Source organism: Poecilia latipinna, unplaced genomic scaffold, assembly GCF_001443285.1.
Source record: "Poecilia latipinna isolate Pla-1442-1.1 unplaced genomic scaffold, P_latipinna-1.0 Scaffold248, whole genome shotgun sequence".
Classification (NCBI taxonomy): domain Eukaryota; kingdom Metazoa; phylum Chordata; class Actinopteri; order Cyprinodontiformes; family Poeciliidae; genus Poecilia; species Poecilia latipinna.
In genome coordinates this window covers 374,094-436,641 of record NW_015112864.1, presented here as the reverse complement: position 1 = coordinate 436,641, position 62,548 = coordinate 374,094, and the positions used below count along the sequence as shown (strand labels likewise).

Here is a 62,548-nt window from a genome sequence, read left to right as displayed (position 1 = left end):
GTGGGGGGGGGGCAATCCTAGGGGGGGCTTTGCCTTTTTTTCCCCCCTTTTTTTTTTTTTTTTTTTTTTTTTTTTGCGTGTTTTTTATATCAAATTATTTAATACTGGAAAAATATTGTAATAATTATTTTGAATTTTAAAAAGTGGAAGAGGAAAATGAGTGTGACTGGACATGTGACTGTTTTCTACGAGCACCTGCTTCACCAGGCTCCCACTTTCATTTGATCAAACCGCGTTTCGGCTGATCTGCTGGTTGGTGAGCCCTGACAGTTCCTCCCTCCCAAACCTGGATCGGTTTCCCACCATCAGACGGTTTTTGTTTGTTCACACCCTTTGAACTTTTTCACTGTTTTGTCATGTAACTACAACGGAGTATTAGGGCCATACTAATAAAAAAAAACAATTAAATTACAAGAATAAAGTTATATGTGTTTATTCTCTTAATACTATGACTTTATTTGAGTATTATTCTCGTAAATCTTTTCTTGTAATTTTATTTTTTAATTATTTCTTTGGCATGGCCTCAATACTCCATCTTTTGTTACACACTGCAGCCTGTTCATTAGGATTTATTGTGGCAGACCAAGACACAGTAGTGAATAAATGGGAAATGGAAGGAAAACGTGGTTTTCAGTATTGCCTCCGAATAAACCGGGTCAGTACGTTGCAGAATTACATTTTGATTAATTCAGTAATGTTCTCCACCTTCTTCCTGTATTTTCCTTCATATTGCTCAGTCTGTCTATCCCAGCCCATTGACTTGCTTCCCTGATCCCACTGGAGAAAAACAACCCCACAGCATGATGCTGCCTACACCATGTTACATGATGTCTTCAGGATGATGTGCAGGACTGACGTATCCTTCTGCTTCTCATTTATGCATTCACTTGTGTAAAGTCCAATGTGACCATCTCAAGCGTGTTTTTGTAATGTTCACAGTATGAAGCAGTTCAAGGGGTGTGAAAACTTTTGCAAGGTGCTGTTGATGTCAACCACATCCTGGGTTTCCAGAAGATTCCAGGGGTCGGGGCCCGGGGACAGGCTGGGATTAGTCCGAATGTTGAAATGTACAGGACAAACACTTTTTTTTTTTTTTTTTTTTTTTTTACGCGAGTTAGAAAATCTGCCGGTAAGGTCAGCCACTTTACCCCCCCCTGCGTCATTTGGTAGTGTTGCACCAGTTCTGATGTCTTCCCTCCCCTCTGAGTGGGGCGGAGCCTGTTCCAAGCTGGGAGGCCGGATTCACCCCAGACAGGCTGCAGTAACCCAAACCAACAGCTAGAGGCAGATTACAGCGAGTGGCAGAGCAAGCAGGCAGCCAGAGGCTCAACATCTGCCAGAAAGATGTGAACTGGTGCCAGCGCCTCTGCCGCTGCGGTCTAACTCTGGCTGAGCTCCACCACCAGCTCCACCTGGTGGCAGTTTTCTGCTTCACAGATCCATCACTAGTTGGTTAGTTTTAGCGTGTAGCAGCTCTAGAAATGCCCTGGGAACAAGTGCCTGGAAACAAACAGCTCTCTCTGCTGGCAGGAGTGTGGAATCATCACATTCCAGCTGAGGACACGCCCCTCTGGATGCTGAGGACACGCCCCTCTGGATGCTGAGGACACGCCTGAACCAGCTAAGCATCACCTTTAAGTGACTGTGACCTTTAGGGAGAGAAGATCTGTGTTAGACTGCAGGGTCACACGAATCTCAAGTGTGGCTCAAAGGCAACTTCCTTGTTTGTTACCCTGAACCGTTTCCAGGGAAACAGCTCTGTTTCCGTTACTCCATCTTCAGGACAGGAAGCCGACGATAAACACGTCTGAAGGGATTATCTGACCCTGAAAACGGACCTGGAGATGACAGTAAAACGCTGACTGGAATTATAACTCTGGAGCCACAAGGGGGCCTAAAAAAATATATAAAATATGTATTTTATATATTTTTCTATATATTATCCATTGAGAAAAAGCCCAGAATATGACACAATAATTTAAAATCCCCCAGAAAACAACAAAACAAGGTTAAAACTGCTGAAAAAAAAAATAAAGATTTTTTTAAGGGGAATACTTTCTTAATTTAAGCAGTTTAAAAGACCATAACCCATCAGAATTAAACTCTTTTAGACCAAAACTCAAAAGAACTTCTGACATCTTTAGTTATTTACACAAAAGGTGAATCTTATTTATTGGATATAGTGGAGAAATAGCTGAACACTTTGAACCGAGCTGCCTTGATTTAAGGGAGGCATTTGGATCAGACCCGGAGCAGAACCTCCGGGTCTGATCCGGGTTGGGGATCCTCAGTGACACTGTGACCCCGTACTGATCCACGTCCCTCTGTTCTGTCGGTTTAATCACACCTAGTTCCCTTCGTTTGGTTTAAAAAACAAAAACACAACCTGGTGCCAGAAATCCCACTGAGCTGAAAGTCAGGAGAAACGTTCCGGGTTGTTCCATGGACGGTTCAGATGAAGGTTTTCTGTTCTTTAATCTTCCTGCTGCACACGGCTGACCTCGCTTCAGAATGATCCTGCATGACACCAACACCACCAAAACAAGAGCACAGAAGCCAAAAACGTCGACTTACTGCCCCAGTTTAAACCCTTTATGTGCAATTTTCTTTGAGTTATTTATTTCCAGAGTTTAGAAGGTTTTCTGTCAGACCTGCTCTGATGTCGGGCAGCGGACTTCCTCTGAGAAGAGCTTCTGATGGACTGAAAGGAAAACACACACCTGGCACATGCAGTGGTGCGTTCAGGTGACTGCCAACACAGACAGACAGTTCTAAACTGTCAGGCGTCTCGTTTGAGGACACGAGGCAGAACGGCCTGCTGCTGCTGCTGGTGTGAAACCTGCTGATGCATTTCAAATAAAGGAGGAAAAAGTCAAAGAACTGAGTCATGTTGAGTTTTTAACGCACATTCACTTCAATTCTTTCATGTCTGAGTTGCAGAAAGGGAGCATATTTCAAAGCATTTTTTTTTTTACATTGAGAACGAAAGCCCACAATCCAGTGTCTTAGAAAATTAGAATATTATAAAAGATAAAGAAAAAACAAGTTATGGTTATAAAAGCTGGCTTTGCTGTATTCAGTCATATCAGTGGATAGTTGAGTGGATGGAAAAAGTGGGTAGGAAAAAGAAGCACCAGCCACCTGGATGACTGCTGCCTTCAGAGGATTGTTGAGCAAAATCCATTCAAAAACTTAAAGGCAATTCACCAGGAGTCAGAGCAGACTGATGGGAAACTTAAAAAGTTCACTCTACAATATTACTTCATGAATATAGAAGTAATTTTTAAGTCGAGTCATGCAATGGTGGTTTCTTCATCTCCATTAAAGTATCGAATAAAAAAAAACAAAAAAACAACAGCAGTAGTGGTGGGTACGCCGGTAGAAAAATGTCGGCATTTAAACATCTGATGTGACCCTGAGCATCAGTTCCACAGCAGACTCTCCGTCTGCTGACCTCAGGCCCGTCATGTTGAGTGACTGGATTAATGAGGTTCTGCAGGTAGTACGGGCTCCTCGGTGTGCCACTCCCCAAGGCTACTGCAGCCTTTAAACATAACGCCACGATCACTCCACGTTTTGCTCCATCCATCCATCGAGTTCGATCAGCTTCCCTGTCTGATGAAGAGAAACACCACCAACCTCAAAACAAGAACAGCTGATGCATCACAGGATGCGTTCAAGTTCACAACAGTTTCTGGGAGATAGGAGCTCTGAAGATGAGGGGAGTATTTCATGAATACAGACCAACTCTTGAGTTAGATGTTACACAAATGAATGAAGTGCAACAGTCTGCTGTGTTAATAATCTTTAATAGTCACATAATCTCTGTACAAATACAAACATTAAATTACAGGAAGCGGTTTGTTCAGCTGAATGTTTCCGAAGGTCCACTCAGTAAATGGAACCAAGCAGAAAACCAGAACCTCTCTGCAGCACCGGGGGGTCCAGAGTCGCTGCAGCGCGTCGAGCAAGGCAGAATGAACGCTGTGGAATGACGGCGAGCCAGGAGTGGACTGCTGGGTGTCGGGTCGGGCTCAGCAGTTGATCCCCAGGCCGGTCCAGTGGTCCGGCACCATCAGGAAGTATTTATCCATGGCCTCGCAGAAGCGAGCCCTGTACAGCTCTGGTGAAACCACGGTGGGCATCTTCCCTGCAGAGCAAATCCAGAAGCTCACCAAGAACTTTGCTCAGAAGAAACGGAACAGATTAGACCCATCATGTTTCAAACACGTTTTTTTCTTTTGCCTTAAAATCTTAAAGTACTGATGCTGTACTAAACCTCCATTTATTTTATTTTATTATGCATTTAGTTTATGACCTAAATATTTAGCTTGAACCCAAGCTAAATATTTCTATCTAGCAAGCTAAATATTAACTAAACATTTGGCTAGCTAATTAAATAAGCTAGCTAAATTTATCCAGACATTCATATTGTATATGAGGCCCGTCACGGTTTGGTTCCACCACTGCTACAAGACTTTTCCTTTTGCAAACCAATTACAGTTAAACTAAACTACAGGAGCAGTTGGTGTGAGAGACTGTAAAATACCATTTAGGTAAAGTTATTTCAATCCGTTGTCATTTTCTCTTTGGGTTTCAGACTATTGCTTTATTGTTTCATGAAGTCATTTTGTAGCAATGCTTACTGTCTTGAATATGTTTTAAATGAACTAAAGTTTTACATGTTTTTTTTCCTTACGGGTGTCACTTATTCTTCTGATAAATATTTACTTTAAGTTACACAATACACTGAAATCTGTTAAATCACAGGTCATGAATGTTATGAATGCTAATTGTAACTTTGTTTTTTTTTATCCTTCCTATGAACCTGCTAGGAAACTACAGATTCAAATTAGCCGGTCTGGCTAAATCTGGCTAATGATGATGAAGTGTCTCCTTTATGAAATAAATAAAATTCAAATATTTTGCAACTGTGACACCAGATGAACACAACTTTGAAGAACGAAGCCTCATTTTTTCCTGTTAGGTTTGTGCTGTAATCTGGTGCAGCGCATCAAATGATTGCTTTTATATTTGAGCTGTACATTATTCCTTTCCAAATAAAGTCTACTACTTCTAAATAACCCAAATTGTTGCTGTTAACTTTTGACTAACTACAAACGGCGCCCCATGAGCGTGACAGAAGATCTGCCTGATGAAGTACCTTGGCCTCCCAGAATTCCAGTGGATTTGACGACCATCTCCAGTTTCTTGTCCCAGGTAAATGTCCTGATGTAATCTGGAGCAGACGGCAGAGGAAGCACTGTCAGCACTCAGCTTCTGACCCACAACACAGAGGCCTCCACACTCACCTATGATCCCCACCACCAGCTGGTCAGTGGCGTCGTCCCGCCCCACCAGCAGGGAGTAATCGATGATGAGGTGGCTGGACAGGAAGTAGGCGTCGCTGTGGATGGCCGCCCTGAGGATGGCCTTGCAGTGGGAGCGGATGTAGAGCGGGTTGTCATGGATCAGCTTCAGGAGGTTCTCGTCCAGCAGAACCACCTCGCAGCTCTCCTTCCCGGAGTCCGTCTTCACGTTTCGATTCCTCAGAGAGCCTTTCAGGTCGAACACCTACAGGAAACCTCAGCGGTCAGGAACTTCATATAGAGGGCTGAAGGGACACTGAAGAAAATAAAAAAAGAAGTACTCTCTCTCACACACACACCAGACTACGGAGCCCCCTAAAGGACATGGGGGGGGGATGTATTTTGTGTTTCTTTGCAAGACTGAAAGTCTTTCTTACGGTGGCCACCGTACCTGCTGCTATAATATAAGGTTTTTCCATGCATGTTAGTATCTCATTTGTGAGATATCCGAAGGTTTATATCTTTTTCTTTGGGATAGAAATCCACCACAAACCTATTTGCAAAATGTAAAGGCAACATAGATCAAACATGGGCTTTCCATCCCCTTTAAGACATAAACCAAAACTTTCTATATGTAGGAAAGAAAAAGTACATCCAAATTACTTGGACTGTTTCTGAGTCATTATCACAGGGTAATAAAGTAATTGGATAGTTTTGATTGTCTCTTTGTGTTGGTAATAAAGGGCCGTTTCATCTCAGCCTTACACAGACAGACATGAACATGTGTGAATAAATCGATTTTCAATCAGTTTTTTGCACCAAAGAGCTATAAAACAAACACATTTTCTGAGAGATATTAACATTACTAACATGCATGGAAAATCCTTATGAGAACCTTATATAAAAGCAGGAAGTATGGTGGCCACCATAAGGAAGACTTTCAGTATGTCCCCTAGGAGGCTCCATACCACACACTGCCTGGCGCACACAAGATGGTCTTTATTTTTTTCTTCAATGTCCCTTTAGGGGCCCCGTACGTTCAGCAGTACTCAGAACACAACCCAGCTGTGAGCTGACCCACCTGAGCCATTTTGCGGCCGTAGAAGAGGTTCTCCATGACCAGCAGGTCCAGTTTCTTCTCGGCGTTGTTCTGGGAGTTCTTGTATCCGATCCGGTAAACTCCCAGGATCTTGGCCAGCACAGTCGGCCGCTGCGGACCAAACCTGGTTAAACGCTGAACCGCTTCGAGCTGACAAACAGGAACGGGAGCTGCTGGCGTACCTTCTGCTGCACAGCTCCAGTGATGTAGGTGAAGTAGTGCGGAGCAAAGTCCAGGAAGGACTGGACCTCCAGCCGGGGCATCTGCTTCAGGATGAAGCGGTCGTCTGGAGGAGACAAGGCAACGGGAGTTTGAATTTTAAACCAAAGACCTGAGCAGATGGAGCAGCCTTCCAGAGACTTCCTGTCTAACCTTCAGTGGCGTAGAAGACGGCTCCGGACTTCCCTCCCCGGGCCTGCCAGTTCACACAGTGGGACAGCGAGCGGACAAAGTCCTCCTCGCTGCTCTCCATGATCTCCTCACGCATCCTGTGGAACTCCTCGGCGTAGTAGATCCGACAGTAGAACTTGGCGTTGGCGTCTGAGAACTCTGGGCAGGAAATGACAAATGCTGAGATCTAACAGGAGGTGTGATCCGAGCCCAGAGAAGTGATGTCCTCGTAGCATCTACATCTGTTAGACCATAGAGCTGGATTTGATTCAGCTGATAAGCAGCACTTTGTTGATTTACATCAGCTTACCATCCGTTTTTACTTTTCTTAAATTTATCCAAGAATGTATTTCAAATCCAGATATTTGATTCTGTTTGTCCCAGAGAAATTCAGAGACTCACGGAGCTCGATGTGTGGGTTCACCGTCTGTTTCTTCTGCTTATCTGCTGAATCGGCATCCTCTGAAAATGGGTGGGGGGGGGAAAAAAAAAAAAACGGAAAGCTTAAAGAATTTTCCCATCTGTCAGTCTGCAGTGAAATGCTGCTTTTGCTTCGTTGGAACGTGTGGATCCGTACTGAGAGGCTCGCCGTCGGCGCTGCTGCGACTCTGCTGCGCCGCCAGAGAATCGCTGGGCCTCGCAGGGCTGCTCTTCACCCGACTCTCCGCACTGCACACACCCAGAGGAACCAGAGGTCAGACCTGCTGACTCAGCGTTCTGAGACGCGCTGACATTTAGTCATTTAGACTAAATATCATCTAGACAAACTATTTCAGGCAGTTTGTTGTATCAAACTTTTGTTCAGCCACCGGAATGAGATGTTGCGATTGTTTCTGCGGCACTAATTTAGACATTTTTTAAGGACTTTTTATGATATTTGTGCTAACGAATGACGTTAAATGTGACTTTTTATCAAACACTATATGGGGATTCAACTCGACATCAAGTAAGGCTGAGGCAGTAGTCTTTTAAACTCAATGTTTCTGGCCAATTTTGAGAAAAATTTACAGTAAAAAAAAAAACCTGAGAAAACTGTGGGAATCTGTAGATTTTGTGTGAACTGGAGGGACTTAGTCATGTAATTTGGAGTTTAGAGGGCCACATAAAAAGCTACAGCGGGCCACATTTGGCCCACGGGCCTTGTGTTTGACGGCCGAAGCCGTTCACATAACATGAAAGCCGAGTACCTGGCAGGCTGCTGAGCGTCGTCCCCGGCTGCGCTGGACGACTTGGACAGGTCGTCCAGCGCCGTTTTGTACTCTTTGCAGCTGGGGGACAACAGAACCGAACAGCAGGTCAGCAACTCTGAGGTGGAGCAATCAAAGGGTAAAGGGGGTGAAAGGTCACCTGAGAGCGAAGGCGATGATGGAGCTCGGCTCACGCTCGCACACGGCGATTGGCACCCGCTCGTGTTCGTACATCAGGTAATGTTTATCTGGATCACTGAAACACACACACACACCGCCATCTCATTAAGCACTTCTCTATTAACTGCAGGGTTCACACACATTTCGATTCCAAAACGGCACATTTTACAAGAGATCAAATCTCATTCTTGTCCATTTTTATAGCAAAAATACAAAGTTCACAGTGGATATACAAAAAGATGGATGTCTGAACCCCTCTTCCAGCTCAGGAACCGACTCTGATACGACACTTACAACGGGATAGGGATGGGGTTGTAACTGTTGCCGGGCAGAAAGTTGGCCAGGATGGCTTTCATGGTGGATTTCTCCTTCACCTGGCTGTCAGTGGAGCCCAGCAGGTGGCCTTCAAACACATCTGGAAGGCCACAGAATCAAAACATGAAGAGCAGAAGCAGAAATGATAAAGAGAATGTGCAGGTCAGAGTGAATCTGTGAACCTTCTGGGATGCTGACAGAGTCCGGTTCACTGAAACTGGGTCCAGTTGTGGTGGAATCAGCTCCGGGGTCTCCAGGTGACGGAAGCAGGGACGAGGTGGTTGAGGGCAGTGGGCACAGGTGGCGGTCCTCTGATGAGAGAAAAACAGCAGCTTCACACAAAACACCACCTGCAGGAAACCTTTTATTAGGACAAAGAATGTGGAGGTTATTTGAACCCACCTTTCTCCCCATTCTGGACCACAGGGGACGGGTTCCGAGGGGAGGAGTCCAGAGCGCTCTGTATAGCACAAAAACATGGAGGATTAGCAGCCAAAACACTGCAGCTGCCCACACTGGACAGGAAGCTCATGAGGGTCGGTCAGCTGAATAACACATGGTCTCATTTCAGATGCTTCCTGTCCGGTTCAGAAGGGAAGTGAGGAACCAGAGAGCTGGAATATGAAATACTACAACAAAATAAAAACTAGCTAGCTCGGTCAGGAAAAACTACAAAAAATGGTTCATTCCTTAATAATCAGCTTTTTCGTCAAACTATAGGAAACTGGATGCTTTCCAAGGTTAGAAGACACAGAGGAGGCGTGAGCAGCATTTCTACATCTCAGCACAAACTTCTGTGCTGCTAACCAGGCCTGATGGCTACAGCAGCTAGTGGTGTCTGAGCACAGCAGCGATGCCCACCTTGGTGTCGTCAGTGGTGTTGGGTCGGTGTCTGCCTGGACTCGGCGGGACAGACAGACGCTTCCTGCCCTTCTCCTGCTGGAACAGGTCCTGGAGTCTGCAGGAGAGAAAAAAAAAAACAATCAGGAGTTTTAATGAAGCACAAGATGCTTCAGTGTTTTTTCTAAGGGCGCGGTCATAATCTGTGACGGCTACCAGGCTGAAAAAGGCCTGTGCAGTTTCAGGTCGGACTGGTTTTATTTTTTTATTGAACTGTTTGAAATTTAAATTTCCACTCCAGTGAATACTGGTAAATGCACTAAATGATTTGCACGTTTTCATCTCGGTGTAGAATCCTGGAGTTCCCATCTTCTCTGAGGTCAGTGCTGAGATCTTTTTCCCTGCTTGGTGATGAGTCAGTGAGTTGAATTTGTTGTAAATGTTTACAATCTGGTTTGACCTTTGAACCCTTCCTATAGTGATGTTACCAACAATTGCTTCTCCACAGTGATTGCTGATGTTTTTCCACCTTGATTGGTTAGTGACTGGACGCACGCACGCACGCACGCGCACACACACACACACAGGCCACAAAATGTATTAAATTAAAAATGCAAATATGAGATTATGAGTTTGTTTTTTTAAGTTTAGCTTACTTGTGCAACAATAAACCAATTTTTTAATAAAATCTGTATATCATGAGATTCAACACAAAAACAGGCTTTGAACTGTTACCTTAGTACAAGAACTATAGACAACTTTCACATTTTTCCATTTTGTTGACCTTTTTTTCTCTCTCTATTTTTGACTTGAACGAAATTATTTCAAGGGCCAAACATTGGACACCCCTGCATTAGCGGAACCTGCTACTGATTTACCCCAATCTGGAAGCTGTCAGACTAAACTTTACAGACGGTGAACATTTTATTTTCTACCACTCGGTGAAGACGTATGAAGCCGTTTCAGACATGCAGGGTGCATTACAGATCAGGTTCAACAGTCGGACTGAACTCGTCAGCTCCTACCTGCTGTTCCAGAACTGCAGCATCTCACACAGACTCTGCTTCTTCACCACCAGTGACTCCAGGACGACCTGCAGCTGCTGAGGGGAGTCCAGGCCGCACGACTGCAGGCGCCCCTGAAGCTTGTCGATCCAGCTGCGAAGCTCCGCCTCCTCCATCTGCCATCAGATACCAAACATGAGGCCGACCCGCACGGTCCAGACACTCTGGGAGCGGGAGGGAGCACCATCACCTACATCCTTCTGAGCAAAGAGGTCCTCCATCTTTTCCTCCCGGGTCTTACTGAATGTGTCGGTCTTCAGGGAGGTGAGACGGTCGTCAATGGCCAGGTACACCTGGGCCACCCTGCAGAGGGAGAGGAGCGGTCAGAACAGTGCCTGGTCCGGTCCAGATGGGGTGGGAGTGGAACAGTGGAGTGACCAGAAGAACAGATCCACTCACTTCTGAGAGAAGTCCTTCAGGTCCTGCTGCAGGTTGGTTTTAGACGGGCCCAGATTCCTGATGAAGATCCTGGGACGAGGAAGACAGATCTCCAGCAGCCGGACGGAGGTGTAGCTGCACAAGTAAAGATTCATCGATTTACTGAAGGAGATGTAAATTCTGATGAATAAACGCTTCAACACAAGATTCTCCTCTACACTAATTTCTTCTTAAAGGGGCATTATTATATTTGTTCGTTCGTTTTTGTTCTGCTTTTATTGTCACTAATTGTAAATAGTTTGTCTTCTGCTCAAAGAGTCATGAACATTTTCTATTGATCCAACTCAGGTGAATTCTTCTGGACTAAAGTATTTTTCATAAAGTATTTATGTTGAAAGTTTGCCCTTACTGCACAGTATTTTATTCTTCATTTTGTTTTTCCATGTATTTTATATTTGTGTGCCTATTTGCTGTTATTGTCCATCACTCTGAAAAGAAATTTTACCATTGTGGGTCAATACAGGATTTTTCCATTACATTTTGCATTTTCCATGCATATAGTGTGATTTTACACCATAACAAGGTAACTATGTTACATTCACTTATACAAATACTGTATGTATAAAATAACCTATCAGGATGGTTGTACTGAGAAGTAGATTGTATAATGAGCTCAGCTGATGTTCAGGTCCACCAGGTGTTTGCTAATTGCTGCTGGCTAGTCTGAAGGACCCAAGTGGAGAACGGCTGCTCTGTGAGGCAGATGATCAGCTTGGGGACTGCAACTCCAAGAAGGAGTTTTGTAGAAATAGGCAGAGCGTTGTGATTTAATTTAATTTAATTTCCCTTTGGGATGAATAAGGTATTTTTGAATTTTAATTGAGAACAAATGGGGTTGCCAAAGTCTGGGGGCTGCCAAGTTTAGGCAACCCCAAATGGTTGCCATGGGAGATTCAAGGATTTCAGAATCATGCATGGGGAAAAAAAAATCTAAGCAACACTCCAGGTATGTTTCTGATGAGGGAATAATAGTATTACATGATATAAAGTTTTAAAAAGTCAACTTTGCATTGTACCGCCCCTTTAAAAGGTGATATTCACGTTTATCTGCTGGAGGTCAGACAGCGGTGAACAAACGGAGACCAACCTGAAGGAAGCCACCATCTGGTTGTAGGAGAAGTACTGGTGGTAGTCTTTATGGATGGAGTGTCCGCAGGGCTCGGCGTTGGCTCGTCTGGTGTACTGGTGGCCGTAGAAGCGAAGCTCCAAGTATTTGGCGAAAGACATGGACCACGAGTCATTGGATAGAGGCACCACTGGAGTCACCTGCAGAGGGCAGTAGAGAGTTAACGGGGGAGGGAAAACAGCAGCAGAAGTGATTTCCCAGCAGCCCCAGCCTCATATGTGCCTCACCTGTTTGCACACACGGCACCATGAGTAGTTCAGAATGGTGTGCTGGTAGCCTGGGACGGGCGAGTCCAGCTCCTTCAGCACTATCTGCACGCAGCCGCTGCCATGCACGAAGCGGCGGACGTGATGCACCATGGGAGTCTCGCAGAACATGCTGGGACACTGGTACGACTGCCTGCAAAGCAAACATCCGTTGAAGCCAACGGACCCTGGAACCGGCTGCGGCCACTTTAAGCGAGTCTCACCTGAAGCAGTAGCGCTCCAGAAACACGCCCAGCGACAGGTCGTTCTTGCCGTAGAACTCCATGGTGACGATCCTGTTGGAAGACGCACACACTGAGTCTAAACAGCGATGGTTCTGACTCAGGACGTTCTGTGTGTGTGAGCAGCTTACCAGGGGCTGACGCAGGGGTTGGGCGCATTGTTGGACTGAAGGGAGGAGCTGCTGAACAGCACACACAGCCTCTGATGGTTGGTCGGGTTCAAACAGTCCAGCTAAGGAAAGAGAAGAGGAAACATCCATGAATCCTGCCATGCAGAGATGCTAAGCTAACTACTGAGACCTCTACCAGTAGTTCTTTGCTGACAGGAAGTGAGAAGCCTTCAGCTGACTTAAAACGCTGCTGCAAGAGTTTTGATTAAATTTTTAAAAAACGAGATCATGTTTCTCCTATTTTAGCTTCTCTTCATTGGCTCCCTGTTAAATCCAGAATAGAATACAAGATTCTCCTTCTCGCATAAAGCCCTTAATAATCAGCTCCATCACATATCAGAGACCTGACTGGTGTAGATGTTCCTAACAGAGGACTTTGCTCTCAGGCTGCAGGTTTACTGCTGGTTCCTAGAATTTAAAGATGTAGACTAGGAGACAGATCCTTTAGTTATCAGGCTCCTCTCCTGTGGAACCAGCTCAGTTTTAGTCAGAAACCCTGAAAACTTTTAAGTTGACAAGGACGGCGGCTTTCTTTTATCTCTTTATAGAAGTTTGCTGCACTTCAAGAAGCAGCATTAAGTAGTCAAGTAATGTCTACATAGCAGTAGTCATGACTTTAACTACTTGAAAGCAGAGATAATTAACAATTTGCCACCAGAGCAGATCGCTTCCTGCACCCTGCTCTGTGCCGTCTGAGTGCCGGTGTTTTATTAATATCAGTTTGGTAGGTTAACTTATTTCATCGTGTTGTGATAAACACTTGTACTACGCCGACGGCATGCTTGCTAATGTGGGTAACCATGGCAACCAGTGAGCGTTTAAAGGCCAGCCCACCTTTTCTGCAGTCAATTTGCGTGTGCATCCGCTGTATTTACACAAAAACAAATTATCCCTCCATGGAAAGTACGTGTGATAGAATTTTGATAATTTAACTCATGTTTTGCCACCAAGCTTCATAACCGGTTAAAAATGGAAAACTGTGGTGTGGAGTGAAAGATGAAAAAGAGTCAAACAGCCTAAAAGGAAATGGTGGATAAAACAGGAAATGTCACATCACCAGTTTGGCAGTATTTAGGATATTAAAAACAAAAAACTAATTAATAATTATCTATTGACTGATATGAAACATTTAAATCGTGAGATGTTTTACAGCCATGTCGTCCAGCTCTAGTTTTGAGCAGTGGAAAATGCAAAAAAACGAACAGATTCTGGAAAATCTCATGTTTTCCATTCTCAGGTTTTCCTTTACCTATCTAGGCCTAAACAGTAATTTTACAGATTTGTCCAGACTAGCTGAAGACAGTCCAGATGTAATTCAGGAATTCAGGATTTTCAGCAGGTTAAAGGAACTGGAGTGTTTTATCCATAAACTGTACCTTTGGGGTCCAGTTCACGTCGTTCTGTTTGCCCGTTTTCTCCTCCTCGCTGTCGGCCTTCCCGAGCGCCTTGACCGGGAAGTCTGGTGCCCGGTTCTGGCTGATGCCGCCGGCAGCAGCAGGACCAGCAGAGCCAAACGTGTCGCTTGCTTCTTTCTGCCGGATCCGGCCACCTTTTGCTCTGTAGTCGGCCAACATTCTGGCCAGGTCCTGGCTGCTGCTCAGGTGGTCCACGATGCGGGCGGTGGTGAGGCTGTGACAGGGCAGGACGTCGGCGGGTCTGGGCTGGGCGGTGCCGTAGGTCTGTCCGCTGGCCGTGGAGGATGGAGCCGAGTCTTTGAGCAGCTGGCGTTTCTTGCGTCCGTCCAGCTCCTTCAGGTCCTTGTTGAGGAGAGGAGACAGGTAGACCTAGAGGAGAGACGAACACATACAAAGGGTAACAACAAACTAGAGAAGCTTCAGTTTCAATCCTGAGCTTTGAGTCAAGACAGCAGTACCTCTTCAGGGAAGTAGTCCCTGCTGGGGCAGTGCATGCCCCCCGGTGTGAGGAGGAATGGCTCTTTGAAAGTGATGAAGGGGGAAATGCACAGGATGATGTCCTTCAGCTCGTGCTTAAACACAGCAGAGATGGACTTGAGGCAGTCGTCGGAGGAGTCCACGTGTTCGGCGATGAACATCCCTGTGTCATCCTGCAAGGGGTCTCGGAATAGCTTAGGGGTGGGGGTGTCTGAGCGCTCCTCATCCTCCAAACCAAGTTCTCCCACCGTCTCCCCCTCAGAGGTGCCGACCAGAGTGTCCGAGCCGATTCCCTGCTCCCCCTCAACAAGGAACTGAGGACCAATGGATAGAGGAGGCGGCACAGGACTGGAGCATGGGGATGATGTCCTGGTCTCAGAGTTTCCAGCCTCCTCTTGGACGGAGAACAAAACCGGCTGGGGGGTTTGTATGACTCTGAGAATATCCACATCTTCAGTTTTAGTTGAAGACTCTAGAAAAGTTGCTTCTTCGGATTGTTCCCCCAACGTAGAGTTATCGCTCACTGCCGTTTTCTCCATGCTGTCTCCGTCCATCTCCTCATCGGCAGCAGAGCCCTCCAGGAGGCACGGGAAGGAGCCACTCTGGGGTAGGCTGGGCGGCATGGCGAACTCGTCCATGAGGAAGGAGATCTCTAGCTGAGAGTGGTAGGCAACGCACACCATCAGCATAATGATGTCTTTCACCCTGGCCAGCTCGTACTCTGAAGCGCCGCGCAGCTTGATGGAGCATCCCAGGTGAGGCGGGCAGCCGTCGAAGAACATCAGAGTCTTTGACTCGTCTGGAAACGGACAGAGAGGAATGACTACATGTCTGACAGATGGCGGCGGCGGCTGACAGAGGGTCTTACTGTTGGGCAGGGAGAAGGGCTGCATGTAGAACTTGTGGCAGGTTCCCAGGCGAGGTTTGGTGAGGAGCTGGTCCATGGACATCACCAGGTCCCCCTGGGTCATGTGACTCACTCGGTCCAAGACTTGCTACCATGGAGAAAGAAAAAGTTATCACTCCCTATTAATGAACCCATCAAGAACAAACTGGGATAGTCCTTTTGTCCAAAACATTCATTGCCATTATATTTCACTGTAGTTAGAAAAAAGAAACGGCTTTTTATGTTGAGCATTCAGGCTGTAACCACTGCAGTTTTCTGGCCAATCCCCGATCTTTAAAAAGCCTGACCTACCGATTCTTATTTGGTCGATACTATTTGTTGTTGCTAAGGTAACAGTGGGGTGACAATAGTTAACTGTGCATATGCAGACAGGATCTGGTGGGCGGGTCTATCAGCCCCATCACTAAGCCCTCTCTCTTTCAGACCTTGGTACAGGTAGATAAAATTGGTTTCACATTCAAGTATAAGGTGATCACTAAGATTAAGAAAATCTGGGCCAGTTTGTTAATGTACCATTTTGAGGATAATGACATTTTGTTCAAGATTATAATCTGGAATAAGCACAGACAGCCATTTGTTTTACACTTTGCGTCATCCAGAGTGTCTGGACGTTTGTCTGTGATGCATGTAATGCACCGGTTTGACGCTATGAAGCCTGCACTGTACACAACCATCCTCTACTGCGGAGAGAAGTGCTGAGCTGAACTTCAACTATCTTTTAAAAATTAACCAGCAGATGTTCCCACACTCAGCAGTAGCAGTCAGGTTAGAACTACACTGATCACAGGACTTCTTCATCTTCTGTGCTTCTGCAGAGGACGTTAACCACCGGATGGCTGGGACATGTCCCACTGACCGATTTGACGTTGATGACCAGCGTGATGCCGTGCTCCAGCAGCATGTCTTGAGCGATACGCGACACCGTCTTCTCCACCAACACCAGGTTGGGGCGGACGTCTACAATCCGCTGAACGTAGTTTTTCAGGAACTCCCGTTCCTGTAGCAGAGGTGGCAATAACACCAGAGCTTTAGAGCAGAGGCGTGACCCGTGTGTCTTCGTGTCAGAGTAACCGCCTCACCTGGAGCACGATGGGCTCGATGCAGGTGAACTTGGTTTCTTCTCTGTACAGGTACTCGATGGAGCACTTCAACAGCAGAATCTTGGGGTTCTTGATAGAGGAGTTCATCTGATTACAGGTGAGAATTACACTTTAATAACAGCACTTTGACCACCAGAACCCTTTTCCTGCATTTGTGCTGGTGCAAAATGTTCAACAGTGGAAACTTTAGCCAGACAGAAAATGCCTTTACCTTCTTGTGGGCGATGTTCTTGGTGCACAGGAAGCCGTTTACCATCTTGGAGTCAAACTTCCTGCCTCCAGGAATCTGAACCACAAAGATAGGTGAGATTTATTCAACCAATCATTTCACCTTTATTTTAATGGTTCCTTTCATGCAACGGTGTGCAACACAAAGTGATTTACAGGATTAAAAAAAAAAAAAAGACCAGTGCCCCACCGTGTCACATGGATGAAACCCCTAACAAACATGGCCAAATGCACCAAAAGAAATTACACCTGTTGAACATCAACACAGGAGCATTAAACTAAAGGAATTTATACACCATGTGCAGACGAAACCAGAAGTTTACATATACTGAATCAAAAGAGAAACCCCTGTGTTTCTTACTGTCTGAAGTGAATCTATTAAGAACAGTCTGAAGACTTAAATGTCTAAGCTCACCTATCAGAACTATCCAGAGTTGTGACATCATCATCTGGGTTTTCCCTTGTTATTTAAAGAGACAGAAATTCTGTATTTAAAGAAAGTTGTGAAACAATCCCCAAAATTGTTCTCGCCAAGTTTTCTGTCATTTAGCAAACAGAAATAATTTTGGTAATTCTACCCGACCTAAAAAGAAAAGTTTTAGAGAGCGAGAGCGAGAGAGAGACAGAGAGAAAAAAAGGTGCGTCTTTATTTGGTGTATGTAAACTTCTGGTTTCAACTGTATACACAAAACATCATAAATAAATAAACTATCAGATACATACAAATACTATTCAAAACAAAATTAAACAAATGTAGTGTGAATACTTCTAAATCTAAATGAAATATAAAAATGAATAAAAATTAGAAATTATTCATGAATAAATTAAAAATCAATCAAATTTTATTTGTATAGCACATTTCAGCAGCAAGGCATTTCAAAGTGCTTTACATCATTAAAAACAAAATCAGAGTATTATATATATGTATTAGCAATACTAGTTAGATAACTATATCTTATGGTTGTAATAAGAGGATAAAACGGCTCAAATGAAAATGTTCATGGAAAAATATTCAATAAATTCCTCATTTATAAACACTGTTAAACATAAAAACTAAATAAATTTTGAATCATAAACTTGTGTATATACAAATTTAGGTAAAAGCTAAATTAAATTAAACATGTCTTCAGTTTCCTTTCAAACTGTTTTCAGGAAGCACATCCTGAAAACAGGATACTGATTCACCATTCAGCTAAATCTGATTTTCCAGGATGGTAAATCAGGTCTTGAATTTACCATTCTGGTTCTCTGCTCCAAGATGTGACTCTATCATATGTTTTTACTTACTTTAAAAACTGAAACTAGAAGACCAGAGCGTCATGAGAGCTCACTCAGTTCAAACTTCTCAGCTAATCCCAGTGAACCACTGGGAGCTTTGGAAAACAACTGACAGACTGTCCAAACTCACTCTTCCCAAACTCGTCTGACCTTCTTGATGTGCACAAACTGCCGGATGTCCATGTCGTCGTCACAGTTGCGAACGTCGGGCCGGACCGTCTGGACCACCTGCCGAACCACGGGAACGATGATGTCCCTCCAGGACAGAGACAGAGACTCGCTGTAGAGAAGCTGCTGCAGCAGCGCCATCATGTGGCTGTGGTTGGCAGAGCTGAACAGATCAGGCAGATTATTTGTCACTACATCCATGAAGGAAAAGAAAAAAAAATGATCATTTTCAGAGAACAGCATCGACTACAAGAACAGCCAGAAACGCATCCAAGAACAGTGTGTCATGTTGTAATGAATTCCCGAAGGCAGAGTTTCAGAAAGAGCAGGAGTTTATAAAGAGACACAGGCCCAATTTCAAAGTGTTAAATCGCAATTAAAATTTTCCTTTAAGTCATATCTGATATTGCTTAACTCTGTGTTATGAAATAGCACTATGTGCCTGGAAAATATTCATGGATGTGATCTACCTGCAAATAGAAAACATTTTTTCAAACACCATAAAAGGTTATTTGAAGTAAATCCATCCATCAAGACAATGAATCTAGTTTATTTGCTACAGCCTACAAGTCATGAGTGTTTAAAAAGAGCAAACCAATCTGTTCTGAGTCACTTTTTACGCAACTAGTGCTAGTATGTGGACTGTTCATAAAAGCACAATCTACTTAAATATACTGTCTTCTTGATTTTACAGACCACATGAGCACCTTCAGGACCAAATGCACAAGAAGCCCTGATTTGAATCTCAGCTTCTCACAGCACTCATGAGCCACAGACACACACGGCTCTCCACTCACAGCAGCCTCTCCATGGCCATCTTCTCCCCGTTCTCCTCTCTGAGCTGATCCAGAGAGCTGTGGTGCCAGCCCAGCGGCGTGAACAGCATTTCTTTGGCCTTCTCCTCCACGCGACGGTTGAACAGAGACTCTGCGACAAAGACAGCAGCTCAGAAAGAGGAAGAGTTCTGTGGAGCCGCTCTGGTGACACAACGCGACTGCGGCATGAGGAAGTGCCGAGATCCTACCTTTGATGAAGGCATCACTGATGATGATGTTCTGCCCTCCGTCCTCCGAAATGAGAAACTCGGCTGGAAGAGTGTGCACAACAAAATTAATGGAACTGAATGCATTAGGGATCATTTCAAAAAATAAAAAGTGAGTATGCACTATATGCAAAGCATCAGTGTGCTGCGCTAGAGGGAAAGCAGGAAAACGATGGTGGGGAAAAAAAATTTCTCCCAACACATTCTCGACTAGAAAAGTTATACTATATTCAGCAACGTTTTAGACAGTATGCAACTTTCAAAAAAGTATGATTCTGACTAATTTGTTGAAACTCTCACTATGCCGGGTCAGTATAATGCGAGACAGACAATCTATGAAAAGTTCAGGCTCCCCTGCCTTCTCCTACAGTACTGCTGTCATCTGAACAACTACACTGCTCCATCAGAAACAACCAATCAGAGCCAGGAGGAGGGTCTTAGCACTATCAATCAAGTACACGCCATTCACAGCCTCCCCTTTGCTCTCTGCTAAGCTACAGCTGGTTCACCACAACATAGCCTGTCGTGAATGCTAAGGCTAATTAGCATGGCTATCGCTGACTGTGAATGAACATCTTTTCTGGAATCTTAAGTTGTTTTTCCGCTGTTGGCACATTTAGCATCACATACACAAAGTTGACTGACAGCTCTAAGCCCCTCCCTCCTGGTTCTGATTGGTTATTTTTAACCAGTAACGGAGCATTTCTTCAGAAGGCAATAGCAGCTCAGGAAGGAGGTGAAGCAGACCAATCTTTTTACAGATTATCTCTCTCATATCAGACTGTCACAATACAGTGAGAGTTTTAGCAAATTTGTTAAAATTGCTTTTTTTGTAAAAGTTACATAATGTAGTTTTAAGTCAGTGAAAAAAAATTGAAGAAGCTCTACAGCAGTGATGCCCAAAGTCACTCTTTGAGGGCCGGCATCCTGCATGTTTTAGTTCTCTCCCTGCTGGTAGTAACAACCGTTTCAGCTTGTCAATGTTCTGCTTAGGCATCTAATGAGCCATCATTGGATCCAGGTATGTTAAACCAGGGAGAGAACTAAAACATGCAGGACGCCGGCCCTCCAGGACCCAATTTGGACACCACTGATCTACAGAATCCATGTAGAAGATCTTTAAACATATCTTCCTACCTTTCTGGTCTGCAGGAGGTGGCACATGTGGGTACTTGGACTGCTTCTTGATGTGAAAATTCACGTTGTTCTGCTCCATGTTGAGGTTGATGGAGGCGGCAGAGTCGCTGTCCACCGCTGAATGGAAGCTGCTGACCGACGTCCTCTTGCTGGGGCTGGCAGAATCTGGACACAGACGGGTTTTAATACACACACCACCACTCTAAGCCTCACCACACTGTCATGTGTCATGCCTACTTGGCACGGTGTAGTCAGACTCGTAGGCTAGTTGCTCTGTGTCGCTGTCGTCAAACTTGATGTCCTTGAACCAGGACGGCTCCGACTGTCCCTCGATGGAGTTGATACTGTCGCTGTCTGGAGAGGGCGTTTCTGAGAACTCAGTGCTCTGGTACAGATGGAGAGACAATAAGCGTCCTGGAGGAAAAAAACATTTCAGCCATTTCTATTCCTGTGTGTCGAGGAAATGGGCTCCTACCTGCAGGGGGCGATAAAGGGCGTACTCATCTCTGAACAGCTGGTCGTGGTGAGTGACACAGTCAAGCCAGCGACCATCTACTAATGCCTGGCCTATTGCAATAGCCTGGGCCCTACACACACACACACAGATTACAGCTTAAGTGTTTCTGTTCTCACATTAGTTGGAGAGATGACAGAAAGCCTTAAACGTTCCTACGCTCAACGACATGCTACCTGGTGGAGATGGTACCATTCCTCAGGAGCCAGTTAACAAGTTCCTTTCCCACAATGCAGTTGGGGTAGGTCCTCAGCCAGTATCTGTGGTCCTGGAACTCCATCCCTGTGTTGTTGTGGCAGATCTTCTTCCATAGCTCCTTGAGCTGGGAAGAGTCCTGGAACAAACATAGTTTCTGTGATGTCAGACGTCATGAGGAAACGTTTTGAATAATTTGATGCCGTTCCTTAGCAGTACCCCTAAACCCAGCCAGAACACTGTTTGGGATTTAAACCACCAGCTTATTTAACTAGGACATCATCCAGTGAGGTCATGTTCTCATCTGTGAGCTCCATTAAGTCTTCAATGGGAGGGGATTATGAGCAGTCAGTATCTTACCCAAGGTAGATCATTTCTTCATCTATGTTTTGTATGGTTATCATGGAGGCTGAATAGGATTAAGGCAAATACACATTTTTCCATCATAACAGAGCATTACTTTAAACATAATTTAACCTTTGGACTGAACATCTATTTATGCAGAAGTCACAGGTTATTTACAACAAACACCATGCTAGGGTCACAGTCTGCGAGAATAACCTTCTGTGATGCAGAAGGATGTGATGATTTGGCCATAAGTATGGGTTGCCAGGGAGACCATCTGAAGAGATAATAATGCAGCAGGAAATTCTATAAACTAAGGTTCAGATGAACTGTTTGCATTTTTCATTTTAATATAATTTGAAAGTCCAGGATTTACACAAATATAAGATGTTTAGATGTCATCTAGGTTAGGCAAGATACTGAGTGATCATAACACATCCACATAACCCCACTTTAAAAAAAAAAAATCCAAACTATCCCATTAAGCACATGGTCTTCTCATTTCAACTGAGAAAGATTTCCTTGAAAAGCCCCTTAAGGCTCACAGGGTGAATAGTCTGACAGAAAAGTATACTAGGGCCAAAAGTCCAGACTATGGGCCCGCAGTGGAGACCATATGCAGCCTCAGATGCAGTTAGTTCTCTCATTTTGACACTGTGAACTTCACTATGAGCTGCTAAAACAACCGGATGACAGAGACGTTTAGGCCAAATCACACACCAGCAGGATCTTCCTCTCCTCCTCACTGTGGTCAAGCTTGGTGCCGCTCTTGGTGCCGGCCATGGCCCGGCTGGTGGGCGGACTGACCGAGCTGTCGTAGGCCGGAACCAGGGTGGATCCGGACCGGTCCAGTGGTAGGTTGGTCACACTCGCCGACCTGAGAACGACAAAAAACGAGTTCATAAAAACACCAGCTACAGGTTGGTAAAAAGCAAACATTATTGATCACTGGAATGTCTGATGTCATTTCCTCTCCAAGAAATTGTTTTACAGACATGAGCACTGTACATAAAGGGAAGATAATACAATGGGCCGATGCTCGTCAAGTCTGATAACTTGGTTAGATACCTGAGTAACTGCATCAACTGGTACAACACAAATAATTTATGAAATTTTAATTCAAAATGCACAGATTTATAAGGTAATAACTGAAAAACAGACAGAAGCAGATACTGATACTGTAGTCTATGCAAGTGGATCACCAGCTAAGTTGTCACCAGCAGTATGAGTCCAACAACTGTAAAACATAATACACACCTATGCACTGCTGATACAGAATGTCTACTTAAATATCACAGCAATTCTTCATTTCATCTTACTTTCTGCATGTGCTCTGTCTGGACGAATGAAGGTTGACTGAGCTCTACAGTTCTCAAAACAATTGACATCTTGTTGTAATTGATATTAGAAAAAAAATAAATATTCAAAGATACTCTTTTGAGTCAGTATCAATACAAAATGAACCAATCACATTTGGAGAAATTGAAGCGTTTCTTCTGGACTACAATAATGACAGGACCGTCAGGAATTCCTGAAACAGCATTCAAAGAAAGTCAAGGAGTCCATCCAGGTGGAATGACTATTTTCTGTTATTTTGGAACTTCTGAATTACACACTGCACTGTTTAGCTCATCACTACACACTATACAACACAAGGCAAACGGCTCGATTTAGTCAGGAAGTGCTCATAAGGTCGGTTGTTTTGAAAACACTGGATATCGTTTGCAACAGAGGAATGAGCTAAAGTTCAGAAAATGAGGACCTGATGTAAAGAAACAAGTTTTCTTTTAGCAGAACCACAAACAACCCAAAGGAGCAAATGACTGACCTCTTCCTCGCTGGTGACTTCCCCACATCCTCTGGCAGGGTAGAGAGTCTGGAGGCGAGGCCGCTGCTCTGAGGCTCCTGGTGAATCATGCTAATGACAGACAGAGTGGTTTATTCTCCCTTTCAACTGCTTTATTTACGACAGTTTTACAAGTCACATCAGATTTATAAGCTGTACATCTGAGCAAAGAGGAAAGTTATAGGAGCTAGAGCGCATCAGCCCTGAATGTTGAGGCCGATGTGGGGGGGGGGAAATGAAGAAAAACCAACAAGACTCACTTCTTTCTCATCCCAATAGGAGTTTTTCTATGTCAACAAGAAAGAGAGGGAAGTTAGCAGGGAAAGTCGACAGAAAGCAAAACGGCAAGAGAAGAAAAGAGGGTCAAGGAGAGCATGCAGTACAGGTAGAGTTAGAATGGATTCCTTTTTAATTATGTTACGTAAAGCACCAAAAGATTAGCTACAGAGCTTTGTGATTTATCATAATTCAAATGTTTTCTTTATGGTTGATTCAGGCTGACATGAACCCAGCTCTGTAGCAGGATTATTCTCACCACTAGTCTGAGACAGACACAAACAATGAACAGCTGCATCCCACTCCAAACACTGACCTAATTAAAGTAGAATATTCTCCAAAACCTCATTTATTTCAATAACAACATAGAAAAATGTATATTATGTACCATAGAGTGATACATTTCAAATACTTTTTTTAACATTAACTTTAAAAACCTGGACGTTTCTCAGAAAACTCGACGGTCTTACGCCAGACCAATAAACACAAGAATGTTATGGCTTTCCCTACACAATCATGGGAAAGACGGCCGACTTGACAACATCCTTAAGGAGACAAGTCACAAAAAGACATTTTTAAACTAAGCTTGTTGCACAGTGTCCAAGAACTGTATAAAGCATTTTTTATTGAAAGTTGAGTTTATGTGCTATAAATCTGTATCATATTAGTTTCACTTTTTGCATTTAACTATGGAAATAAATTAACTTTTCAGTAATATTCTATTTTACCAAGATTAATCCTTTAAGCATAGCCTGTCCAACACTAAATGAGGTGTGAAGCTCAAAGTTTAGACTGAGTGAGGAACTCATGAAGAGCTTTTATCAGTGTCCAACTGGAACTCTTTGGAAATGTGTCAGATTTCTCGTGTTTTCCGAGTGGGTTCACCTTTGCCAGGTCAGGTCTTCCTCGAGGAAGATGTTCCGGCTGGCTTTGCGTCCTCCCACAGGTGTCCGAGGCTCGCTGGGCTCCAACACGCACACAGAGCAGGGAGAGTCCGACAAGGCACTCAGGTCCTCGCCGATGGAGCTGGAGTCTGCAGAGTGAGTGTAGCTTAGCGCTAGCTTCCGACAGTACGTGCAAGCCCGCAGGTCTCCTGCACCGGGAGAGGGGGGAAAAAAGCTCAAATGAAATAACCAAAGACGTGAGAAAAAGCACTAACAACAATGTTACTTTTTTATTGATCTAAAAAAGATGAAATTGTTCAAATCATGTCAGGCAATATGGATGAAAGACGAAGATGTTGCTCACCTGTGTAACCCATGAACTTTCCAGGGATCTCCTGGTTACAGCAGCGGCTGCAGAAGATCTGGCCACACAATCTGCAGTGGTGTCTGCGGCGGAAGGTGGTGAACTTCTCGTTGCAGTCGTAGCATTCCTTACACTGGCTGTCGGGCATCCAGTACTGTTTCAGATCGCTGTCCTGAAGGTGAACAACATGAGGTGTAGCTTAGAATTCTGTCACATTAAAAACGATTTCTACTTTTCGTGATCCGCTTAATTACAGTTAAGGGTAGGATAAACCTAACTCTTCCGTCATGTGACGGTGAAATATCGTCTTTACTGCACAGATATTGACAGAGATGTCTCTGACCAAATACAGGTACATTGGAAGACTGACCGCTACAGGAGATCCTTCCTGCCTACCACATCAACATCCACAATGACTCTCTGAAGATGCTTTGATTGCATGAGTTATGACCACATTAAATTCCTCTTGGGATAAATACAATGTTTTTGAATTGAACTGCAATGTCTGTGGAAAGAGCTTTATAAATAGATTCATTCACCAACTCTGAAAGTTGAGGGAACATATTTTACCATGGATAGTAGTGTAACAACCACAACTTTCTTCCATAAATTAGAAGTTAATGTTTATATACATCTCTTTCAAGACATCTAGGAGCAAAAGGGAGGTGAGGAAAAAAGGAAACCATGTTTGCGGACACCCCGAGTGTCAGCGGTTCTGTTGGATTCGGTACCTGGCTCTTTCCCTCCATGATCTCCTTCAGCCTCTTCAGTGCGGTGCGAAGTTGTACAGCAGTGCGAGGGTCGTGACTGCTGAGAGATGCATCAGACTTCCTGCTGCCATCTGGAATCAGGCAAGAAATTATTCAGAAATCGACACAAATAAAATGAAATGCTTTCATTACTAGTAAGATCTTTGCTGGTGCATTGTCAACATTTTGAATATATTTAATCTGTAATCACAATGCAGTAAGTGATGAGCAAAAAATAATTGACAATGCACTTTAACACCTGGTGATGAGCTTTCCTAAAAATTACAAAAGGAAACAAAATATGAAAAGCAAGAGTTTCCATAGACTGGATAAGCACGTAGAGTCAAAGTGTTAGCTTTAAAAATCAAAACAATACAGTTAGTTCCCATGTTAAGAAAAAAAAACTTTAAGACAAACCACACTAGTAGAAAGCTTTGTAGTAAGTGCAAATGTCAGACACACTCCATGCACTCAAACACACACAACCTAAAGGCATCTTAGTAAATCCACACAGTGCAGAAAAGCCTCACCTGGCCAATCCACTGCAATAAAAAAAAAAAAAAAAAAAAAAAAAAAAAAAAAAGGAGTTTTACAACCTGGACCGCCATCTTTCAATACTTTTCAAACTAACCATCATTCATACTGCTTTAGTTGCTCTCATCCAGTGCAATGCTGTCATTGCTCATCTCTGAACTGCTGTTGATATTTTCCTACTGTTGAGCTTCCAGCTCAGTGCCACAAACAGCCAACCGGCCAGCAGGGTCAGTCTCTAAGTGGGCCTCTCCAAGCTTCCAGGTCCATGACAGAGGAAGCAGGTAGGACTCGCATGCACAGAAATACAACAGTCAACTTGTGTTTGACACAATGGAGCAGGAGCTGGAAATTGTTGAAAGAGCCTTTGCAAAAGCAATTTAGAGATGGAAAAGAAAATGGAAAGGAGCGGAGAAATTAGAAACATGTCGCAAAAGGAAAAAAATCTTTAAAATGGAAAGAGCAATGGCAATACAAGCACTATGGAACATGTGTTTGTCATGTCATCAGCTCATCTACAAAGACATCACCTCAGTGTGTCAGTTCTGACAGGGTAGAGAAGATATTTATGTAGGAAAAGGCTGGATTCTATGTCCTGCAAACACACGCACACCTCCAAATTGCACCCAGGTTTTTCCTGAGCTGGTACAGGGGACACCGAAGGGAGTACATACTTTCTTAGCCGTCACAGAAAGAGTCAGAGCATCATACACCAATGAGGAGAAAGAAGAGAACAATGCGTGCAATTCTTCTGTTAGTTTATACATCACTGAATGGCAAAGCACCAAAATACATTAAAGGTCTGCTGTTGTTAAAACAAGCATTTTGATGACGGCATCTGACAAAATGCTTATTGTTTGTTTCATAATTGATGATCGTTTGATGTTTTTGTGACGTAAAGCAGTTTGAACTGCCTTGGTGCTGAAATGTGCTGTCCAAATAAATTGACTTGCCTTTTATCTCTCTGCCAGTCTGAATGACAAACATGTGATTAAAACCTTAACTTTTAAATAGTTTCTTACATCTCTGGTAGGTTCTCTGAATTCATTTCAAACACACCACTGATACTGAAAAGCGACAGTGTCCCAACCTTGAAGCACTCAGGAGGATGCGTTCGCTGACAGAAAATAAAACAAGTTGTCATCTGGCATTGAAGCTGGGGAAAGAATCGGCCAAAGCAGGTCACCAGCCAACTTCTTGGTGCAACATCAGAGATCAGAGTACTTATTAGTTGCTAATCTGATCTGATTAAATGCTGCAGTTTTTGAGGCAGCCCAACATGCCTTGTTGGGCTGCCAACAAGGCTGCCAACATGCCTTGTTGGGCTGCCAACAAGGCTGCCAACATGCCTTGTTGGGCTGCCAACAAGGCTGCCAACATGCCTTGTTGGGCTGCATGAAGAAACCTTTTGGATTCTTCATGCATGCTTCTGATGCGACACACCAAGGTTTCCTCATAGAGTGTGCTGACAGAACGGGTGTAGAAGTGGAGCACAGCTTCACCAGATCATACATGGGGCCTGACTTAGATTTTCAGGTCAAAGTACAGAACTCAAGCCAAGTTGGAGCTCTTTAGCATGCATCAGTTTAGAGGTCGGAAACATTTGGACTTTTTATTTTCTCTGCCCCTATTTTGAAACTCTGGTAGACATAGTCTCTACGTTTCTGTCGTCTTTGGGACCTGAGCAGAATGTTCTTAGACTGTACTTTAGCATCATACTCTTTAGTTAAGATTAGAACCCTTATGATCCGAGAAAGACTAAAGAAAACAGACATTTTAGCCACCGTCTTCCTGCTTGCTGTCCAAACATCCCAGCTAACATTAACCACAGACTAAAATTAATGTGCGTTAAATGTCAAACTGACTTTTTCTTCCAGTTTTTACCTGTCAACACTCATCTTTTTTTCCCAACAACTGATTGTTTAAAAATTAGAAATGGTATACCAGATCAAAACTATGATCAGGTATATATATACTCTGAAGGTGCATTTTAAAACTTCACACAAAAACCAGGAACCTGAACAACTAACATGAACATTCTCTATAAAAGCGTATATAGAGAATGAAAAAGAAATCTTCAATAAGGCAAAAAAATATTCTTGGGATGGATCTATAAAGCAGGACTGACCAAAGCCTAGAAGACTACAGAAAGGCACAGTGTTATCAGTGGTTCTGATTAGCTCAACAACGCCAGGTCAGCAGCATAAAGGCTTTAAAGAACAGCTAAACCAATCAATAACAGTGTGACACACAAAAATTCAATCACATTTCTTGTTTTTCTTCCATTTACCATACAGGAAAGTGCAAAGTATTTACAAAAGCAAATGGCAAACTTGCACATTTTCTGATGTCAGAAACCAAAGATGTGTGGGGTTAAGAAAAAGAACTCACAAAATCTTTTCGAAACATTTTTCTGCTGCAGGAGAAAAAAAACCCCAATAAAAAATAACCTAATCTCTGATTTGTATGTGTGTGTGTTTTACCAGAGACAGTAGACGTGCGTCTGAGGATGTCAGGATGCTGCTTCTGGTGTGTCCTCGAGTTGTGGACAGAGTGGGAAGGACTGGAGGACAAGCTCCGTCTCTCTGCCTGCCGCCGAGGAGGTGGGACGTCCGCCTTCTCCGAAACTGTGACCACGGGACGGCCCTCTTCTGCACACAGACAACACACACAACGTCACAAAAGACAGAAGACAGGCAGAGAAAAGGCGTTCTACCCTGATGTACAGTCACGTTTGTGGGCCAGGTGAGAAGAAGAATTTCCTTCCGTTTGCATCCTGCAGGGTTCCTACGCTTTTTAAAAACATTTCAGACTAAAAGATTCCTGGAGTTCCAAGTGATTCTTTGGCGAAGTTGTAAAATTTAAAAACAAACATTTTCTTTAAAAAAAAAAAAGAGATATTTCAGGTTTCAAATATCAATCTGCATAACTGATGGATGGATAGTTGCAAATTTGTGGAAATCGGCAATGATAAAAAATATTTATTTATATATTGATTCATAATTGTGAAATAATTGCAAAATAATAATGGAGACTGAATAATGGATGAAGCAATTAAACTGTGTTAAGAACAACTTTGTTTTACATGAGACTCCTCCCCTTTCTCTCCCTCAGTGACTCTGACAGGCATCCATTTTTTTCATTTTAAAACATCAATATGAAATAAAATATTAACAGCACTAAAACACAAAACTAAATATTAAAAGGAATAAGTCCGTTTTTCTTATTTTTCCTTTTTAATTGTATTTTTCTGAACAAAAAACTAAACCGTAAAAGAGAGTGATAGGTCAGGGCCAATGTAGTTTGATTCATAACAAATAAAACTGGCAAGAACTAAATCTTGCGTCTACATGTTGCCGACTTGATGACATGTAGTTTAGATGTTTTTTTGGGGGGGCGGAGTCACTCTGAGCTTCCATGCCAACTCAAGTCAAATTTATTTGTACATCACATTTTCAGCAACAAGGCAGTTCAACATCATACAGTCACCAAATGTGAAACAATAAACATGACATTGTGTCAACCGCCATCATCAAAGGCAGCTCTAAGCAGGTGGGTTTCCAGCTTTGATTTAAATAAACTCAGTCTTTCAGATGTTTTGCAGTTTTCTGAAAGTTTGGTCCTGATTTGGAGCACATAGAAACTGAGCATGGTGCAGACCTCAGACTACAAACACAAGTCATGTGGTGTTCAGATCTCCTGAATTTAGATGCAAAGACACATAACGACTCACATGATATCCAAGAGTCCGTTACAACACGTGATGTCATAAAAAAAATTTACAGAACATTTAAATCACTCAGATTTATATCAACACGTTTAACAAATACAGCACATTGTGAGGTTTAAAGGACGATGGTCTCAGACGCAAAGCATTTTTGAAGCCAAATTTAAACAAGAATAATTAGGCTTTCGGTCAATAATGTAAACAACTAATTTAATTCAACTGTGCCAAAAAGCAGAAGCTTGCCCACCATGTGCTGGGCAAGCCTCAGCAGCAGAACTAAATAACAGGAAACCTGGCTGTGACTCACTGAGAATGACAAATGAACGACCAAAAGGTTTGCCAGTAACACAAACCCTTTTAACTCGTTTCCATGGTGAACGGTTGTTGTTAGAACTGTTCCCTTGTAGCAAGAAGGTTCCACCTAACCAGCAACTCTGGTTTCCTCCAACAACCTAAATATATGCATGTTAGGTTAACTGGCCTGCAACGGCACCATAGTGGTGTGAGTGTGTGAGTGCGTGTGTGTTCTGTGATTCCCTCTCTTCGTCCATGACTGGATTAAGAGCCAGAAAAAAAAAAAAAACTGCATATGTAAATCACATACTCTGTGATTTACATACACAGAGTATGCAAAAGTTTTGAAATGTATATTAAGGATAAACTCAAACAGTTGGATAGACTGAATACGAGCTGAAATGTTAAAGCTTAGCGAGACGGCTGGCATTATTTAATGTGTTCTCTTATATAAAGCTGCCTCTTTTCTAAATGTAGGTTAATTACAGTCAATATAACAATAGAAAATTTCCACAACATTATCACAATCACACATTTTTCTGATTTCAGGCATCATGTTATAGATTTTTGTATAATTCAAAGAAACATTGAGCCCAGATCCAGGGGTCAGCCTTACGACCTTCTACCACGGCTCTTAACTTTGGCAAAAATGCAGATTTAGCCATTTTCAGTTTTCATTAATGATTTTCCACAACTAAATTAGACTAATCTTACCGGTAGGATTTAGTAGATCTAATATTCTTGTCAATAAGTTGGAAACTATTTGGAGTTTTTTTAGACTTTTTTTTGCAAATGTTTTATGTTTTATATCTTTTAAAACCCAAAAATAGAAATAAAATGGTGATTCTGTCCAAAGGACAACACATTTGCGATAGTAGATATTTATAAGTCGTCTTTTTTTAAAAGGCCATGAACCGACGCTAGCTCTAAACAAGTTACATTACACTGGACTGAGAGGAAAAATGGTAAATGTTGCAGTCTCCCGTTCAAGGCCTAGTCACAAGGCCATGATCCATGAGTCTTCACCTCTCTGTTCACACCCTCCTGCTGATGATGCTGAACAGCTGCACTGGTAGCAACAGCATTCTGTAGAGCAGAGACATTCCAGGGCCTTGTGGATAAAAAAGTTCAGTTTGCCCTTTTCCATCCAAGAGTCCAGATGTATCCTTATTGAAGTGTGGATATATCTGCAGCCCCATTCGAACGCCATAGCAGGCGTGTTTCTGCAGTTCATTGCACAGCAGATTGAGCACTTTGCTTTTTAGCTCCGAATCGACTGTATGCATTTTCTAAAGTTAACAGAGCTGCAAAGCGAATCCAGAAAAACACTTTCTGAGCTTCGGCTTTGGGACCAAACCCTACCTTTACTGCTGAAACGAAACAGGTTGACGAATGAGCTGTAGGCAGAGCGGAGCGGAGGCTCATCCTGCTCCGGAGTCAGCGGTTTGAAGTGGGTCAGGTGTGAGGGGCTGGTGGGAGAGGAGGCCGGCGGCTCGATGTTCCACTCCGTCGAGGAAGATGAAGAGGATTTGTCATCTGCAGCCATGACGCTGCTATCCCGGCTGCAGAGGAAACACACGGGGACACGGTTGTGAAGAAGTTCAAACTTTTGCTCTGCACTACCAGGAAAGAAATGTGAATTTTTCCAACATATATCAAGACATGGAAAATACTGAAATCAGATTCCCAACTTTTCCAGAAGCAGAGGAAGCCAGAGCTATAGTCAGTCTCTAGAAGTGTGTTAATCTCAAGAACAGTATGCGTCTTTAAGAACAAGAAGCATAAAAGCATTTAGTAATGCTCTTACCTGTGCAATCTGAGCAAAGTTTCAGCTGTTTATTTATTTATTCTGTTATTTTTTATTATTTGAACAGGGCATTAACACCAGCAGGAGCTACAGACAGTAGCTCTCACTATTAAGAAGTAGTGAGACAGATTTAGATCTCCTGCCGTTGGCAGGACTGCCGAGTTTCAGCTTCACCCGAATCACTGGCAAAGTTCATCCTCTACAGGACACACCTGCTGGGAGGAAATACTTCAGGTCTAGTCTAGTCTTGCTTCCAGATCACAGAAATATCTGGTATTAACCAGAACAGAAAATGTTCCAGTTCAGCAGGAAATCACTTTACCCAGCCTGAGCTCTGTTTTGATACCAGAAAAAGGATTCTCAATAAGATTTATTTTCTACTTCCTTAAAACGATTTCCTCAAAGAGAAACGAGTGATTTTTTTTCCAGCTTTACAGTTTTCCATCCAGTTCGCCCTCACATCCCTGCTGCTGTCTAAATGAGCCGCATGGATTAAAGGCCCCCCATGCCCCTTTAGTTCCACAGATGATCTGAACTCGTGACAGGAACTGGTGGCCCTCTGCATTAGCGGTCTGCTGACATCGTTAACTGAGACTCTGATGCCCCTGCCCTCTGTGTGCTCGACTGAAACAGAAAGGAAAAGCTCGTCCTGGAGATTCTGCGGTGCTTACCTTCTGAAAAAGGCAATAGAGCTGGAGTTGGAAATGAATGCCATCTTGGATTATAGTGAAGAGAAAGCCGATGTAAATGGCACCACACTCCGCTCACCTTATCATGTGATCAAAACAGACCGAAGCTTTATAGCAAAGTCCCAGACCCGGAAAACAGAAAGCACCGCCCTAACCCGGCTCTGTCGGTCTCTGTCAGAGTCACCGGGGGAGCTGATAGAGACCCCGCGAACACTCTTTGGTTTTTAACAGATACACTAAAGCGACACTGGGCAGATTCAGCTACATTTGTTATGAGTAAATTAAAGTGTCAGTACATTTGTTACATAATGGGTTGCTTTTATTAACAACTTAAAGATAATGTTATGACTTAGAGGCTTATCATTCGCAGGAGAAGCGGGAAAAAAAAGCTTAATCAATCTAAGCTGAGGGTTAGCTAATGTCAGCAGCAGCTGATGCCTATAAGGTTGTATGGAGTTAGCTTCGAGTGCTAACTAGCCGGGAAGCTGCATCTGCGTTGGTCGGTGAAGAGTAAAAGCGAAATGTAAAACAAGCAGGTTACCTATTAACTTTATGAAGCTGACATAACTGAGAGCAGAGGGGGACTCCAATTCCTGAAGTGGCTGCAGCTGTCAAACATTTGGAAGAAGAAGCCGACTCCGTTAAAACAACAAGCAGCAAACCCAGCCCTAACTAATCAAGCACCGAGCGTCGTCAGACGATAGCCCGAGAACAGACAGCTTCTGCTGCATTCGGAGACATCAATTGAAGCCTAAAACTGTGCACTACTCATTTCACTCAAAAAAAAAGTATCCAGTCATTTATCAGAAACATTACTAAAAATAAATAGTTTAAAAATAAGAATTTAAACTAGAAATTGGCCAAATGATGTTTAGACATCTTAAATAAGAGTAGAATATCATGTTTATTTAGTAAAAAAATTATATGGTGGCGTCAGGGGTAAAAATAGTGTTTCACGTGTAACCCGATGGCTCACCCCTGGGTGGTGCACATAAGTAAAGTAAAGTCGGATAATGAAATAAATGGAAGACATTTATATAAGATACAGATTATGTTGGGACTAAACAGAAAGGAGGAGATAATTAAATAGAATAAAAACAGGTCACAGTTTTTTGAATGGCACTATTTTTAAAATAAGGAAACATCTTGATTTATGTAATTGGTGTAATACTACAAAACGATGGAACATGTTTTTATTAGCCTACTTGGAAATATGTGAATCAAAAAAGTTTTGAATATTGAAGTTTGAATAGGGAATCATGTGGTTGCTCAGTTAAATAGTAATGAATGAAAAATAAAAATATATATTTTTAAATGGTCTCAGGAGAGGTTGAGGAAAAATAAGTATTAAAATCTAAGAGATGACGGTAGTGCAACAATAATGGATGCAAGAAGAAGGTAATGCCGAAGAAGTTCACGTTAGTGCGCATGCTCGGAAGCTCGGCGGATTTTTTGTTTGTTTTTGAAAAAAAGTTTTCAGTCTTAAATGACAGGCGGTGCAAAGCTGATACATTCTTGAATACAGTAGTTTGTGTCGTTCCCTTCGAAGATTTTTCTGTTTTAGAAGGTAAACGCTCCAACTCGAGGACTTTCATAGACGGTAAGGCTGGACAAAGTTAGGACAGAAACTACCAGCTAGCTCATTCTCCATTTAGCATTTAATAGCATTAAGTGTTAATTCTATGAACAGTTTTTTATGCACATTTTGAAGTATCGCGCTAAAACAACTGTAAAAGATAAACCCAGATGCACGAATATCAACGTTTTAACCAGGAAAGGTCCCCATTTCACCCTAAATTAACACTCTATCATAGCTAGTCACAAAATAAGAGAAGTATGTCTCTATTTAAGAGTCTGATGGCTTTAACATGTATGTTTTTGTTTCATTACTGCTAAAAAGCTAAAGCCTCTACTTCCCTCAGGTTTCTGGCTTCATATACTCCAAGTTGGACCTTTGATTGTTTGTTTTTTTTAATCCATCAGTCTGATGATGCCTCCCAGGAAAACGATGACACCATCGAAGCAGACATCAGCTGTGGCTTCAAAGATCAAAAACAAACTCATCAGTGGGTTTATTTATTTAATTTCTTTTTGCGATCAATACATTGAAATTGAATTGAATTGTGTTATTCTCCATCTCATTTGTGTTGCGGCGGCCACAGACTTTGAGCAGTGTTAACACCGTCTTTCTTTCACACCAGACACGTCCTCCTTCTTCAAGGTCTCCCTGAAGACCAACAACAAGGCCCTGGCTCTCGCTCTGCAGGCCCAAAAGGAGAAGAGCAGGCAGCTTGAGATGGAGGTGGTGCTCCTGCAAAAACAGGTCAAAGATCTCTGCTTCCAGCTGGCCACCAAGAAACACAACCAAAGGAAACTGGTGAGTGTGATGTCTCAGCTGATGTGGGGTTTAGTTTGGCCATTATCTGGTTCACTACTTGCTGTTGTTCTGCTCCTACAGATGTTCATCTTGAAAAATCTCCATAATAACACTCTGCAGCAGCTGGACATGATGGAAGATCTCGTCTCTGACAACGTAAGACATAGAGTATAGAGTCACCTCTCAGATTATATTTTTACCATAAGATTGTGTTTTTCTTGCTTAAATGTGACTTTCGTCAGATGAACTTCCTCTGATTTTGACTGCATCATGATGTAACTAATCATCATGATGTAACTAATCTTATAGTCTAGAACTACTCAGGAAAAAACAGTAAACAGGAAAAAAGTAAACTCAGACAGAAATTTAACTTCCCTGTTTGAACTTCTTTTTTTTTTAAAGATTTTTGTAACTTAATTCAAAACAGAAGTTTACATACATGTGGCCGTTATCAGTGATAATTATCTTTTAAACTGCATGATTTGGATCAAATGTTTGGTCTCTATGTATTCAGTACCATATAAGGTAAAAATATTGATGAGGAGTCTATTTATTTCCCCTGCAGTGGGATCCGAAGCTCGACTTCTAATCTAGAAAATCTCAAAGACCAATATGTTGATGCATCTGAACTGCTGAAGCTGAAAATGTGTTTTTCCTCAGGATTCTCCAAGACTGTCAGAGAGCTGCCACTCCCCAACGGATAAAAACAAAGAGAATGATGCAGCAGCGCGGTCAGAAGTTTCTGCTTTTGCTTTTGTTGTGTCCTTGTAGGTGTTGTAGTTTCCGTGGACATGAATTATATCTGACGGTTATATTTCTGTATTTCTATCTTATACACAGTAAGCCTGAAACGTTAAGGAATCCTTTCTGCCACAACAAAAACATGGAAGCAACACCATGTCTGCCAGAAGGAAACCCTCATCTGGATGTTTTAAGTGTCCTAACCAGATGCAGAAATTCCTCTGATATTTTTCATGGTGGGTCATTTGGCATCATTCAGTGCAGTGTTTCAAATATGTGCTGCCTTACTATTAATGAATGTCTTTTCCCAGAAAACGCTGAGGAAAGGCGTTTGAGTCAACATGTTCAACCCACTCAGACAGGATCGTGTTGTCCACCCCGCAGCAGCCTGAGGAGTGAAGTGGAGCGCCTGTCCAGAGTGTTGTCCCAGTCCAGCTCTGAAATAAACTCTGTCCTCTGTCCTCAGAACAATCAAACACATGAAAACTCCACAACATCCCTTTCTAGCGACGTAAATGCTCCAACTGTGTCTGCCTCAGAAGCTGAGCCTCAGTTAGCAAAAGCTGACAATACAGTCCTACTCAATACGTCGATGGAGATTACGTTGAGTAACGCAGTTGAAATCGTCACCGTGGAAACCAAAGCCAAGAAGAAAGGTCCTTCCTGTGAGACAAAAGGCACAAAGAGTCAACAGCCAGGTTCCAGTCCAGAAGTCCAGAATGGTCTCAACCACAGACCAACAAAGGAACCTGCGGAAATTTCTACTCGCATAAATAAACAACCAGAAGATAAAGACTCAGGAGTTCTTGAGGTACAGTTACCCAAAAAACGCGGCAATAATAGGAAAACATCTCGCATCCCCAAGCTTGGCAGTCATCAGAAGACATCCAAGAGCGATACTGACTCCCGTGACACTGTCTCACAGGAATTCGATAATTATTTTTCCAACTCTAAAGTTAGCTTGTTGAAGGCTGGAGGCAATGAACCTGAAGAAGGTTCAGCAGGTTCTAAAATCACCTACAGACGGTCCAAAACTAAAGTAAGGAGGCGCTCTATGGTCATTCAAAAGACCCCGTCAGTCCGTTTGTCTCATGATGACGAGAGCCAACGGTCCAAATCGGAGAAGGTCCATGAAGAAGAGGAAGCAGAAAACACACAGCCACCCCCACCACCTCCAGTGGAGGTGGATGGAGGTCCACCTCCACTGGATGGAGGTCCAGTGGAGGTGACAGGTCTGGGGTCAGAGGAGAATCAGCTTCCTGTAGCCAGGAGGAAAACACAGACCAGACCGAGATGCAGAGGAACTTTTGTCATCTCTGTTTTTAGGGACAGTAACTCCCCAGGTTTCGACTGTGACATGATGCTTCCTGGAGAGCCTCACTGGTCAGCTGAGGAGCTGCTGGAAGATCTGGCTCAGAGTTCTGGCAAACAACATTTCCAGGCAGATCAGCAAACAGAAACCCGCAGCGCTTCAAAGCGCCCTCTGGTGGAAACAACAGAGCATAACATGGAAGTCCTGCCAGCAGATGAATGCGACCGTTCAGAGAACCACACGCGTACAAAATCAAGACGAGACGAAGCAGGAGGCTCCAGGAACAGGATGACGTCATCACTGGAGAAGTGTGCTGATGGTTGCAACTCCAGGCAAAAGAGAAAAACAAGCAAAAGGAGCAAAAAGGTTTTATCTGAAGATGAATCTGGTCTGCATCCCATCTGTAGTGAGGAGCTTCTTCTTTGCAGCCCTTACAGGCTGGAGGTCAGGAAGGAAGGTGAAGAGGATTTTCAGATGCTCCTCAGCCATGATCATTATGACATTGGTGAAAATCCGCTTGATTCTAAAGTCTCCAAAGGCAGGAATGCTCCAAAACCACAGAGGAAGACAAAGCTGCACACAGCAGCCGAAACCAAGAACCTAAGAGAGACGTTTGTCATTCACAGACCGACATCTCAGGACAAAAGCAAGAGTATTTCTGTCAATAGCACAAGGACATCTGTTGCTAGTGATGAGACGGCTCATCAGGATGCTGGCTTTCTGCTAATGGATGTGCAGCCACCATGGCTGCTTGGAGAGCTCAGCACTGTGGACCCAGAATCCAGTTCTGTACCCAGCTCTCCAACCAGGAGCCCATCATGCAGGCTGGAGGTGACTGAGGGGTCAACTAGAGCCTCACCAGGTGGGTGTCCCCCTCTACTGTCAGTGGACGTTCTCTCCGTATCAAGAGTTTACCTATGAGTTCTGGGTAGACTCGCCCCCAACAGGGGAAGACTGTAAACACAAAATTTAATCTAGTCTGACTTTGGTTTAGCTGGCAGCTAATGTTTTGCTGTGCATTGCAGCAGGAAGAGTTCTAACAACGGTTACCAACACCTTTCCAAACCCATGTGGTGAAAACAAAGGAAGAAGCAGGAGAAGGGACTGTGTGGTCAGCTATAAGGAACCACCACTGAACAGGTGAGAACGTTGGGTCGCACTGAAAGTGACTCGGAGAGCAACGCAGGCTGTGACCAGTGTTACAGTGACACTGGTTACTCAAAGCTCCTTCTATGTTACTGACTACAGGTCTGGTTAAACCTTCTAGATATTCTGTAAAGTCCCCTCAACCCAGTTCTAGAGACTTCTTTGGCCATCAGACAGCAAAAGCAAAGTCTTCAAACAATAACATGACTAAAAGACCTTAAAAAGGAGCTGGGAGCAGCGACTGCAAAAACACACCAGCGTTCCCTGTCATTGGGAACACTGGCGCATTTATTCCATTGGCAGATTATTTCACTTATGGGAAAAATGTCTTACAAGTAAAATAATCTTCTAGTGCAACAACTGCTTTTTCATACATTTTAAGGAATTATTGAATTAAAGCAAGCTAATATATCTTACTAAAAATAATGACTTGATAGCATGGTATGAGACGGATAATCTATGAAAAAAAATCTAGCTTGAAGTAAGACAAATTAGCTTTGTCTTATTCCAAGTGTACAAAGATATTTGCACTAGAAACTTGATCAAAATTATTCGGCAAGCTTAATGTTTTTACAGAGGACTGCTTCTCTGTCTTTAGAGGAACAGACCAGGGTTTATTTTTTTTATCTGTTCCAAACATGTTGTGACTCCTAGAACCAGTTTCAGATCTCTCCATTGGTTGCTTATGTTCTCTAAGCGGTAGAGTGGAGTGAGTGTTATAGTTCTGGGTTACCAGTGAGCCCTCTATCTAGGTTTCAACAACCGACCTACCAATACTAGTTTTATGATTGGTCAGATTATCCAGATTTGTCTTTGTCTTTAAAAAAAAGAGAGAAAATTGAATGCAGTCCTGAATTTCTGTTTCCCCCCCTCCAAACAGGAAAATTAGGCGTGGGGATGATTTTACAGAGACCACATTCCTGAGTTCTCCAGTGTTTAAAGACAGGAAAAAGAAGAAGAAGATGACAAAGATGAAGCAGTAACGGAAATCAGTGGGGTGGGCTGCGGACAAACAACAATTTTTTTAATTTTTTCTTTTCCTTGTGATAAATTCAATGTTCTAGTTTCCTGCAGCGTTTCAAAAAGTTCTTTGACCGCTCGTCATTTTAACTCAGAATGTGTTAAAATTTGTAGTATTAAGACGTTTTAGATTTTTCACATTGGGGATGTTAACAGCTGTTTGCTCCTGATGGGAGACCAGCTGTAAATAATTGAGTGGAAGCTGATAACCTGATACTCCTGTGATGTTCAGCTGCACAGGATAAAGACTCAGTGTAGAAAACCATGTTTAGGATTTGCTGTGTGAGCATGCCAAGTGAAGATCTCCAAACTCCACTTTCTGCTCCATCAGCTTGTGTTGCAAGTACAAACCTTAACATCTTAGATCTGTTGAAGTTTGTATGTTTTGTGGTTGTTGTTTTTTTTTATATTAAACATGTTTATCAGAAAACTTCAACTTGAGTTTGTTGGTGTTTTTGGTAATTCTATCTGATGAGATCAAGTCTCCTTCCTGATAAACTCAGAACTCCGTTTACCTTCAGGAAGTATTCATAACCTTTCACTTTTCTTACTCATATTTATTTAATGAGCAACAGCAAGAAATGTTGCCATTTCTTTTCGATGTAAAGCAAATATTTCAGTTATGAAAGTGGGGTTTTTTTTAGCCTTGTAGAATTTCCTCTGACAGCAATTAGATCAGTCTCTGCTTCAGACTATATGTTTACTTTTACAGCGGGTAAAATAAGTACTGAATTGCAAAGGAGGATTGTGTCTTTGGCCCTATTCCTCTTCTGTTTTGAACACATCACTATTTCTTTCAGGTAATATTTTCTAATTGTGCCGTTCACCTGAAATTCTCACCATATGTCGGTAACAACCCAGCAAGTCCACATAATGAGCAGTTCATGAAACACCCTTGGCCTGTTTTACCATGAAAAAAAAAAAGTCTTGAACTTTTAGGCCAACCTGGAAAATGCTGGGACAATATGATTTGGACAGATGAAAATAAAATTGAGCTATTTGGATGATGTAGCACACAATGATGATTGGAGCTCAAATGGTAATACTGCATTTCACATCAACAGCAGAGCAAACGGGTGCTGTTTCTCACAATATAGCACTGGCAGACTATATAACTGAAGGAAGGATGAAAGCACAAATGCATCAAGACATTCTTTATTTTTTTAAATGAAACCAGGTAGCCTGGATCTCTACAACTGAGTAGTGTAAGCACTACTGCCAGTATCAAGCATGGCAGTGGAACGATGATTCTTTGGACAATTTTTTTCAGCTATAGATTCAAGAGCATCCTACAACTGTTAAGTCGACCATGAGGTCATCTTTCTGACAGCTAAAGCTGAGATTAAACAGGGTTTTTAGCAGGGCAGTGATATGAGAAAATGTTGCCAAAATTTGTCAAAAGCAATGTGACTGAGCAAAACGCCTGGCCATTGCCCTCCTGCACTATTCCGTTAGATTCACATCTCGCTTACAGCACAGTCTGGGTTTTCTCTGGTTGACTTGGATTCCCTCCGATAGAGATTCTATCTGGCCAATCAGCTAACTGAAAGAGAATTCGTGAATGATTTCCATTTTCTGCACTGTTTCAGAATTATCGTCTGCCTGTAGTTTTAGCAATGGCAGTGGAGGAAGTGAAGGTAGCCGGCCAATCTATATAGGCCACGCTTCCGAATAATAAATTAACAGCCGCTTTGTTCTGGTCGGCACTTCTCTCTGCAGAGCGAAGGATGGTTGTTTAACGTCCAGGCAACTTCTGACGAACTTCACAGTATTTAATTGGTGCATTACATGTCACTGATGAATGTTAACTGAGTAAAATCTGAAACTTCAACGGTATCCAGACCTCCAGGAAGCATTTGTTTCTCGATAAGAACCTGAGCCCTCTGGACAAAGCACAGTGTAGTTCAAGGGGCTTGTTTTCAATCAAGACAGCGAACAGATTCTACAATATATTTAAAATTTAGAACTGAAAATTTCCTTTTTCTTTCTTGTAACCATGGGTGCTTTCAGCAAAGTACAATTTGCTGAATTCAAGCCCATTGGGCTTGAATCACCATGTAATTGCAATGAATCTTTTCTAAGCTGTTCTAGGTTCTAACTCTTAAAAAGCGAATGTTGAAATTTTTGAGCCCATGTGAATGAATGCATGGGAGGGCTTTGGTCGATCCTTTTCCATACCCACTTATTCCTTCCAAGGGTTTGGAAGCCACTCTTTAGTGGTCTATGAATTCATTTAGCTCTCATCACAGGACCAACACATTTGTCAAACAAGACAACCAAAGACTCACATGCCCTCACACTTCAGGGGAATTTAGACAGTCAGCCTATCCCCACCCCGTGTTTCTTGGGCTGATGGAGGATTCAGACAAAACCCACGCACACCAACAGGGAGAACAAGCAAACTCAACAAAGAAAGGTCCAATCTGGTATTTAAATCCAGGATGTTCTTGCTTTAAAATGTTCCATTATCTTAATATCAGTGAGTTATAATCGCTCACTTTGCCCAAAAATAGTTTTCATTTCACTGTCTGCAGGACTGATGCATAAACATTTCACTCTGAAAATGGAGGCAAAGTGACTGAAGAGAGATGGTCGATCTCAAAACTCCATATTGTGTCAGGAATATTAAAAATGGCAACAGGCGAATGTTTTTCTGCCATCCAAACAGAAGTAATTACTTTGGTCAGAAGATCCTGGAGAACTCATTTGATCCGAGTGGGAGGGGACACACAACAGTGCTTGATGACTTGGTAATAATTCTGCAGTTCATCATTCTCCATGATGAACCATACTGGTATCTATATGTATCATCTCAGTATCATCTTGCCATCGGTGATGCCTTGTGGTGGTTGAACAAAGACAGTCGACATGTGCTTGATGCAGACATTATGTGCGTACCAGAACAAAAATGTCTAATACAACACTTATGCAACATTTTCATCGTCAGTGTCTGTGGGAACATAACCATGAATTTAGTTTGTTTAGAGGTGCCATCATAGATTATATTTTCATAAATATACCCACTGCAAGGGTTAAGGGGTAGGATTAAGTTTTTCCACACCACGATATCAGGAGATAAGTCGACAAGATCTGTCCTCTTCCCACTTCATGGTTTCATCATGTTTGTCATTTTGAGTGAGACAGACCCAAGATTAATTGCTGATCATGGAACAGCCACCCCTGCGACAGACTGGCGACCTGTCCAGGATGTACCCCGCCTCTCGCCCGGAACGTTAGCTGGAGATAGGCACCAGCACCCCTCCCGACCCCACTGAGGGACAAGGGTGTTCAGAAAATGGATGGATGGGATGGAACAGCCACCCCTCTAACTTCTCCCAGTCATGGCAAAACTCTGAAATTAGCCGTCTATGCTAATGAAGCAATAGTTTGGATAAGGATGACTCAAGTGCAGTAAAGTCTCCCTAACAAGTCACAAGTTCCGTTAAGGCGGTGCATGACATACAGTATGACAGTACACATTTTATGGAGCGTTTGTTGGGCAACTTCCACCTTCATCACATGGCTGATTCCCTCAAGTGCCTGTTTCCTTCCAAACATCTGCAAAGCAAGCAGTCTGGTGTCCGTCACCTCCTGTTGTCACCGACTGTCACATGCTCTAGCAACTGCCTGCTAACCCCAACACTCCACTCGTGATTCTACTTCTGATCCCAACACTCGATGTTCCAACTCCCAGCAAACATGAGTAATGTTCAGTTAAGACCAAAACTTCTCATCCCGACGGCAAATTAGAATTGAAACTGTTTTCATTCAACCAGGATAAATTCCAAATAATTTATTCTTGAATAAATTATTTTTCCTGGCCTTTTTCCCCCACCAACCAGGGGAAAAAAAGGCTGGTGGCCTAACAGTATGCTAACATGAAGATCTGACCAAGAGCTACAGTATCTTACTAACAGATACTGATGCAGGAGAGTTGACTGCTGAACAAGGAGCATGTGGTTGATTAGCAATTGGGTGTAATAAAAAAAAATACAAATAATACTATATTAAACACATGCTACACTCAACAATCGATGAAATGATATTTATTGCAATTGCAGTAATCAAACCCGTCTTATAAATTTCTGATCAGGATTTTGCATATTACCTTCGTTTTGTCTCCTAACATGGTTTTGGACATCCCCAACATGGCTCTCCACTCAGAGTGGTGTGGACTTGGGGACACCATTAACATAAAAAATCTAATTATGTTTATTGCACCAAGAAAACAAGTATTCTTTTGCTAACTACATGTTCTAAAAATCCGGGACAATTTTACAATCTCTAGATTAAAATTCTCAATTCTATATTTACGGTAGTTGGACTGCTAATATAGAGCAGATTGATGTAACATTTGTGATATGAATGAGTGATGAGTGAGTCAATGTCTGTAATACATAGCCTTCTGAGCTGAAGGACTGATTTTCTTTTTATGCGAATGAGAGGGGAGATATAAGTTCATACTTCTTTCTGCTTCTTTCATTCATGATTTATTTTAGTTGTTACATGAACTATTCATACTTATTATCGAGAGAGTAAAATACAATTAAATACTTTACTAATAAAACAATACAATATTACCATTTTTAAAATTGTGATCACTGGCCGTTATTTAAACAAGCTAGTTTTAATTTAATATTAAGAATAGTTAACCTGTGACAATGGGCTATGTTAAAGTTGGGTCATATAAAAATGTTTTTTTTTTTTTTTTTAAATAATAATTGTCATGAGTATGAGAGTATGAGTCAGATAATGTGTGAAAAAATTGAGCTTCTGTGCTTCCTCCCAATGCAATCTAGAAACAACCAGAGCCACGAGGCGGGTCTTAGCACTGTCAATCATGTTCGTGTGCGCACCGCACGCCCTCTCACCAACTTGTACTCTGCTACTACAGATTCTGCCTGTCAGCAGAGCCTGTTGTGAATTATAAAGCTAGTTAGCATGACCACTGATGACGGCGGATAAACGGTTTTCCTGTAACGGTGAGTCGCTTCTCTGCCATTAGCACATTTAGCATTGACGCCTCTAAGAGGTGGAGGAGACCTATCTTTTCACAGATTATCTGTCTCATAATATACTGTAATGACATTTGAAATTTTGTCAGTACAAAAACAATTATTACAACTTCCCTTGGAAATTAGAGAAACAAGAAAAAAGACTTCCGGTCATGAGGACTTAGTGTTGATTTTATATTCTCTAACTGATCTGATTTTGTTTCAAAATCTCTTTTTAAATCTTGCAGATCAGAAGCTGAACAGAAGGCTGTCTGAGCAGGCAAAAGCGAGAACCCCAAAGAGACCCATTCCTCCACCATCCTCATCTCCATCTTTGCCTGAGTCCTTTCTCAGCGTGAGTACATCACAGTTCAGTCCTCTGCTGTCCTCTGCTGGTGTAAACTGTCCTTTCTGCTTTCTACCCCACAGGAAAGCAGTGGTTGTCACCGGGAAGCAGCTGAGCACTACGAGGGCTCACAAGACTCTTTGCAGGACTGAAGCTGCCATCCAGCTGTGTGACTTTGGTTGAACCATTTCAGAATGGTTTTCTGTAATTCTAGCCCATTCCTCCCAACAGGACTGACGTAACTGGGTCAGACATGTAGAACCACTTCACTTACACACATGTTCAGCTTTGCTCACATGTTTTTTTCTATGGGACTATGGTTAAGGCTTTGTCATGGTCACTCCAAAACATTTATTTTGTTGTCCTTAAGCCAGAATGTAACTAATGCAGATGAATGTGTGGAGTCATCAGTTTCCATCCAAGTTTTAACATCCTGGCTAATGTCTTTGGATCTTGTTTTCTCCATAACGTTGTTTTCTCATGACCCCTTCTACTATGTGAAGTGCACCAGTCCATCCACAACATCATGCTGCCACTTCATACTTTGCATTTGAGTTGTTCTTGCAAAATTCCCCAAATTTTTTCCATCACATGTAAAAATGGATTTATGGTCAAACACTTTAAATTTTAGATTTATTCAATCAGAGGACAAACCCTAAAAGAATTAGAATCTTTGACATGCATTTAGTTTTGATATTTTAGTCTATAGAAGCATGGCATCAACATTTTGTCTTTCCCCAATTGCTTAAAGTATATGTTTAGTCAGATTCAGTGTTGATCAATAAGACAAATGTCTGTGCTGGTATAATATAATGGAGCCAAACTTACATCTGTGATCCAATGGAAGGTTAACATAACATGTTTAAACTTATTCTATGTAGTGCAATGAACAAACAGCGTTGTATTGACAGAACCTCTCTGATATCATGTCACCAACGTCACATTTTCTGTTGGACTCCACCAGCTGCACAGTTATTGTTGACCTCTGGCACAAAGATTAAACTCCTCTGTGTTGGATGGGTGGATAAAATGTGTTCCTGATGTCGATATCAATGAAGAGTTCAGAGTTGGTCAGTAATTCGCCTGCTAGGAGTTTTGTCCTGATGATTCAGGGATTTTGGTTCTATGGCCAGGATCAAGATTTTTGGCAGTGGTACCCGCTCGTTAAATCCCAGCTCATTGAAAAACCAGCTAAAGCGGGATCTGAGGTTTATATAGCAGAGCTCTGCTCCTGCTTTGTGAGACCACCATATTCAGCTGGTGACCGGCTCCAGCACTCTTTTCAGGATGAGCAGTAAGGTAAGAGCTTCCCATTCATTTCTTGTTTTTCCTGTTTGCCTTAGATCTAAAGTTGCCCCACTGCCCTGCGGCTTTTCATGACGCACAGAAGAAGTAATTTGGTGTTTTGAGTGTAGAATGAAAGAAAACTGAATATGGAAAAAACACACATATTCAGAATGTTTGATCTGAATATTTCCTCTTCCCGCTCCTCTTGTTGGACTCAGATTATATTCTACGAGGACCGGAACTTTCAGGGCCGCTCATATGAGTGCGATGCCGACTGCCCTGACATGAACCCCCACTTTACCCGCTGCAACTCCATCAAGGTGGAGAGTGGCTGCTGGGTGCTCTACGAGAAGCCCAACTACACTGGCTACCAGTACGTCCTGACCAGAGGAGAGTACCCTGACAAGCAGCGCTGGATGGGCTACAACGACACCATCCGCTCCTGCCGTACCTTCTCCTATGTGAGGTTACTTTGAGAGCTCAAACTGATGAATGTTTTACGCTGTTAGGAGTCAAAATAGTTAGTTTGGCCTGTTTTCACCTGTTGAATTTAAAAAGCAAAAACAATACTAGTTATTCTTCCAATGTTTCAAACCAATGTGGATTTACCTGGATAGGTAACTGATGGATAAGCACTGACAGATGACTAAACATGGTGACTGACTGTCAGCCACAGACCCAGAAGGCTCCTTTCATTTTCTATCTTCCACCTGCAGACCAGCGAGGGCCCCTACCGCATCCGTATCTACGAGCGGCCCAACTTCCAAGGTCAGATGATGGAGTTCAGCGAGGACTGCGAGTCGGTGCAGGAGCACTTCCGCAGCCGAGACATCTACTCCTGCAAAGTCTTGGATGGCTACTGGACCCTCTACGAACACCCAAGCTTCCGTGGCCGGCAGTACTTCATGAGTCCTGGCGAGTACCGCAAGTTCAATGACTGGGGGGCCACCTGCGCCACCACCGGCTCTTTCCGCAGGATCACAGAGTTTTAATTCTTTCAGTTACTGATAAGAACAACAGGATGTGCCAAGATCTGACTTGATGAAGCTGCTGTTTGCTGTTAGAAAAAAAAATTAATAAAATGAGCTGTTGTAAATGATTTTCTTGTCAATGGTGAATAAATGTCTCAATATTATCTGATTTACTACTTCTGTGACTTAGAGGAATTTTGTGCACTTTCAGTATTTATTTTGATCACAATGCAACATGGTTCTGTTTCACTAAACATGTTTGATTTACTGTAATCCTGAGAAGTCTTCATACCTGCACAAGAAGGGGCTTTCTGTTAGAAATTCCCCTAAGAGATTGATGTCCTACACTGCTAGGAAATCTAGAAATTTTTGAATTGATCAAAAGTTAATCAAATGATATACGTCTGCTTTGGTCTCAACAGTAAATGTTTCAGGTAAAAATGCACATTCACAAGAAAACACAGGAGGCCATCCACAGCCAGTCTGGCAGAACTGATAATCGGAGATCGCTTTTTCATTTGCTATGTCAAAATTAAAAGGATATTATAGTGTTTATTTTTTATTAACATTATTTAACTTACATCAGTTGCATATTTGTATATATCAAATTTAACAATTTTACTGTCAGGTACATTTTAACTTCAGTTACGAGAGTCAATGAGTCTTGAAAAGAGGGATAAAATGGGTTCACATCCCCCCCCCCAAAAAAAAATAATAATGTAATTATTTATTAGGCTTATGTATTCAAATATGATAAATAATGTTTTGGAAATGTAAAGATGCTAAGGTGCACGTTTCCATTTGAAACTTTTTTTTTGAAAGTTACAATTTTAATGGACCAGGCCCAGAATTTTGTTAACACCATCTGATAAAAATAAATATAAAATTAGTTTTTAATGATCCTACTAGTGTTATTTTTACTCAGTTTAAGAGACAAATGCTTCTCAAGAACAAAATATATATATATATTTAAAACAAAAAAAACAACAACATAAAGACACAGAACAGAAGGTGGTGACAAACTAGTGAGTAAAAGAGAAATACTTGATACAAGTGAAGTTATGCTATTTATGTAAAATAGATTAAAATGAATTAACTGTACATTGAAGTAAGATTTGTCAACAATTTCACTGAAAGAGTCACAAAAACTGACGGAGTTGACGAAATGCCAAACTACCTCAATTTATATGATGTTATTCTGAACACTTTATTTTATTTTTTGTGTATATTTTATTCAAATTCTGTGCTTTATCCAGAGGACGTGTTTTGTCCCTCTTCCCAAGAATCACTGAGAGTGCATCTTTTAAATGTCTCAGAATCATCAATTATTGATTTCGGGAAACTGTTCCAACAACATCCCCCCAGCCAGATGTCTTTAAGTTCTGAGGAATGCCTTGTCAGCTCAATTCCTGGAACTTTCTGCAAATTATAATATATATATTTTTTCACTTCTGCATCTTTTATGTTTGTGGCTGAAACTAGAATAAACAAGACCCGGTGAAAAAAGTAGTAGCACCCACCTGCTGGACTTGGTGGTTGGGACTGCACCGGCATGTATTTAGTGATACGTGTTTTATAAATCCAGCCAAATCCAAGCAAAAAGCTTGAGCAAAACAAAAAACAAACCAACAAACAAAAAAAAGAAGATGCTTTGTGAATTCCTTCCAGTTTTTTTAAACTTGTGATGAAGACAATGCATTCAAAGCAAACACAGGCTGTGTAAACAAGCTGCAGTGACTGTTCCAGTGCATGTCCGTGATGTGGCTGGTGCTAGAACCTGCTTTCTGCTGGGTTAGGGTTAGGGTTACTCCTGTAGTCTGCTGACAGCAGGCCTGCTTTGAATCACAACGTGCAACTGAACATCCTTCCCCATGGATATAAAGTTGGACACTTCATAGTGTAAAAACAAAGGTATTTGTTTGGGTTTTGACAGTAGCCATCATGGGAAAGGTTTGTGTTCAGTTTGAAGTCCCATTTTTTCGGTGGCATGTCGTGATTATGCTGACAGGATGATTTCTTCTGCTCCATCAGATCATCTTCTATGAGGACAGAAACTTTAGAGGCCATCACTATGAGTGCATGAGTGACTGCGCTGACCTGCACTCAATGTTTGACCACTGCCGCTCCATACGCGTGGAGAGTGGCATGTTCATGATCTATGACCGACCCGGTTTCATGGGGAACCAGTACTTCATGAGAACGGGAGAGTATTCTGACTACATGGGCATGACCGGCATGAATGACTGTGTCCGCTCATGCCTCATGATCCCCTCGGTAAGCTGTCTTTTAAACGAGCAAGGTTGTAGATTTATATAGCACAGGCTGGGTTTGATAGCAGGTTATAATGATTACTTATTTTCTGCTGTGAAGAATATTGAGAAAGTTTCCTTTTTTCAACTCCAATTGAGATGATGCAAAGTGGTGGACGGAGACTGATTATGCTAGTACAGCTAGCCAATCAGAGCAACCGGGGCTATCTTACTCCTGATTTTATAGACAATTAACAAATATTGGAATTTTACCAGAAATCCAATTTTCTCAAGAATTCTTAAGAACTTTTGGCATATTTAGTTAGACAGCAAGAAAGTATGTATGTGGGTAAAAATTGTCACTTTTTAAAAAATATATAATGGAAAAAACTTTTTTTTTTCTAGAAAGAAATTCATTTTCTAGATGAAAAAGTATCTCCCTTCAGATGCAGGAGCAGCACTTTCCATAACTATTGAAGCCAAAGTAACTTTAGAACTGGACAATGATCTATATGACTGTTTTACCCAACATCTCTCCCACAGCCTGCACCCAGAGCAGGCCTGATATCTACATACAAAAATCAAGATGAATCATAATTATAATGGTGTATTTTAATTGATCTTTTCAAGTTAATTTTAACGTGTGTCAGAATCCCTATCTTAGTGGAGGTTCCAGATCATTTATCTGATGGAACCTTTAGTCAAAGTTTATCAAATATATTGATCACTGTTCCAGTTATTATTTTGGGCAAGTCTAAACATGTGTGATCTAAAGGAACTCAATGTTTCAGTGTTTTTTATTTATTTATTTATTTTTTATATTTTGCCATTTTCTGGAAGTTTGTTTCAGATTAATGGGGCATAGAAACTGAATATTACTTCTGCATGTTTAGTTCTGGTTGTGGGGTTGCAGAGCAGACCAGAACCAGAGGACCTGAGCCATCTGCCTCAGGTCTTTAATATATCTTGTGCTAAATCGTTCAGTGATTTATAAACTAACGTCAGTATTTTAAAGCCACAGGGAGCCAGTGTAGGGACTTTACTTTTCCTAGTTTTAGTGAGAACACCAGCAGCAGCGTCCTGGACCAGATATAGCTGATTGACATTTTAGAAATACACTGTTGCAGTAATCAGTGTGACTAAAGATAAATGCATGAATGAGTTTCTCTAGATCTTGCTGGGACATTAGTTATTTAATCCTGGAAGTGTTCTTCAGGTGATAGAAGGCCAACTTTGTAACTATCCTTGTGTGTCTCTCAAGGTTCAGGTCTGAGTTCATCACTACAGGTTTCACTCAGATGAGTTTACTATTTGAAGCAGATGACACACAATGGTTTGAAAAATATCCACCTTTCGGGTTCAAATGGAATACAATATCAGTTCTATTAACAGCTCTAATGGTCTCTGCAGAAACAGTGAAGACCTCTAACCTTCAGATATATCTAAGTCAGTTGTTTCCAGGCTTAATGTGAGCATGAACGTGTTCTTAATGGTTCCATCCGACATGCTTCTCCAGCACAAAGGCAGCTTCAGGATGCAGCTGTACGAGCACTTCGACATGGGAGGTGAGATGATGGAGCTAACCGATGACTGCCCAAACCTCATGGGTCGCTTTCACCTCGCCAACTTCAACTCCTGCAACATCCTGGACGGCCACTGGCTGGTGTACGAGCAACCCAACTACAGGGGACGCCACTACTACTTGAGGCCCGGCCAGTACAAGAGCTTTAGTGAATGGGAAGGCGCAAACTCCAGGATTGGCTCCATCAGACGTCTGATGGATCTCTAAGAAAGGGTTCTCATAAAACGCCTGCTCTTTGCCATATTCCACACGCTGATGAAAATGACGTCAGTGCTCAAGTGGATTCAATTTTGCTCTTGCTCTTTTCATTTGAAGGGCGACTTCTTCCAGGAAGATGTAACATGCTTGGATATTCTGACTCTGACCAGAGGACTAAATAAAATACTCCCAGTATTGACTCATATCATGTTCTGAAGCATTACCTGTAGTAGACATTCAGTATCTTCAGCAGAAAAAAACTTTATTGTCAGACTCCTTTTACTGAGACAGATGGATGATTGAAAATCAAAATGGAGGCTTTTCCTTGTTCTTAACTCCACTTTATGATAAAAATATATATTTAAAAGAGTTTGCTTTACCTGATCTTACAGTGAGATTCTGACCAACAGGACTCCAACCTAGAATAACAGACAAAGCACATTTTGTACTTCTTCCAAATATAGATTTGCAGGGACACATCCTTTAACACAACAGTTCTACATGTAATATTTCCGGAAAAGTTAATTCAGCTACTAATATGAGAAAAGGTCTTCTGTCTGTAATCTAAACTCAGTATGAATCCAGCTATTCTTCAAAGTTCTCAGAGGCATGATAGAGAAAATTAGTTGACCATCATGAAGACCAAGGAATTCAGCGGACAAATCAGAGAAAGCCAAAAGAATTCCTGTTTGCACTTCACCATAAGCCATGAAGGAAACATGGCAAACATGTTAAAGAATGTGTTAGTTAAAACAGTGCAGAAGACAAAATTAAAATAACATAGAGTGCATCCAGACAGTATTCACACTGCTTCAGTTTTTCCACATTTTGTTATGTTAGAGACTTATTCTAAGTTCTAGTGAATGAATCTCTTTCTTGCACACATTTTTGGAGTCTCTCTAGAGAATCAATAAACAAGCAGTCAACTCCTGCTGAAGAAGCATTCACAGTGTTTATAGAAACCTTCAAGTCCGAGGAAGACATGGATGATCAGTGCAGATTAGGGATGCAAACAGTTAATCGACAGTCGATTGATGGAACATCAGATTAAAATATGTTCCAATTGATTAGCTATTAATGTCTGCGTAGACCTTCTTTCAGTGTTGTGGTGTGGCTGCCATTCAGAAGAGATTGCTGCTGGTCATCCTCAAGCAGAGCCAGTTGGTACAGAAATAAAGATGGTGGCCCTTCCCACAGCATGAAAGAGAAACTGTCCAAATGGAGTCTGTTGTGGAATGTAAAGTTCACTTTATGTGGTTCTGTTTTCAAATATAGACACTCAAAAAGCTCCTATTATGTTAATAGCGCTCATTTAGCTGTGTTGATACCATATGTAAACACAGACGAGTCTTCAAACAAAACACAGAACTACAGTTTTCTCTGTATTTACAGACTTAAAGTCAAAGGAAAAAAGTATTTAAGATTAAACTACAAAAATATTACATTTAGTATTTCCTTGCATGTTGATAAATATAACCTTGGGGTATTTGAGGTGCTCACTGTACATATGTACAATATGGAATAAGGCAGTGACATAACATAACGCAGAAAAAGTGAAGCTCTGTGAATACTTTCCAGTTACACTGTACTAATTTATGTACACTGTACTGCTTAGTGCCTGTCTTAATTTCTCTGTTTGAAACATGTTCCTGTTGAAAATTACATTTACGTGTACAAATAACCAATGCTGTCTGACCTGTGGAAACAAAAAATCACTTAATTCGAACCCGTCTGACAACATGAAGTGTGCAAAAAAAATATCAAAAAGCAATATTCTATTCCCCAATCTAAGTCCAAGCAGTGATTAAATTATGATTTCTGCTCTGTTGGAAAAAGAATGTCTTTCCATCTGCTTGTGGCCTTCATGTATCCAGCAGGACAAAACAGGTCGGTGCACTTGTTTGTACTTCGGTTTCCTTGTGTGAGTTTAAGTTTTGGTTGATGTTCTGAAATTCAGAAGGGCGACAAAAAGGCAAAACAGAATAAACGTGCATGGGAGCAAAGATTGTGCATATGCAGCACTTTATGATTACCTGGTGATTAAAGTTTGAAGCATGAGCTCCACAACCCAACACATAATGTTACTGAGGGAGTTAGTTGGGGGAACAAATTAATATAATATCACTAAATACATATTTTATTTCTTCAGATTTTTTTAAATATTTTTTTAGCACATTCCAAAACATATGATTAGGACAACAGGGATACACAAACACCAGTGATTCCTGGCCGGAACAACATGAATGCCACATGCAGACTCTGCATTTTGCATTCAGGCGGCAGTCCTCAAAGGCTGGCATAGATCACATGAGGCTCGGTGCAGGCAGGGCAGGTGAGGCAAGCAGCATGGGGAAGGTAGAGAACTTCAACATTACCTGCATTTTACTTGTATGAAGTTTTTCTCTCTCTCTTCTTTTTTTTTGCGGGATGGTGTGAGACATCCCGTTTTCTCCACATGCAGATTATCTTCTACGAGAACAGGGAGTTCTCTGGGCGCCATTTTGAGTGCTCCAAAGACTGTGCAGATTTGCTGAGGAGTCTGAGCCGGTGCGGCTCCATCAGGGTGGAGAGTGGCTGCTTCATGATTTACGAAAAAGCCAACTACACTGGGAACCAGTACTACGTGAGCAAAGGAGAGTATCCTGACTTCCATCACTGGACGGGTGTCAGCGACTCTGTCGGCTCTTGTCGCCACATCCACACGGTGAGTTGCTGTTTGAGGGGAAAGTCAACACAACATGCCGCACAAACACCAGTTACCAGCTAAAACGATGATGCACTCACAGATGATATATGTGACTAGGTGGGATAGAAAGTGACTTTTTATTACGATGTGAATAGTAGAAAAAAAAACATAATCAAAACTTTAGGAGATGTAAATAGATCTGTTGACCTTTAAGTTAATCTTAAACAGATTATTCTGAAAATATTGTCCTTAAATGTTTAAAAACATGTATTTAAAAATGATTAAAGATAAGCCTGAGATTTAAATCTCAAGAACTTTTTGCTGGGAGGCAGCACTGCTAACAAATGCTCCAACATGCAGCCTTAAGTGATTACTTTTAGCTGAATTTCATATTAAACTTGATTAGATTAAAACTATAAAAATAACCAGCATAAACGGTCTCATAAGACAAATGCTTATAGTCAACATTTACTTTCTACCTATAATGGAGGTAAAATTAATATGTGGATGTCCCATAACTTTTCCAGGTGAACAGAAACAAAACTGAAGTTATCTATGGACCTGTCAGCACACAGCTTCAGTTACTACAGTGAGAAACTAGAGATCAGGTCCAAAGCCTGGGAATAGTGATGAACTCACACCTGAACCTTCATAGACATACAAACACATTTACAAAGTCGGCCTTCTGTCACCTGAAAAATATTTCTATTGTTTCATTGATTACTGCAACAGTGTCTTCACAGGCCTGCATAAAACTCAGACAGCTGCAGCTGATCCAGACCACTGCTGCTCACATTCTGACTAATACTAGTACGATAGAGCAAGTTTTAAAGTCCTTCCACTGACTCACTGTAGCTCCGAGAATAGACTTTCAATTAGTTTAGAAATCACTGAACTGTTTAACATCAAAATACTTCCCGGAAAAAGTCACCCTTTAAATATAAGATCTGCTGTTTCTGTATCAACCTTCCAGACCTCTCAGGTCGTCTGGCTCTGGGCCACTCTGCATCCCCAGAACCAGAACCAAACATGAAGAAGCAGCATTCAGCTTTTATGCAATCTGGAACAAAATTCCTGAAAATGACAAACCAGCCGAAACACTGAGTTCCTTTAAATCGAGGCTAAAAACCCATTTGTTTGGAGTTGCCTTTGATTTGTAATAACTGGAACTCTGATCAATATATTTGATGTGTGATGATGGTTATTATTAATCATTTTGCTGACGGCATTTGACAAAATGTAAGGTTTACTGCTTGTTTCGTAATTGGTTATTGTTTGATGTTTTTATGGTGTAAAGCACTTTGAACTGCCTGGATTCTGCTGTACAAAGAAACTTGACTTGATTCATATTGTCCAGTTTTCTTCAGAGTTAGATGCTGATGACTATTGTCAGGACGAATCTCCTCTAGCAGTCTGTATTACCGCAATCCAAAGAAGCCTCTGACTGAAAACACTCTTGTTATGTCACAGTTTTATGAAAAAGATGTTCAGGGTTCTCTGTAATTTCCTTGATTTTATAAATAATTAATTGTCGCAAAATAATAATAATAATAATCAGATTGTCCACAGAGCAGAAATAGCCTTCGTTTTTTTGTTTTGTTTTTTATTTTGCTTCGCCTTTTAACTCCCAGCTTTTGATGGGGCTTCCCTAAGCAACAGAGCTACTACAACATGCTGCCATCTTGAGTGGTGCAATCCATTTAAAGCAACATTTGATTACTTGCTGTTTGATTATGACATCTCTGATGACATGACGTAATATATCATTTCACTCCTTTTCCATCCTAGGAGCCTGGGTCATTCAATATGTGCTTGTATGAGAGGATTGAGTTTGGTGGCCAGATGATGGACCTGATGGACGACTGTCCCAGCCTAGTGGACCGCTTCAACATTCACAATATCTTCTCTTGCAATGTTAGAAAGGGGAACTGGCTCTTCTACGAGCGCCCTCACTACCGAGGCAAGATGTACCTGATTCGACCCGGAGAGTATAAAAGGTTCAGTGAGTGGGGCGGCAGGAGTGCCAGGGTTGGCTCCATCAGACGCATTATAGACTATTGATCTACTCTGGGGGAATATCAGTAGCACTGAAGACTGTTTATTTTGTCGTATTTATATTCATTTTAACCTTAATTTCCTGAAAAAAACTTTACTAGTGTAATGCAGAACATTGTCTGTTTGAATTGAGAAAAACTTCAACAAAAGCAACAAACAAATAACAATAAATCTTTTCACTTCATCATCATCATACATGCTCTCACTTCTAATAAAGCAGTTTCAAAAAGGAGTCTCCAATGTCCCGTAGGTTGTAGGCAGCATCAGGACGATGAAGTGGGAATACTAAAGAACAACAAGTAGTTGTTAAACATCTCATCAGTTTCAATTTTTCTAATAATCCTATCATAATGTTGAAATCTGCCTTGTTTTTTTAATAGTGTTGTAAGACACACAGCTTTATACCAATGACACTCCACCGTCACCAATATCAGATGCTGTACTACAAACAGTTTGATTGCTATTTAAGCCAGGCTGCCATGGAATTGATCACATGCAATCGACAGTACATATACCCCACTGAATGAAAATTTATGCAGAGGCTCAATACTAACATTAATCTCATGTTACATTGCGAATGTGTTCTATCTGCACTGATCAAATTAATAAAGATAACTGTTATTCAACTACTTAGGGGCAATAATGGGCTGTGTAAAGGGAAATCATTGACCCCAGAATGTTAATTGTGAAAGAAAAAAAAAAAATAGTCTGTGACCACCCAGTCCTGAAAGAATAAAACTGAAAACAATGCAAAACTGACACACATGACTCTTTACAATTCTCATCTAGGCCAACGTGAGGCAACACCTAACATTTTGTGACAGAGGCTTAAGGAAGACTACATGTTTTCTCTTCCATTTTTAATGATTTCACGAGGTGGACTTGATGTGAATAAGACTTTCTATCAAGATCACGATGGCCCACATCAGCTGGTAGATTGTACAGAACATTACCTCAGCCCGACTGAACGTCAGTTTCCTCTTTCTGATGCTCCTGCAAACACTTTCTGTTGTACAATGTTACGTTTAGTAAAAATAGTGATGAACACGGGACAAAGTACAATGATGCATTACTCACCAACAGAATTCTCCCATCCATGCAACCCCATCCCAGATCCATCATCACTCTGTGGGAAATATTTGCATGACAATGGTTTATGCTGTGCAATCACACAGCTTCCCATTTTTTCTTTTTTTATAAAGCACCATGGCTTGACTTAAGGACAACAGTGAACAGTAATATACCCTGTTGTAAAGACCATGGAAAAGGTAATGGAAACCAAATATTTAGGTTTTTTTTTTTATCTTCTATGTATTTCTTACTTGAGTGAAACAGTATTTGTGTTTGCTTTCATAGATCATATCTTACAAGGACAGAAACTTCCAAGGCCACCCTCATGAAAACCTCTGACTGCTCACACCTTCACACGTTCTCCACTAGGTGCAACTCCATCATGGTGGTAACTGTCAATGGGCAACTACCATGTGGGAGGAGACTACTCTGACGATCAAAGTGGTTGGGATTAGTGACTATATCAGAGTTTGGCTTTTGATGCCTCAGGTAGGTCATAAATGAGACAAAATGAAGAATTTGTTCAAAGATGTTTAAAGCTGAAGTATTATATTGAGTGAGGGGTTTCAATGAATGAGGCAGTGAGTCTTTCTACTTGGCAGCAGCATGACTCCTACAAGTTGAGGCTTTACAAGCTTTGTGCTATGTATGGCCAAATGCATGAGCTGGTGGCTGACTGTTCAAATGTCCAGCAGAAGCTCAGCATGTCTGAATTCAGCTTCTGCCGCGTTACGGATGACCACTGGATGCTGTGCGATCAGCCAAACTGTAAAGGCAGAGTTTACTACCTGAAACCTGGAGAGTACCACAAATGAGGCGACGGGGGAGGCATCAGTCCGAAGGTTGGCTCAATTAGGAGAATAACAGATTTAACTGAAGTCAATAAACTTTAATTGCTGAATAAGACCTTGAACTTGTCCTGTTTATGTTTTGTATCTACTCATTTGTTGTTACCCAAAACATCACTGTATTGTGTCATAAAGGGACTCGTATAGAAAAAAAACGTGGAGATTACAAAAATATAAAATAAATGAGCACTGTCTCGAAGCAATAGTCTAAACAAAGTATCTGCAATAGCTTCTGGCATAGTTTAATCTTCATTTTGCATTTGGATAGCATACCATACCATTCAATGCCAGTGCTGCCCCTCTCCCAGTCTGGTGGGATTAATTGGTGTGTGTGGTTTTAGACACGATCCGGATCACTGGTACAGCTAACGGTATGGAGAGAAACTGGACAGAATACGTCCAGATTCTGAATGGACCCAACAACATAGAGTATGATGTAAATTTAAAGAGTAGGAATCATATGGAAAACGTTCATACTTTATCCCATAACATGACAATTTTTTGCACACCTAAATGTGCTATTAGCATCGTTACTCTGGTGTGCTTAAAGGACAGGCTTTACACTGTAGGCAAATATGTTTAATGTAAAACAATGGCATAAAACAGTGACAATCATAAGCATCATAAAGCTATCACTATTAAATATATATACACACACACACACACACACATACAAAGCAATTGCTTTCTCTAAACGTCTACTGATGGCCATATTAGAGGTAATTTAGGGTTCAGTGAAAAACCTAAAGACATGCGATTTGAAACTTTGTCATACATTTGATTCTTCCATTTTCTTTTGACATCAAGCTTTAACAGGGCCCCGTCAAACTTTTTTGTCTATACAAATAGCGTTAGTGACTTGTGTTGAAATTAGAACAGAACTAATTAAAGTGAATTCTGTAAAGAAGAGCCTCACACGACGTAAAGTCAAAGTCAGAGTGTATCGTACATCCACACACGCACAGAATTTAAATGCTCGTCCTACTGTACAACTTCTAATAGAGTCTTTACATCTAGAGTACCAACCAACTCTTGTACACGTGTTTCTTTCCCCACAGTGGGTCTGCGCAGGTAAAGAAGCATATAGAGTGAATGGCTTCCTGCTTGGTTAGACAACATATTTAATGTAAAAGAGCTGTTCCATATTGTTCTGTAGCCATTGTTCACTGGATGTGTGGATACCATACTAGTCCTTTCCTTTGTCCATGCAAGTCAAAACACCAAACCAGTTAATTATTTATCCTTTTTTCAAATACAAATCCATATTTCTAACCCAATGTTTTTGCTCCAACAAAAAGCTAAACATGTGCCAGTAGCCTTTAGTTATAACTCTGAGAGAATTTGAATAACAATACTTTGTTTGTCAAGAGGTGGTATAAAAAGCCCTGAAAACATGGGGAATCTCTCCAACGGAGACCATGGGCAAGGTGAGTGCTGTTTATCTACTCTGCTTATAATGAATATAAATTAAAGCAAAGCATGGTTTGACAGTTTTTTGTGAGCTTGTTTGATTTCAACACTGAGACAAAGCAAAGTTTGACTCTGGATTCTTGATGATCCAATGTCTTCCCACTCCAGATTATTTTTTACGAGGACAAGAACTTCCAGGGTCGGAGCTATGAGTGCAGCAATGACTGCACAGACCTTCACTTGCACTTCAGCCGCTGCAACTCCATTCGAGTGGAGAGTGGCTGCTTCATGATTTATGAGCGACCCAACTTCATGGGCCACCAGTACTACATGAGGAGGGGAGAGTACCCCGACTATCAGAGATGGATGGGCTTCAGTAGCAGCATTCGCTCATGCCGGATGATTCCAGCGGTAGGACACCAACCTAATACGTAGATTTCACATCTCCACACATTCTCAGAGACTTCTTTTGGTGACTTTTAGGCAGACCTTTGCTAGATCCGTTTCGTGTCAACCTTCTGACCATTTGTTGTCTTCCTACGCCACACAGTATCGAGGCTCTTACAGAATGCGCCTGTACGAGAAGCCCGACTTCACCGGTCACATGATGGAGTTCATGGACGACTGTCCTTGTGTGTCTGACCGTTTTCATCACCGCCATGTCTACTCGTGCAATGTTATGAATGGCTACTGGATCTTCTATGAGTACCCTAACTACCGAGGCAGACAGTACTTCCTGAAACCTGGGGAATATCGGAGGTACCGAGACTGGTGTGCCACCTGCGCCATCGTCGGATCCTTCAGGCGGGTCACAGAATTTTAGCCATCAAGAAAAGCCTTGCTGTAAATATCAAACACTTTGTTTATTAAAGGTACTGAATTTTTAACCAACAATGTGAAGGAGTTTTTATTGGTGTATAATTGTAAATGATATCAGTTGCTTTGATTATCTTGTACTTGTGCATGTAATGTTCCAATTACTCATCAACTGTAACACCAGCAATGGTGACATTCTTAAGTTAATTTACTAATAAAGTACGATACTAATAAAATATGTATTGTACCATCTGAACTGTACACTTACAGGCACAACTGTACATTCTTCATAATTTGCATATTTATTAATGTTTCCATCATAATTTCCCCACCAGAGGCATTATTGAACTAACTAAAGATTAATTTACGAATAGATACCAAAGCATTCATTACATTGAGTACTAAAATACCTAAAATAAACTCTAAAACAGTGGAGTATCCATTATTATTAGTGATTTCTTTTGAGTGCTAGTCCAGAAAACTTGATTTGAAATATTTTAGTTATCTCTGCAGTTTCATATTTCTCTTATAGAGTTGTCACAGTATGGAGCTACTTCAGGCAGTTGACCAGAGGAAGGCAGGGAATGTTGAAAGAAACGTTTGTTTGGCAGCCACCATGATAGAACTGCTGTGCATACCTGCTTTCCAAACGAAAGCTTATTTCTGAAGAGAAATCTGAATCTGAAGATTACATTCCTCGATAATCCTCAATAAAGTTTAAATTTTTAGAGATTCAGTTTTGCAAACAAGATGAAAAAAATGCTGATACTCTAGTGGGATGCTGTTCAACTCAGTTACAGTAAATATCATAAAAAGTATTTACAATACTCAGAGAAGGGAATTATGTGGCTTTTGTTTGGATCACTTTAAATTGTGGCATTTTAGATTTTTGCAAGATTATTTTGTCAATTTTTTTAAGCTGTTATGCATTTATTCAAAAAGAACTTCTTTAAATATAAATATATAGTTAGAAGAGAGAAAGGAGCGAGTGATTTGTCCAAATTAATTACTTATGTGGGGTGTTTAATATACAGTGCAGAGCCTGCAGACCTGGGATTTACTTTAAATCTCTTGTAGATAAAAAGTTAAACATTTCAAAACCATACTTTAGCATTACGGAGATGCAAACCTATATCTGTTGTCCTTTAAGGTCTTACGTCTCTCATGGCTTTATCTGAGATGCGATCTTATGTGAAGTTTTTCCTAACACTGATGATCTGACCTTACTGTATGTGGAGAACCTTCTCACTGCGCATGGCATACACACAAAGCTTATGCTTAAAATGAACAATGCAGATGACTGCTGCCAGAAATGTATGGATGGGGAACTATTGTCACACTTTTATAGCCCCTGTTCAGCAAAAGTCATACTGCTAATTCATCAGCTTTGCACATTTGAATAACAACACATCATGGCCCCTCGGATTTTGTATAAAAAGGGCCTGAAATCATTGAGTTAGCAGATCAAGTTGAAACATCCCCTGGGAACAATCTAAGACTCCATCATGGGCAAGGTAAAAATATCCAAAGCATGCAATTACAGATTATTAAATCAAAAATCCATTGATTTTTTTTCCCCCCACAAACTTAATTTGTGATTGTGATCTTTCTCGTGCATCGTTCCAGATCATCTTCTACGAGGAGAGGAACTTCCAGGGTCGCTCCTATGAGTGCCTCAGCGACTGCTCTGACATCTCCTCCTACCTGGGCAGGTGCCAGTCTTGCAGGGTGGAGAGCGGCTGCTTCATGATCTATGAGCGTCCCAACTACATGGGCATGCAGTTCTTCCTGAGGAGAGGAGAATACCATGACATGCAGCGCATGATGAGCATGGGTATGATGTTCGACTCCATCAGATCCTGCAGAATGATCCCCCATGTAAGCACACTGGAAAAAGCTCTACTGTGATTCATTTAGCGTTCAAAGGAGCTTACTGACAATCATTATTACACTTTTATTGCAGCACAGGGGATCCTACAGGATGAGGATCTATGAGAGGGAGAACTTTGGTGGTCAGATGTATGAGCTGATGGACGACTGTGACTCCATCATGGACCGCTACCGCATGTCTGACTGCATGTCCTGCCATGTGATGGATGGCCACTGGCTGATGTATGAGCAGCCCCATTACAGAGGCAGGATGATGTACCTGAGGCCTGGAGAGTACAGGAGCTTCATGAACATGGGCATGAGTGGAATGAGGTTCATGAGCATGAGGAGGATCACTGACATTTGTTAACTTCTATTGTCACATGAGCAAATAAAAATAATGTAATTCACTGCCACACATTCAGTTTCTGTTTGTCTACTGCTTGTAGACAGATAATTTTTTAAATATTCTAAAATAAAACTGATGAAATATGTAAACATATGATGAGCCCATTAATTGTTGTTGTGCTGTGATCATTTGAAACATTTATGTTTTATCTAAATATCAGAAAGTTGCAATATATTCTTTGTGCTTTTCAGGCATTTTTTATGGACGGAGCAGAATGAAGTAATTTGATAGAGCTGGCAGGCTCAAACTTTCATGACAGCATACATGAGCGTCCATTAATATAGTGGTATCCCATGAATATGAACAAAGAAAGTTTTTCACCACCAGTAAAGTAAAATGTTTGTTCAATCTGATTAGCGTTTAGCTTTTCGCTATTCTATAAATTCTTGGCAGTATTACATATTTGTCCGACAGGTGAGGGCACTGTAGCTAATAAAATTCACAATTTACAAATAGCTATTATGCAAAATTAGCTTTATTTCTTCCCAACACAGCTAACAACCATTATCAATATTCGCCAGAATTTGCATGCACTTGTTGACTATGTGCAGTAATTTTTTACAAAAAAGTCTTAGTTATGGAA

General features: G+C 41.7%; 7 protein-coding genes across 15 annotated transcripts; 6 read left to right on the top strand and 1 right to left on the bottom strand.

Annotated features, from left to right (window-relative positions):
* Positions 1-3,790: 3,790 nt before the first annotated feature.
* Positions 3,791-33,282, bottom strand: pikfyve (phosphoinositide kinase, FYVE finger containing). Of its 7 annotated transcripts, none has more exons than XM_015032722.1 (44): positions 33,120-33,282; positions 31,445-31,644; positions 28,545-28,712; positions 26,061-26,072; positions 25,513-25,622; positions 24,782-24,953; positions 24,419-24,626; positions 23,518-23,544; positions 23,240-23,329; positions 22,132-22,288; positions 21,048-21,205; positions 20,833-20,944; positions 20,595-20,742; positions 20,358-20,522; positions 19,203-19,265; positions 18,976-19,105; positions 18,161-18,341; positions 16,716-16,790; positions 16,484-16,591; positions 16,261-16,401; positions 15,366-15,492; positions 14,479-15,296; positions 13,982-14,389; positions 12,567-12,667; positions 12,418-12,489; positions 12,176-12,347; positions 11,910-12,088; positions 10,784-10,897; positions 10,579-10,687; positions 10,346-10,500; positions 9,342-9,438; positions 8,883-8,940; positions 8,663-8,791; positions 8,460-8,580; positions 8,146-8,241; positions 7,986-8,066; positions 7,376-7,467; positions 7,201-7,260; positions 6,781-6,957; positions 6,591-6,694; positions 6,391-6,519; positions 5,313-5,574; positions 5,165-5,239; positions 3,791-4,150 (listed from the first exon to the last, which is right to left on the bottom strand). In XM_015032722.1, exons 2-44 carry the CDS (start codon positions 31,626-31,628, stop codon positions 4,035-4,037), a joined length of 6,261 nt encoding a protein of 2,086 aa, XP_014888208.1. In that variant the 5' UTR covers positions 31,629-31,644; positions 33,120-33,282; the 3' UTR covers positions 3,791-4,034. The 7 variants fall into 7 exon arrangements, with proteins under 7 accessions (XP_014888208.1, XP_014888209.1, XP_014888204.1 ...); XM_015032723.1 differs by having other exon boundaries at positions 33,128-33,282; XM_015032718.1 differs by lacking the exon at positions 33,120-33,282 and adding an exon at positions 32,561-32,666.
* A 674-nt stretch (positions 33,283-33,956) lies between these two features.
* Positions 33,957-39,610, top strand: sgo2 (shugoshin 2). Of its 2 annotated transcripts, none has more exons than XM_015032715.1 (9): positions 33,957-34,178; positions 34,562-34,644; positions 34,780-34,955; positions 35,037-35,111; positions 35,616-35,686; positions 35,796-35,932; positions 36,008-37,870; positions 38,034-38,148; positions 39,035-39,610. In XM_015032715.1, exons 2-9 carry the CDS (start codon positions 34,566-34,568, stop codon positions 39,135-39,137), a joined length of 2,619 nt encoding a protein of 872 aa, XP_014888201.1. In that variant the 5' UTR covers positions 33,957-34,178; positions 34,562-34,565; the 3' UTR covers positions 39,138-39,610. The 2 variants fall into 2 exon arrangements, with proteins under 2 accessions (XP_014888201.1, XP_014888200.1); XM_015032714.1 differs by having other exon boundaries at positions 34,501-34,644.
* Positions 39,611-45,703: 6,093 nt separating this feature from the next.
* LOC106947603 (gamma-crystallin M2-like) lies at positions 45,704-46,936 on the top strand. The gene is made up of 3 exons (XM_015032717.1): positions 45,704-45,813; positions 46,020-46,262; positions 46,518-46,936. The coding sequence occupies exons 1-3, from the start codon at positions 45,802-45,804 to the stop codon at positions 46,791-46,793; spliced, it is 531 nt and encodes a 176-aa protein (XP_014888203.1). The 5' UTR covers positions 45,704-45,801; the 3' UTR covers positions 46,794-46,936.
* Positions 46,937-48,574: 1,638 nt separating this feature from the next.
* Positions 48,575-52,344, top strand: LOC106947601 (gamma-crystallin M2-like). The gene is made up of 3 exons (XM_015032713.1): positions 48,575-48,722; positions 48,804-49,046; positions 50,538-52,344. Exons 1-3 carry the CDS (start codon positions 48,714-48,716, stop codon positions 50,808-50,810), a joined length of 525 nt encoding a protein of 174 aa, XP_014888199.1. The 5' UTR covers positions 48,575-48,713; the 3' UTR covers positions 50,811-52,344.
* Positions 52,345-53,034: 690 nt separating this feature from the next.
* LOC106947599 (beta-crystallin S-1-like) lies at positions 53,035-55,774 on the top strand. Of its 2 annotated transcripts, none has more exons than XM_015032712.1 (3): positions 53,035-53,156; positions 53,263-53,505; positions 55,276-55,774. In XM_015032712.1, the coding sequence occupies exons 1-3, from the start codon at positions 53,052-53,054 to the stop codon at positions 55,546-55,548; spliced, it is 621 nt and encodes a 206-aa protein (XP_014888198.1). In that variant the 5' UTR covers positions 53,035-53,051; the 3' UTR covers positions 55,549-55,774. The 2 variants fall into 2 exon arrangements, with proteins under 2 accessions (XP_014888198.1, XP_014888197.1); XM_015032711.1 differs by having other exon boundaries at positions 53,054-53,133; positions 53,198-53,505.
* A 3,080-nt stretch (positions 55,775-58,854) lies between these two features.
* LOC106947577 (gamma-crystallin M2-like) lies at positions 58,855-59,762 on the top strand. The gene is made up of 3 exons (XM_015032671.1): positions 58,855-58,888; positions 59,026-59,282; positions 59,422-59,762. Exons 1-3 carry the CDS (start codon positions 58,855-58,857, stop codon positions 59,692-59,694), a joined length of 564 nt encoding a protein of 187 aa, XP_014888157.1. The 3' UTR covers positions 59,695-59,762.
* Positions 59,763-61,111: 1,349 nt separating this feature from the next.
* On the top strand, positions 61,112-61,972 carry LOC106947598 (gamma-crystallin M1). Its single transcript, XM_015032710.1, has 3 exons — positions 61,112-61,201; positions 61,314-61,565; positions 61,651-61,972. Exons 1-3 carry the CDS (start codon positions 61,193-61,195, stop codon positions 61,924-61,926), a joined length of 537 nt encoding a protein of 178 aa, XP_014888196.1. The 5' UTR covers positions 61,112-61,192; the 3' UTR covers positions 61,927-61,972.
* Positions 61,973-62,548: the final 576 nt, after the last annotated feature.

What these genes read in the sequence shown, in the direction of transcription:
- pikfyve (XM_015032718.1), bottom strand. Translation starts at nt 32,604, where the DNA reads ATGGCATTCATTTCCAACTCCAGCTCTATTGCCTTTTTCAGAAG. An exon ending in TGGTCATCAACGTCAAATCG is followed by an intron (nt 15,493 to 16,260) that starts GTCAGTGGGACA and finishes TCTCCATGGTAG; the next exon opens with CAAGTCTTGGACCGAGTGAG. An exon ending in CAGATGGTGGCTTCCTTCAG is followed by an intron (nt 10,898 to 11,909) that starts GTTGGTCTCCGT and finishes TTACTTGTGCAG; the next exon opens with CTACACCTCCGTCCGGCTGC.
- sgo2 (XM_015032715.1), top strand. Translation starts at nt 34,566, where the DNA reads ATGATGCCTCCCAGGAAAACGATGACACCATCGAAGCAGACATCAGCT. An exon ending in AAGATCTCGTCTCTGACAAC is followed by an intron (nt 35,112 to 35,615) that starts GTAAGACATAGA and finishes GTTTTTCCTCAG; the next exon opens with GATTCTCCAAGACTGTCAGA. An exon ending in AAGGAACCACCACTGAACAG is followed by an intron (nt 38,149 to 39,034) that starts GTGAGAACGTTG and finishes CCCTCCAAACAG; the next exon opens with GAAAATTAGGCGTGGGGATG.
- LOC106947603 (XM_015032717.1), top strand. An exon ending in CCTGCCGTACCTTCTCCTAT is followed by an intron (nt 46,263 to 46,517) that starts GTGAGGTTACTT and finishes TTCCACCTGCAG; the next exon opens with ACCAGCGAGGGCCCCTACCG.
- LOC106947601 (XM_015032713.1), top strand. An exon ending in CATGCCTCATGATCCCCTCG is followed by an intron (nt 49,047 to 50,537) that starts GTAAGCTGTCTT and finishes ATGCTTCTCCAG; the next exon opens with CACAAAGGCAGCTTCAGGAT.
- LOC106947599 (XM_015032712.1), top strand. Translation starts at nt 53,052, where the DNA reads ATGCAGACTCTGCATTTTGCATTCAGGCGGCAGTCCTCAAAGGCTGGC. An exon ending in AGGCAAGCAGCATGGGGAAG is followed by an intron (nt 53,157 to 53,262) that starts GTAGAGAACTTC and finishes CTCCACATGCAG; the next exon opens with ATTATCTTCTACGAGAACAG. An exon ending in CTTGTCGCCACATCCACACG is followed by an intron (nt 53,506 to 55,275) that starts GTGAGTTGCTGT and finishes TTTCCATCCTAG; the next exon opens with GAGCCTGGGTCATTCAATAT.
- LOC106947577 (XM_015032671.1), top strand. Translation starts at nt 58,855, where the DNA reads ATGGGGAATCTCTCCAACGGAGACCATGGGCAAG. An exon ending in CAACGGAGACCATGGGCAAG is followed by an intron (nt 58,889 to 59,025) that starts GTGAGTGCTGTT and finishes GATGATCCAATG; the next exon opens with TCTTCCCACTCCAGATTATT. An exon ending in CATGCCGGATGATTCCAGCG is followed by an intron (nt 59,283 to 59,421) that starts GTAGGACACCAA and finishes TACGCCACACAG; the next exon opens with TATCGAGGCTCTTACAGAAT.
- LOC106947598 (XM_015032710.1), top strand. An exon ending in CCTGCAGAATGATCCCCCAT is followed by an intron (nt 61,566 to 61,650) that starts GTAAGCACACTG and finishes CTTTTATTGCAG; the next exon opens with CACAGGGGATCCTACAGGAT.